This window comes from Lolium perenne, chromosome 7, assembly GCF_019359855.2.
Source record: "Lolium perenne isolate Kyuss_39 chromosome 7, Kyuss_2.0, whole genome shotgun sequence".
Taxonomy (NCBI): domain Eukaryota; kingdom Viridiplantae; phylum Streptophyta; class Magnoliopsida; order Poales; family Poaceae; genus Lolium; species Lolium perenne.
Genome location: NC_067250.2, coordinates 147,230,675 through 147,302,763, shown reverse-complemented (window position 1 = coordinate 147,302,763; position 72,089 = coordinate 147,230,675). Strand labels below are relative to the sequence as shown.

The following is a 72,089-nucleotide window of genomic DNA, read 5'->3' as shown; positions in this document are numbered from 1 at the left end:
GTTTGCATAATTGGTCTCTCTAAGGTCTAGATAATTTCTAGTATTGAGTTTGAACAACAAGGAAGACGGTGTAGAGTCTTATAATGTTTACAATATGTCTTTTATGTGAGTTTTGCTGCACCGGTTCATCCTTGTGTTTGTTTCAAATAACCTTGCTAGCCTAAGCCTTGTATCGAGAGGGAATACTTCTCATGCATCCAAAATCCTTGAGCCAACCACTATGCCATTTGTGTCCACCATACCTACCTACTACATGGTATTTCTCCGCCATTCCAAAGTAAATTGCTTGAGTGCTACCTTTAAATTTCTATCTTTCACCTTTGCAATATATAGCTCATGGGACAAATAGCCTAAAAACTATTGTGGTATTGAATATGTACTTATGCACTTTATCTCTTATTAAGTTGCTTGTTGTGCGATAACCATGTTCTTGGGGACGCCATCAACTACTCTTTGTTGAATATCATGTGAGTTGCTATGCATGTCCGTCTTGTCTGAAGTAAGGAAGATTTACCGCTAGAATGGTTAGAGCATGCATAATGTTAGAGAAGAACATTGGGCCGCCAACTAAAGCCATGATCCATGGTGGAAGTTTCAGTTTTGGACAAATATCCTCAATCTCATATGAGAAAATTAATAATTGTTGAATGCTTATGCATAAAAGAGGAGTCCATTATCTGTTGTCTATGTTGTCCCGGTATGGATGTCTAAGTTGAGAATAATCAATAGCGAGAAATCCAATGCGAGCTTTCTCCTTAGACCTTTGTACATGCGGCATAGAGGTACCCCTTTGTGACACTTGGTTAAAACATATGCATTGCGATGATAATCCAGGTAATCCGAGCTAATTAGGACAAGGTGCGGGCACTATTAGTATACTATGCATGAGGCTTGCAACTTGTAGGATATAATTTACATAACACATATGCTTTATTACTACCGTTGACAAAATTGTTTCTTGTTTTCAAAATCAAAGCTCTAGCACAAATATAGCAATCGATGTTTCCCTCTGTGAAGGGCCTTTCTTTTACTTTTATTGTTGAGTCAGTTCAGCTATCTCTCTCCACCTCAAGAAGCAAACACTTGTGTGAACTGTGCATTGATTCCTACATACTTGCATATTGCACTTGTTATATTACTTTACATTGACAATATCCATGAGATATACATGTTACAAGTTGAAAGCAACCGCTGAAACTTAATCTTCCTTTGTGTTGCTTCAATACCTTTACTTTCAATTATTGCTTTATGAGTTAACTCTTATGCAAGACTTATTGATGCTTGTCTTGAAGTACTATTCATGAAAAGATTCATTTGTTTACTCATGTCATTTACATTGTTTGGATCGCTGCATTCATTACATATGCTTACAATAGTATGATCAAGGTTATGATGACATGTCACTCCAGAAATTATCTTTGTTATCGTTTACCTGCTCGGGACGAGCAGAAACTAAGCTTGGGGATGCTGATACGTCTCCGACGTATCGATAATTTCTTATGTTCCATGCCACATTATTGATGATATCTACATGTTTTATGCATACTTTATGTCATATTTATGCATTTTCCGGCACTAACCTATTAACGAGATGCCGAAGAGCCAGTTGTTGTTTTCTGCTGTTTTTGGTTTCAGAAATCCTAGTAAGAAAATATTCTCGGAATTGGACGAAATCAACGCCCAGGGGCCTATTTTCACACGAAGCTTCCAGAAGACCGAAGGGAAGACGAAGTGGGGCCACGGGGCGCCGCCACACTAGGGCGGCGCGGCCCAAGGGGGGCCCACGCGGCCCTAGCGTGTGGGGCCCCCGTGTGGCCCCCTGACCTGCCCTTCCGCCTACATATAGTCTTCGTCGCGAAACCCCCAGTACCGAGAGCCACGATACGGAAAACCTTCCAGAGACGCCGCCGCCGCCAATCCCATCTCGGGGGATTCAGGAGATCGCCTCCGGCACCCTGCCGGAGAGGGGAATCATCTCCCGGAGGACTCTTCACCGCCATGGTCACCTCCGGAGTGATGAGTGAGTAGTTCACCCCTGGACTATGGGTCCATAGCAGTAGCTAGATGGTTGTCTTCTCCTTATGTGCTTCATTGTCGGGTCTTGTGAGCTGCCTAACATGATCAAGATCATCTATCTGTAATGCTATATGTTGTGTTTGTTGGGATCCGATGGATAGAGAATACTATGTTATGTTGATTATCAATCTATTACCTATGTGTTGTTTATGATCTTGCATGCTCTCCGTTATTAGTAGAGGCTCTGGCCAAGTTTTTTACTCTTAACTCCAAGAGGGAGTATTTATGCTCGATAGTGGGTTCATGCCTCCATTAAATCTGGGACAGTGACAGAAAGTTCTAAGGTTGTGGATGTGTTGTTGTCACTAGGGATAAAACATCGATGCTATGTCCGAGGATGTAGTTGTTGATTACATTACGCACCATACTTAATGCAATTGTCTGTTGTTTGCAACTTAATACTGGAAGGGGTTCGGATGATAACCTGAAGGTGGACTTTTTAGGCATAGATGCATGCTGGATAGCGGTCTATGTACTTTGTCGTAATGCCCAATTAAATCTCACTATACTCATCATATCATGTATGTGCATTGTCATGCCCTCTCTATTTGTCAATTGCCCAACTGTAATTTGTTCACCCAACATGCTATTTATCTTATGGGAGAGACACCTCTAGTGAACTGTGGACCCCGGTCCATTCTTTAACACGAATACAATCTACTGCAATACTTGTTCTACTGTTCTCTGCAAACAATCATCATCCACACTATACATCTAATCCTTTGTTACAGCAAGCCGGTGAGATTGACAACCTCACTGTTTCGTTGGGGCAAAGTACTTTGGTTGTGTTGTGCAGGTTCCACGTTGGCGCCGGAATCCCTGGTGTTGCGCCGCGCTACATCTCGCCGCCATCAACCTTCAACGTGCTTCTTGGCTCCTACTGGTTCGATAAACCTTGGTTTCTTACTGAGGGAAAACTTGCTGCTGTACGCATCACACCTTCCTCTTGGGGTTCCCAACGGACGCGTGCTGTATGCGTATCAGGATGGTTTGGCCGCTAGTTGCATTGGAAGTGATAGCATGAGAAGGAACAAGTACAATTCTCTTTGGAATCAAGCCGAAGGATTCATGAGGCTACCGGATGAAGATCATGAAGTCATGTATGGAAGACTTCTCACCGTTGCCGATGCTTTCCGGAATGTGGGTGCCACCCACATCAACGACTCTTGGATAAAAGATAAGTACATCGATTACATGATGCCGTTTGAACCCAATGATGTCAAGACTCTTGTTGGGAGATGAATGCTTTTCCTCTCTCACCTCTCAACAAGCGGTGCACGAGATGCAAGCTCTCAAGGTGCTCGAGCAAAACTCTCATGATTCTCGCAATCGTGCCATTGGAATGTCAAGAGGGAACAATCTTGCCCTGATGGTCAATTCTGTAGAAGAAGTGAACCCTCAAGAACCATATAGGGCATCTTGGAGTATGTCCTATCCGGAAGACTTGGAACTCCACTACAATGATCACATGGCATTCCATGCAAAATCCTTATGGGTTGACCCGTCCAAGGCCAAGGAAGACAACATCAAGAGAAACAACTCAAGTGGATTCACAAGCTTGGGTCCAAGAACAAGATCTTGCTACAATTGTGGTGACAAGCGCCATTTCATCGCTCAATGCCCCTATGAGCATAGGGAAACAAATGGTGGAAGGCTCATTCCCAAGGACAAGAGCAAAGAATCAAAGGGCAAAGATTCAAAGGCCCCCAACAAGAAATTCTATAACAAGAGTAAGAAGGGCAAGAGGCCCTCAAGGATTGTGCTAGTGACTAAAGAAGAATATTCTTCCGATGAAGTTGAAAGTTCTAGTGATGATGAAGAAGAAGAAAGCTCAAAGGAAGTGGCCACCATTGTCACTACCAACATTCCCTCTTCATCTCTCTTTGAATCCCCCAATGAGAATCCTCATATCAAGAATGCACATTGCTTCATGACAAGGTCCACCTTGGACAAGTTCGCCTAAATTTTACTATGTTTGTTTGAATTTGATTGCCAAGTTCATAGTTTTGCCTCGATACCCCCTTCTTCCTCCACGCACCACCAACAGACCGCCGAAAGCTCTGTCACCTCCACACTCCCCTTTTGAAAGAACATTTCATGATCTCTGAGGTTTTGTGTGTTTGTTAACAACACTGGTGACAATTTAACTATGTGTTAAGTGGATTACAGATAGAGAAAAGATATCACAGGTAAATCTCGACCCACTCAAAAAGGAAGAAAAGAAGAAGAAGCTGGTGGCTGTCCCTGGCCGGCACTACCGGTGACACAGGGTCGGCACTGCCGATGTGTGCACCCCGACACTGCCGGTGGTTTCCGGCCGGCACTGCCGGTGGTTGCACCTCGGCACTACCGGCGATTCTGGCCTGGCACTGCCGGCCTGCCTGTCGACCATCAGATTCAGAAAGTTGGCCGGCACTGTCGGCGTCTCAAGGCCGGCACTACCGGCGATTCTCCTCCAACGGGCAGAATGTTGGTGGGGTATAAATACCCCCCCTTCTCCTACCTTGGAAAGGTGCTCAAACCCTAAGAACTTCATCCACCATTGCCGAGCCACCAAGAACACCAAAATAGCCGGATCTCCTCCCTCAACCACCCAAATCCCTTGTGCTTTGGAGAATCGAAGGAGAAGACCCCGATCTACATCCTCACCGAAGCGTTTTTCATTTCCCCCTCATATGCTTGAGGGCCCCCTTGCTAGTGTTCCTCTTTGGATCCCTAGTTGATTGTTGTTGATGTATTGTTGTTGATTGTTGTGTTGTTACAGATTTGGGAGCCTCCAATTTGGTTGTGGATGTGTGCCCCAAGAACCTTGTAAAGGCCCAGTTTCCGCCTCGAGGAAATCCCTTTGTGGAAGTGGGCTAGGCCTTCGTGGCGTTGCTCACAAGAGATCTGAGTGAAGCCTTTGTGGCTGTTGGTTTGGCTTTCGTATCAACCACAGTCCTCCAAACGTAGACGTACCTTCTTGCAAAGGAAGGGAACTACGGGAATCATCTCCGTGTCTCTGCGTGCTCCACTCTCGGTTACCTCTATCCTATTCTATCTCTTATATATTGCGTAGCTATATCTTGCTTAGTTGTTAACCTTGTCATATAGGTAAATTCACTTAGTTGCATATCTAGAGAATTTACCTTTGTGTCAAGCCTAAATTGAAAAAGAACTAAAAATTGGTTAGCACCTATTCACTCCCCCCTCCCCCCGTCTAGGTGCGGCATACGATCCTTTCACCTTTCCGACGCGCGAAGATGGCCGAACGCTACCCCGACAGCGGTGCGGCGGCAAACGGGTTTGGCCGCCATTCCCTCCACAACTAGGATGCGCGCCTCCTCTACGAGGCCAACTATCCGGAGCCCCCCGATTTCCGCGGGCCGCCGTCCTGGCGGCTTAGCGTCAGCGGCGTCTACATCCCTCTGCCACTGGTGGGGACCGCCGCGCTCGACGAAGAGATCTAGGTCACCCTCGTCGTGATGTCAGACGAGGAGCGGGCCCTGTTGGAGCGCTTCCCCGAGAACCACACCGCCTTGGACGCATACTTCCACGAGGGCTATGAGCGGGAGCTGGCGTCCTACGAGGGCCCTCCACCGCTGCCGGCGAGGAACAACTCGAACGGCAGGCATCGCTGGTGGAGCGCCCCACGCCGCACCCTTGCTGCCGTCCTCGGCCACATCTAGGCGGGGAACTCCCCGTCCTGCAGATGCCCCAAAGGACTCCGATGTTGTTCTCCTGGCGTCGCAGGAACTCATGGATGCCACGGTGGATGGCATCTACGTCGTCATCCTCGGGGTCGGCATAGCGCTCCTTAGGCTCTGCGCCGCTAGCCACACCGACGACCCAACTCCGCGCTGTCAAGCCGGAGCACGTCTCGTCGCTACGCAACCAAGGCCGCGGCGGCGGGATAGTCATCCGCGAGAGGCAGGTACTATCGGCTCCGCGCGGTCATGACCACTTGGTCTGCGTCAAGTGCGAGCCGGAAGAAGTAGGCCACGCCGACGAGAGCCTATGGAAGCCGAAGAAGGAGTCCGCACTGGTGACCTCCCTCCTACGCCGAGGATGACGCAATCCTCGAGGCAGTGATGGCGCATTCGCTGAAAGATGTCGTCCCCGTCGACCTCCAGATGCCGATGGACGCGGCACTCGCCTGGTCCAAGGCGGGGTGGGAGAGGGAAGAGGCGGAGCGCCAGCAGCGGCTGCATGAGGAGGCCGAGGGAGGTACATCGCCTACTCCTCTACGCGTCCGGGCCCCAGGCCAGAGCAGCGGCCGCCAGCCACAGGCATCACCGCCGAAGGACGACGATAATTTCGACGACAGCGGCGACTACACGACGTTCTACCGTTATTTTGGCATGTAGAACACCGTTTTATTAGTTTTTTATGTACTGTATGTACGCTGATTTCGCATATATGTGCGAATTTGGCGAAAATTGACGAACTAGCCTATATTATGAATCCCTGTAAGTTTCACCAAAATTTTACTATGTTTGTTTGATTTGCCAAGCCGAAAGCTTCATCCATCTAGCCCTAACTAGCGCTGGATTTCGGCTTGGGAGCACCATCGAGTGGAGATGCTCTTAGCCTACTTGGCATTCAGCCGCACTAGTATAATTCAGATTTTGTTGCTATTTTTGTTGCTCTTCATCATTATAGGCACTAACCAGTTTGCATCTATCTTAACTTGCTGGCAACTAAAAACTATTTGTCCATCTAGTTAGTCAGATTGAAAAATGTGCACTGACATTTCATAAAAATTAACATCCCGATTGTCAGCAACAGAAGCATCTCATGTTAGCCAGGGAGCATATGCGAGTCCTACACAGGAATGCGCTGAACTTGGACAACCTTGCTCGAGCGGGAAAAGGAAGAAATCTCCGAGGGTGGTGAAGGGCAGAAGAGCTGCGCACAGACCTACGCCTTTAGGTAGCCGACCAGTAACCCGCCAAGACGGGCTCTTGGGAAGGTATCCCAATAAGATGCTTTTTTCAGAAATATTTGAGGGTTCGTTAGGCGGGGGTAGGTGGGATTCTTATCGGGCTTAGATCATCTCCAGCGGCGCGACATATTTTAATGTCCGCGAGCGTCCTTTTGCGTCGCGCTGCGGACGCAAAAATGATCGTTTTTGTCCGCGCGTCCGTTTGCGTCTGGGGTCTGCTCCAGCGGGGCGACCCATTTTTTTTCCTTTTTTCCTCTTCTCCATTTAAACATAGTTTCAAATATAACATTTTGAAACATGATTTTACACAAACTAACACATAGTTTGGAACTTGGTTTACACAAACTAACACATAGTTTGAACCATGGTCGACACAAATATATATATTTTTTAAAGAAGCCAGTTGTGTTGATTTCCGTATGTTCGCTGCCAAGAAAGAAAATTCAAGGGCACCCAATCACCCAAACTGGAAAATCCAGCGGGAGGAGATGGTGCCCTTGTTGGTTTTACCGATGAGGCTAACATCCAGAAACCTCGACTACTGGCTTCGTCTGGCCTGTAGCCAGATTCGCTGCAAAGAAAGAACATTCAATGTTCTAACTATCGGTGTCGGAGCCGGAGTTGTCGGTGTGGTAGTGCATGCGGCAGGCTGTGTCGTCGAACACCTTGACGATCATCTCGCTGTCCCCCTCGTAGAGGAAGGTGAGCTGGCAGCCGGGCTCGAGGTCGAGGTCACGGGCGAACTTGTCCCACCCCGTGTGCAGGTACATCTTGCCCTACCCGTCGAACGGGACCTCCACGGTCCAGCGGCAGAAGTTGCAGCTGGCCTCCCGTAGCTGCAAGTGCGCCGGCTCGACGCCGTCGACGAACTCGGCGAACTTGTCCGGTAGCCGCTTGATGGCGAGTGGGTCGTCGTCGATGCGGAGGAGGAACTCGAAGCAGCGCTCCTCCTGCGAGGACGAGGAGGGCGCATGCGAAGGCGAGCGTGGGGCTGTAGCTGCTCCACCACGGCGGCCCCTGTGGCACCCCGGACCAACTGTCCGAAATACCCGTTATGCATTCACTCATGATCCCATGATCAGTGTAACATGAGCACATAACCGAACTGATAAACAGAGTTACAACATCCATTACATAGTACCGAAATAATAAATAGTCTTACAAACGGTCTCATGACCAAGTCTTACACAAATGGCCACATCGGGCTGAAATCAAACATCCAAAAGCAGCGGATACAATCAACTTCGTCGGGCCCAAGTCATGCCTTAAACCCTACAGGCAGCTGACCGGGAAACGTCCTAAGTCGCATAGTCGTCCTGATAACCTCCATCATCTTCGAAATCCTCCTCATAGTCTGGCCAAGTAAATAGCCAGGGACAAAGCCGTGAGTACATTTTGAATTGTACTCGCAAACCATTTACAAAGTAACATATTTAAAGGGAACAAGGTACCGAGGATTAAACTAGGAGATCAAGAGGGAATATCTACTTTCATTTAAGAATATGTCATGTAGGAGAGAAGAAGTGTTTTGGTGGAGTTAGCATCTCAACTTCATGGGCGAAGGAGACACTCAAAGATTCATCTAAGACATCCCTACAAGAATTAATTTAAGAAGACTCTTCACGACATAAACACCTAGGAAGGGTAGACCCAGATTTTATTTCCTTTCCGACCATCTCATTATGGCCACCACTATTTTTCCAGTACTCCAAGTACCAACAGAAACATTTCCTTTCTTTGCAAAGCATTTCTAAAACAAAACTCAACACAGCTAAGCAACGGCCATCCCAACTGTCCATGACCGCGGACGCGGCTATTCAAATAGATTTGACTCTGCAGAGTTTGCACACTTTCCCCACAAGATCCGATAAATCCGCCGGGATCATCCCCGGTCCATCATACGAAAGTATGTGGGTCTCGGATAATCGGTCGAAACTTTTCGCTTAATCAAATTAGCAAGAGGTCCTACCCTATGGAGTATGTACCTCCCCGGCACCGTGGCAGCGCACCTCCATTTGAGCGTGGCTCCACCGCCAAGCCAGGAGACCCATAGTGTCTTCCGGACGGGTCAGCCCCGAAGGCCTCCCGTTATACTATTGTCCCAACCTTGACAACCCGGACTCGGGGGTAACCGTACCCTTGTATAGTTATGCGGTGCCTCAAGCTAAAGTGAACAAACGTCAAGTTAAGCCCCGTGCCCATGTTGGAGTAATGTGGTTGCGCGGGTTGGTTGTTCCGGGCGAATACATAGAACCATGTGTTGTTTTTCCCAAAACCAAGTTACCAAACTAACCTCTCCTTCAAAACCTCAATATTGTTTTCTTTAAACCTTTTCTCAAAGTTACACATGGGCAAGATCTCATCTTCCCAAGGTTTTTAAGAAAAACTTTTACAACAAGGTAAGACCTTGAGGGTTTTCCCAACCTAAAGTTTATGTGTGAACTAAGACGTACAATAGCATCAAGGTTGCCATCATACCATGAAGGGTGTAAACGACATCCATACTCACATTGAGCATGAATGGAGATAATCAAAAAGTGGAGCAATAATCATGATGTTAACCCAAAGTTTTTACTAGAATTAGGAGGTGTCAAATGCGTGAGATTTAATCCACATACTTAGAGTAAGTACGCGAATCTACCAAGAGGGAATAATTACATAATTGGCGGCAAGTATGTCCAAGAAGAGAATTATCCAACCGAACAACGCAAAGGATCAAGATGGGGAAGAATAAAAAGATCTCAACCAAGAACATAGATAATCAAGGAGTCAAAGTAAATGGCTTGCCTTGGCCGGCTAGTCCCTGGTCTTCTTCAACACCTTCTCCAAAATCCTCTCCTTCGGCTTCTCCCACGTTCGTATCTAGCGTCGCGAAAATAGAAGAGCAACATACAATCAACAATTAACTCAAAAAAAAACAAGTTTTTAAAAGAATATGGTAAAGCATGCAGGGGTGTATGTTGTATCAAAGTAAAAACATGCATTGGCCAAATTTATAAGAAAAGGGTTGGGGTGGGAAATTAAATAATAACAAGTTTTTAAAGAACAACATTTCATGTGACACACTAACTTTACAAACGGGCCAGAATTGTTTTCTACAGGGACCCATAGTATTTTTCTGAGATGGACAACATTAAAATAAGATCATCACAATTGGAATCAGTCAAAAATATTAATTCTACGATTTTAGGATTTTTGTGGAGTATGTAGAATACATAGAGCAAGTTTAATACATTAAAATTCGTATAAAAATCCTAAAAATATGGGGTCAGTGGCATGTGAAATATCTTGAAATTATCTTTCTAACGTCACTGGTTTCATTTGATTTCGAGTTGTAGAACTCTGGTTATAAGCAATTTAGTTCACTGGTTTTTAGATACAAAAACTGAAAAATTTAAACAGATTTTCAAACGAAAAACTGGGCGGGAAGGAGTTGGGCCGAGTTTGTGAAGGAAACGGGCCGTGCGGTGGGCCGGCCCAGGGGAGTGTCCACGCGGGCAGAGAGAAAAAAGAAAAAATAAAAAATAAAAGAAAAGGGGGAGGCCCGCAGTGGGCCAGGCCTGCATGGGCAGCATGGCCACGCTGGCCTGCAAGGCCCATGCGGCCCTAGGATGTCGATCCGATGGCCAGAGGCCATCGTCGTCCTCACGTCGCCAGCAGGGACGCGGGCGGCGGCGAAACGCCCAGGCGGAGGCCGGGAACTTACCGGCGAGGGGCGGAGTTCGTCGGCGGGGGCTTGGGCGGTCTCTGGCGTGGCAGAACTTGGCTGGAACGAGCTCGGCGGCGCTTCTCTCCTCCTCCCTGGCTCCTTCCGGCGTTGGCGCTCCCGCGGTGCTTCACGGGAAGAGCTTCGCGACGGCGTTCCTCGGCAGGGCTGGGGAGGAAAAATGGAGCAGGGTGACGGTGCTTGGTCGACCAGGGGCGGGTGAAAGGAATAGAGGGAGAGAGGGGCGTCGACGGCGGTGGTTCGGCGACCTTGGCGTGATCGGGCAGGGCTCCGCCGGGGGAGGGGGCAGCAGCCCAGAGCAGCGCCCCGGGCGCTCTCTGGAGCGTATGGGGAGGTGGGGAAGAAGTGGGGCGGTGTGAGGGTGGAGGAGGGGTGCGGTGCCCCTTTATATAGGCGGGGCAGGGCAACGGGCGGGAGGCGGACGGTGGCGTCGGCCAATCCAGCGTGGGGGACAGCAGCAGCGAGCGGGAGGGAGTCGAGGGGGCGCGCGGGGCCTCGAGGAGTTAGGGAGGTATACGAGGCGTCTGGCGCGTTTCCGAGGCGAGAGCGGGCGTCGAGGCGTCGCCGCTCGCCTGGTGACTGCACGCGCGTGCGCGGGAGGATGTCCAGGGCGTGCACGTCCGTGGCCAGGATTCTGGTGGGCTTTGTGGCTGGCCTTGGGCCGAGTTGGAGGGGAAAGGGGAGTCCAGGGAGGGTCCAAGGTGTGGGGTGCGGGCCAGGTTGTTGGCAAAGAAAAGGGGTGGGGTGAAGGCATCATGGCCCGGCCAAAACAAGAGAGAAAGGGGGAGTGGGGTAGGAAGAGGGGGTAGTGTCCCCTTAGGGTTTGCAAAAAGAGAGAGAAGAAAGGGGTACAAAAATGGAGGGGTCATGGCCACGGCCATATGAGAGAAATGTGCAAAGAAAAGAGAGGGGGAAGTGTTCCCCCTTCCTAGGGTTTTCTCCAAAAGAGAGAAAGAGTGGGTGTCATGGTGAGTGGAGAGAGGGGAGATGTCATGCTAATGCATGTGCACACATGCACCCAAATTTTTGATGAAGAGGGAAATTTGTTCTTAAAGAGAGAAGTTGGGTGTGGGGTGTTTCACAATTGGTGTCAAGAAGAGTTTTTCCCCTTTTTAATTTTTGGTACACAAACTTGTTACTAGGGGTTTTAGTGTGAGAAGTTGTTTATTCACACTTACTACCAACAATCTAAACAAAACTACAAGCTATGCACACTAGGTAGCAAGATATATAAAAGTTTTTGTTGGCCCAAAATTTTAAAACTAGAAAATATGCAGGGTTTGAAAAGCGGGTTGTGACAGACCTTCCCCCCTTAAAAGAATCTCATCCCGAGATTCCGGATCTAAGAGCTGAAGAGATAAGGGAACTCGCTCCGAAGATAATCCTCTCGTTCCCAGGTGGCTTCCTCCTCAGAATGATTACTCCACTAGACCTTGAAAAACTTGATCTTTCTTCTGCGAGTGACTCTTACGGCCTCTTCCAGGATTCGAAGTGGTTTCTCGCGGTAGGTTAAATCCTGGTTTAGGTTGATAGAGCGGTGGTCGATGTTCTTGAACACTTCGGGCTTATCAGGCACTTGGAGGCATTTCCGGAGTTGGGAGACATGGAAGACATCATGAAACTCTGACAGTTCTGCGGGTAGCTCCAATTGATATGAGACTTCTCCGCGGCGACCAAGGACCTTGAAAGGACCAATGTACCTTGGTGCCAACTTGCCCTTGACATGGAAACGTTGCATTCCTTTGAGAGGGGTGACACGGAGGTACGCAAAGTCTCCGCTGTTGAATGTCACATCACGGCGTTTGGGGTCGGCGTAGCTCTTCTGGCGAGATTGAGCAGCCTTCAAGCGATCTCGGATAAGTTGAACTTGTTCTTCTGCTTCACGAAGTATATCAGGTCCGAACACTTGACTTTCTCCAGTCTCGGACCAATTGAGAGGGGTGCGACACTTGCGCCCATAGAGTGCTTCAAAAGGCGCCATTTGGAGGCTGGCTTGATAGCTATTGTTGTAAGAGAACTCGGCGAAAGGCAGACAATTCTCCCATTTGGTTCCGTAAGCTAGAACACAGGCGCGGAGCATATCCTCCAAAATCTGATTCACCCGCTCCGTCTGTCCACCTGTCTGCGGATGATAAGCAGTACTAAAGGAGAGCTTGGTTCCCAGAGCTTCATGTAGCTTTTTCCAGAATCGAGAAGTGAATTGGGGTCCTCGGTCAGAAACAATGTTCTTGGGTACACCATGCAGACTAACAATCCGTGATACGTAGAGGTCGGCTAGCTCTCGGCCATTGTACGTGGTCTTGACCGGAATAAAGTGGGCGACCTTGGTAAGGCGATCCACAATTACCCATATGGAATCGTGTCCGCGGCTTGACCGTGGGAGTCCAGTGATAAAATCCATTCCCACTTCGTCCCATTTCCATACGGGAACTTGCAGAGGTTGGAGTAATCCAGCTGGGCGTTGATGTTCGGCTTTAACTCGTTGACAAACGTCACATCTTGCAATGAAGAAGGCAATGTCACGTTTCATTCCGTGCCACCAGAAAGTCTCCTTGAGATCCTGGTACATCTTTGATCCTCCAGGGTGAATGGAGTAAGGAGTATTATGAGCTTCCTCCATAATCAGGTTCTTCAGTTCAGGGATAGTTGGTACACAAAGACGTCCATTGTACCACAAGATTCCTTCTCCGTCCACGGAAAATCCAGCTACTTCCTCTTTGTCCATACGGCGTTTGATACCTTCAATACTCTCATGATCTTTCTGAGCTTCCTTGATTTGATCCCGGAGAGTCGGTTTAACTTCCAAAGTGGCTAGAAAACCATGGCTAACGAGTTCCAGGCCGAACTCTTCAAACTCTTGGTATAGCATCGGTTGTTCCACTTTGAGACGGGCATTCAGCGAGCATGGTTCTCGACTAAGGGCGTCGGCGACTACATTCGCCTTTCCAGGGTGATAGTGAATACTCAGATCATAGTCCTTTATCAGCTCTATCCACCTTCTTTGTCGCATATTCAGCTCCCTCTGAGTGAATATATACTTGAGGCTCTTGTGGTCGGTGTAAATGTCACACTGATTCCCGATGAGATAATGTCGCCAAGTCTTGAGTGCATGAACTACGGCAGCTAATTCCAGGTCATGGGTTGGGTAGTTCATTTCATGTGGCCGCAGCTGTCGAGAGAGGTAGGCGATAACCTTCCCTTCTTGCATCAGAACACTTCCAAGTCCGAGCTTGGAAGCGTCGCAATAGATTACAAAGTCCTTGGTGACATCCGGCATGGTGAGGATGGGGGCGGACACAAGACGCTTCTTGAGTTCTTGAAAACTGGCTTCACATTGTTCTGTCCATTCAAATTTCTTACCCTTCTTGAGCAACATGGTCATGGGCTTGGCGATACTGGAGAACCCTTCTACAAACTTACGGTAGTAGCCTGCCAATCCGAGGAAGGACCTCACCTCGGTTGGGTTAGTTGGCGGCTTCCGATCCATGATAGACTTGATGAGAGAGGGGTCGACGGAAACTCCTCCAGCGGACAGAACATGGCCAAGAAATCCAACTTCCTTGAGCCAAAACTGACATTTGCTAAATTTAGCATAGAGTTGGTGCTTTCTCAAGGTTCCCAAAACGAGTCGTAGGTGCTCCTCATGTTCTTCTTCACTCTTCGAGTAGACTAAGATGTCATCGATAAATACTACGACGAACTTGTCGAGGTAATCCATGAAGACCTTGTTCATGAGATTCATGAAGTAGGCGGGAGCATTGGTTAAGCCAAAAGACATTACGGTGTACTCAAACAATCCGTAACGGGTGGTGAAAGCTGTTTTGGGGATATCCGACTCGCGTACTTTGAGCTGATGGTAACCAGTACGGAGGTCGATTTTGGAGAAAACTCGGGCTCCATTCATTTGATCAAATAGATCTTCGATCTTGGGAAGGGGATACTTGTTCTTGATGGTTACATCATTGAGCTTTCGGTAATCCACGCACAGGCGGATGGTACCGTCTCGCTTGTCCACAAATATCACGGGAGATCCCCATGGTGAGGCACTAGGTCGGATTAGACCTTTGCTCAGCATATCATCCAATTGTTTCTTGAGTTCTATCAGCTCTTGGGGGTTCATGCGATAAGGCCTCTGTGCTATGGGTGCTGTTCCAGGGATAAGTTCAATGATGAACTCGATATCCCTATCAGGGGGCATACCGGGCAACTCTTCTGGGAAAACATCTGGATACTCACAAACGATTGGGACAAGATCGATGGGGGTTCCAGCGACACTTTGCTTACAGAAGGCTTTAGATGAAGGCATAGTGGCGGTGTATTTTATTTGGATTCCTTCGCTATTGGTTAAGGTGATAGACTTATGGGCACAGTCAATGTGGCCTTGGTATTTAGTCATCCAATCCATTCCCAGAATTACTTCCAATCCTTGGGCTCCTAGGACGATGAGGTCGGCTTGGAAGGGAACACCTAGGATTTCTACCGGAACTTGTTTACAAGATAAGCGAGTTTTAGCGGTGGATCCTGGTATTTGAACTAACATGAGTCTATCCATTAGGGTGGGTGTCATATTGCTTTTCTTGACAAAGGTTTCGGTAACAAAGGAATGAGATGCACCGGAATCAAAAAGAACTTTGGCGGGGGTGGAGTGGACTAGGAACGTACCCAGCACAATGTCAGGAGATTCTTCAGCTTCTTCGGCATTGGCATGATTCAGGTGTCCTCTAACAGTATTAGCCTGCTTCTTAGGTGGGGGCTTCCTTCCGGTTGCAGCACGAGCTTGGCCTTGATTGGGTCTTGGCGCATTGGGGCGTTGAGCCGGGTTCATCTTAGAGGGGCACTCACGAGAGAAATGTCCAGGCTGTCCACAAGCGAAACACCCTTCTCCTTGAGGGCGAGCATTCGGGTTGTTGCGGGGGTTGTTGTTGAAGTTTCCTCCTCCAGTACGAGGCTGCACATTCTGGCGGTTGGTGTTGTTGTTGGAGGGACGATAAGCAGGGGCTGGCGCTCGCTGAGGCTGGGGCGCCGGCCTTGGTGGAGGCTGGCCGCGGAACCTAGCATTGCTGGGTCCACTCTGCTGTTGCTGCTGCATCTTGCGCTTGCGGGTTTCATAGGCTGCCTTGCGCTTGGACTCTACCATGATGGCGGCATCCACCAGAGTTTCCAGATCAGGGTAAGGAACGGCCACGAGAATACTCTGAATCTCTTCATGAAGACCATTAAGGAAGCGGTCCCTCTTCTTCTCATCGGTATCAGTGTCCTGAGGTGCATATCTAGCCAAGGTGTTGAACTTGTCCAGGTAATCAATCACACTACCATTGTTCTGCTTAAGTTGAAGAACTCATCTCTCTTGATCTTGATTAATCCAGAAGGGATGTGGGCTTTGCGGAACTTAGTGGTAAATTCCTCCCAAGTGATCACATGGTCAGCAGCTTGCATTGCCTTGATATTCTCCCACCAAGCTCTTGCGGGTCCGGCGAGAAAGCGAGTTGCAAGGACCACCTTCTCATTCTCGCCTACGGCCGCGACTTCCAGATTGTTCTCGATTGTACGGAGCCAATCGTCCGCATCAAGAGGGGCGGTGCACTTGGTGAATACCGGTGGATTAGTATTCTGGAAGTCCCTAAGCTTGGATCTTGGGCCGTCTTCACCATCTCCTCCATTGTTGTTGTTTCCTGCGGCAAGCTGCGCAATGTTCTGCAGAGCCGCAATGTTTGCTTGGCTTTCAGCGCGGGCGGCTTGACGGTCTTCCATAAGGATGCGAAGGATTTGAGCCATATTGGGTTCAGGTGGAGGTGGTGGAGGGTCGTTCTGGTGCGCGCCTCGGCGAGTGTCAACCATCTGATAAGATGAAGACATAAGACAAAAGGGAACCACTTTGATAGGCGAGTTCCTACTAAGGGGAAGGGGTGTCATGATGCATAAAGACTTGGTGAAAAACAAACTTGAAAGATAAAGAAAGCATGAAAACCAAAAGCAACCAACATCATAACATAAATATCACCAAAAGCTCAAAGTTCACCACATCAAGGTCACCATAGGACCAACATCGTTCTACGCGATTACATCAGGGACATCATAACATAACATAGCTAGCGATAGTGCGGTGCTCAAACTAGTCGTCGTCAAGGATGATGGTGTCATCCTTGGTCGGCGGCTCCTCAAACGGCAGCTCCTCGGGGTCTTCCTCCTCAGATGACTCGCGAGGGGTAGGGGGTGCTGGCTCTTCGGGCTCATCATTGATGAAATCCATATCATCCTCATCTTCCTCTTCGGATGGGTTGTTCCAATCATATCCTTCCTCATCCATGTAATCATCATCATCACTAAGGAGGGCAGCGTTCTCCTTGCGGAGATCCTCGCCATCATCCTCCAGCTCCTCTATCTTGGTCTCGGCCTCGCGGAGCGCCGTCTTAAGGTGAGTCACCTTCACCTTAAGCATGTACTTGGCCTCTCTTGCCCGGAGCTTGAGCTTCCGCTGGCGGCGAGCCCTCCGCTTCATCTCCTCAAGGTCTTTCTTGACCTCGCCCAACTCATTCATCAGCATCTCTTTCTCCATCCTGCAGATGTCGAGGCTGTTCTGAGTCTTGCCGAGGAGGAACTCCATCTGGCCAGCGTGACGACCGAGGGGGCAAACATAAGGCACAATGGTGGGAAGGCCCTCCTCGTCACGCCGCCCAAAGTGAGCGTAAGGGAGATACTTCTCCACGAGCTCCGCGCGGTGGTGGAACGCGAGGCGAGCAAGGGCTGCCTGGAGCGCGCGAACCAAACCATCCTCCCAAGTGCGCTCGAACAGCTGGATCTCGAACTCCGGGAGCTGCTTGACATGGGAGCCCCGGATGGTGCAGACGATCATCCAGGACAAGTCCTCGTTCTCGATATCGTTATCTGTCCGCCCTTCACCTCGGGGCGGAGGCGACCGACGGTGTTACAAACGTCGATCAGGGCGGTCTCGAAGAGGAACAAAGGCTGCGACTCTCCCACCTGACGGCTCCGAGTGTACATAACTTCCTCCATCTACACAAAATTTTAGGGTTAATACAAGTAGTAATATGACAAGTGTGCAAAATTTTAAGGTACATAATATAAAACAGTTTAAGATTAATGCAAGTAGTTTATATCTAAGGAGAAAAATTTAGGGGAGAGACTAGGCATTCTTTCAGCTTAGAGTCATCTCGTTTTTGATATTGAAAAAATAGTTTTATTCTAGCCTTAACGTCCATGCTAACTAAGGCTTTCCCTAGAGTCAGGATGGCTCTGATACCAGCTCTGTGGCACCCCGGACCAACTGTCCGAAATACCCGTTATGCATTCACTCATGATCCCATGATCAGTGTAACATGAGCACATAACCGAACTGATAAACAGAGTTACAACATCCATTACATAGTACCGAAATAATAAATAGTCTTACAAACGGTCTCATGACCAAGTCTTACACAAATGGCCACATCGGGCTGAAATCAAACATCCAAAAGCAGCGGATACAATCAACTTCGTCGGGCCCAAGTCATGCCTTAAACCCTACAGGCAGCTGACCGGGAAACGTCCTAAGTCGCATAGTCGTCCTGATAACCTCCATCATCTTCGAAATCCTCCTCATAGTCTGGCCAAGTAAATAGCCAGGGACAAAGCCGTGAGTACATTTTGAATTGTACTCGCAAACCATTTACAAAGTAACATATTTAAAGGGAACAAGGTACCGAGGATTAAACTAGGAGATCAAGAGGGAATATCTACTTTCATTTAAGAATATGTCATGTAGGAGAGAAGAAGTGTTTTGGTGGAGTTAGCATCTCAACTTCATGGGCGAAGGAGACACTCAAAGATTCATCTAAGACATCCCTACAAGAATTAATTTAAGAAGACTCTTCACGACATAAACACCTAGGAAGGGTAGACCCAGATTTTATTTCCTTTCCGACCATCTCATTATGGCCACCACTATTTTTCCAGTACTCCAAGTACCAACAGAAAAATTTCCTTTCTTTGCAAAGCATTTCTAAAACAAAACTCAACACAGCTAAGCAACGGCCATCTCAACTGTCCATGACCGCGGACGCGGCTATTCGAATAGATTTGACTCTGCAGAGTTTGCACACTTTCCCCACAAGATCCGATAAATCCGCCGGGATCATCCCCGGTCCATCATACGAAAGTATGTGGGTCTCGGATAATCGGTCGAAACTTTTCGCTTAATCAAATTAGCAAGAGGTCCTACCCTATGGAGTATGTACCTCCCCGGCACCGTGGCAGCACACCTCCATTTGAGCGTGGCTCCACCGCCAAGCCAGGAGACCCATAGTGTCTTCCAGACGGGTCAGCCCCGAAGGCCTCCCGTTATACTATTGTCCCAACCTTGACAACCCGGACTCGGGGGTAACCGTACCCTTGTATAGTTATGCGGTGCCTCAAGCTAAAGTGAACAAACGTCAAGTTAAGCCCCGTGCCCATGTTGGAGTAATGTGGTTGCGCGGGTTGGTTGTTCCGGGCGAATACATAGAACCATGTGTTGTTTTTCCCAAAACCAAGTTACCAAACTAACCTCTCCTTCAAAACCTCAATATTGTTTTCTTTAAACCTTTTCTCAAAGTTACACATGGGCAAGATCTCATCTTCCCAAGGTTTTTAAGAAAAACTTTTACAACAAGGTAAGACCTTGAGGGTTTTCCCAACCTAAAGTTTATGTGTGAACTAAGACGTACAATAGCATCAAGGTTGCCATCATACCATGAAGGGTGTAAACGACATCCATACTCACATTGAGCATGAATGGAGATAATCAAAAAGTGGAGCAATAATCATGATGTTAACCCAAAGTTTTTACTAGAATTAGGAGGTGTCAAATGCGTGAGATTTAATCCACATACTTAGAGTAAGTACGCGAATCTACCAAGAGGGAATAATTACATACTTGGCGGCAAGTATGTCCAAGAAGAGAATTATCCAACCAAAAAACGCAAAGGATCAAGATGGGGAAGAATAAAAAGATCTCAACCAAGAACATAGATAATCAAGGAGTCAAAGTAAATGGCTTGCCTTGGCCGGCTAGTCCCTGGTCTTCTTCAACACCTTCTCCAAAATCCTCTCCTTCGGCTTCTCCCACGTTCGTATCTAGCGTCGCGAAAATAGAAGAGCAACATACAATCAACAATTAACTCAAAAAAAAACAAGTTTTTAAAAGAATATGGTAAAGCATGCAGGGGTGTATGTTGTATCAAAGTAAAAACATGCATTGGCCAAATTTATAAGAAAAGGGTTGGGGTGGGAAATTAAATAATAACAAGTTTTTAAAGAACAACATTTCATGTGACACACTAACTTTACAAATGGGCCAGAATTGTTTTCTACAGGGACCCATAGTATTTTTCTGAGATGGACAACATTAAAATAAGATCATCACAATTGGAATCAGTCAAAAATATTAATTCTACGATTTTAGGATTTTTGTGGAGTATGTAGAATACATAGAGCAAGTTTAATACATTAAAATTCGTATAAAAATCCTAAAAATATGGGGTCAGTGGCATGTGAAAGATCTTGAAATTATCTTTCTAACGTCACTGGTTTCATTTGATTTCGAGTTGTAGAACTCTGGTTATAAGCAATTTAGTTCACTGGTTTTTAGATACAAAAACTGAAAAATTTAAACAGATTTTCAAACGAAAAACTGGGCGGGAAGGAGTTGGGCCGAGTTTGTGAAGGAAACGGGCCGTGCGGTGGGTGATGACCCACAAGTATAGGGGATCGCAACAGTCTTCGAGGGAAGTAAAACCCAATTTATTGATTCGACACAAGGGGAGACAAAGAACACTTGGAAGCCTTAACAGCGGAGTTGTCAATTCAGCCGCACTGAAACAGACTTGCTCGCAAGAGTTTATCAGTAGTAACAGTTTTATAGCAGTAGCAGTAGTGAAATAACAGTAGCAGAGTAACAGAGACAGCAGTAGTGATTTTAGTAAACAGCAGGATTAAAATACTGTAGGCACGGGCACGGATGATGGGCGTTGCATGGATGAGAGAAACTCATGTAACAATCATAGCAGGGCATTTGCAGATAATAATAAAATGGTGTCCAAGTACAAAGCAATCAATAGGCATGTGTTCCATATATAGTCGTGCGTGCTCGCAATGAGAAACTTGCACAACATCTTTTGTCCTACCAGCCGGTGGCAGCCGGGCCTCAAGGGAAACTACTGGATATTAAGGTACTCCTTTTAATAGAGTACCGGAGCAAAGCATTAACACTCCGTGAACACATGTGATCCTCACATCGCTACCATTCCCTCCGGTTGTCCCGATTTCTGTCACTTCGGGGCCATCGGTTCCGGACAGCGACATGTGTATACAACTTATAGATAAGACCATAAACAATGATTATCTTCATGAAACAATAACATGTTCAGATCTGAGATCATGGCACTCGGGCCCTAGTGACAAGCATTAAGCATAACAAGTTGCAACAATATCATCAAAGTACCAATTACGGACACTAGGCACTATGCCCTAACAATCTTATGCTATTACATGACCAATCTCATCCAATCCCTACCATCCCCTTCGGCCTACAGCGGGGGAATTACTCACACATGGATGGGGGAAACATGGCTGGTTGATGTAGAGGCGTTGGCGGTGATGGCGGCGATGATCTCCTCCAATTCCCCGTCCCGGCGGAGTGCCAGAACGGAGACTTCTGGCTCCCGCGACGGAGTTTCGCGATGTGGCGGCGTTCTGGAGGGTTTCTGGCGACTTCGACTTCTCTCCGTGCATTTTTAGGTCGAGGCCGATAAGTAGTCCGAAGGAGGGCGTCGGAGGCCAGCCGAGGGGGCCACACCACAGGGCCGCGCGGGCCCCCCCTGGGCCGCGCCGCCCTATGGTGTGGGGCCCTCGGGCCTCCACCTCAATTGTCCTTCTGGCTCCGTTAGTTTCCTGGGAAAATAGGGCCTTCTGCATAAATTCCGAGGATTTTCCCGAAAGTTGGATTTCTGCACAAAAACGAGACACCAGAGCAGTTCTGCTGAAAACAGCGTTAGTCCGTGTTAGTTGTATCCAAAATACACAAATTAGAGGCAAAACAATAGCAAAAGTGTTCAGGAAAGTAGATACGTTTTGGACGTATCAACTCCCCCCAAGCTTAGCTTATTGCTTGTCCTCAAGCAATTCAGTTAACAACTGAGCGATAAAAGAACTTTCATGAACACATTTGCTCATATGATGTATATATTCTCATGCTATGGCTAATACTTAAGCAGTTCATAATGAGATACATGCAAATAAGATCATCTAACAGCTATGTCAATCATGGAGAGGTACCAACAATTAATAATAAGCATCATGAATCATGTATATAAGCAGGATTGCAATGTTCATAAGAGAGTATGATAAAGTGGTATCTCGCTTGCCTGTATTTGATTGGCAAAACATAAATGCCCGGGCACCTCTGGAGTTCATAGAAAGACTAGAAGTAGTGATTGTCAAAAGATAAATGCATCAAAGTTATACCACAATCAATCATATTTTGAGACAAGCTTATTGTACTAAGAATGACAGTTGTGCTCTCAAGATAGTGCTCAAAGAAATAATGGAGACACAACATAAAAGTAAAAGATTGACCCTTCGCAGAGGGAAGCAGGGATTAACATGCGCTAGAGCTTTTTATTTTTATAAAGACAGGAGTAAAATTATTTTGAGAGGTGTTTGTTGTTGTCAACGAATGGTAATGGGTACACTAACTACCTCGCCAACCGGACTTTCAAGAGCGGCTCCCATGAATTATTGCATATTTATTTGGCACTCCTTCCAACCTTTCTTACACAAACCATGGCTAACCGAATCCTCGGGTGCCTGCCAACAATCTCATACCATGAAGGAGTGCCTTTTCATTTTATTTTTATTATGATGATGACACTCCCCCCAACCTTTGCTTACACAAGCCATGGCTAACCGAATCCTTCGGGTGCCGTCCAACAATCACAAACCATGGAGGAGTGTCTATTTAAGTTAATTAATTCGGGACTGGGAATCCCATTGCCAGCTCTTTTTACAAAATTATTGGATAAGCGGATGTGCCACTAGTCCATATGAGAGTCCGTCAAAAGTAAATGACAAGGTTGAAAGCTAAACACCACATACTTCCTCATGAGCTATGAAACATAAACACAAATTGAGAAGCATTTTGAAGGTTTTAAAGGTAGCGCATGAGAATTTACTTGGAATGGTTTGAAATGCCATGCATAGGTATTTATGGTGGACACTTTGGAATAACTTGGTTTTCATGTGTTTGGAAGCACGAGCAGCGTTCCTGCTCAGTACAAGTGAAGGCTAGCAATAGACTAGGGAGCGACAAATCAAGAGAGCAGTAACTGTCATAATCATGCTTGCGGCAAAATATATTAACGGAGGCATAAAAGTGATACAAGAACTCTAAAGCAATATAAATCATCGAGGCTTAATTGACTTTTTGTTCAGTCATATGCATGCGTGAGCATGTGCCAAGTCGATATAAATGAATTATTCAGAGGAGGATACCACAATGCCATACTTACTTATGAATAAAACAATGCAAGCAAACATCCATGACATGCTACTCATATTAATAGATTGGAGCTAAACATGAGAGATCATAAACTACTAGACTTTCTCAAATAACATATACCTCACATGAACCAACTAAGCATGCTCACATGGATGAGTATATGTATAAAAATGAAAACAAATAGAGTTCATACCAGCCTCTCACCACAATCAGATTGTCGTAGATCGTCATTATTGCCTTTTCACTTGTGCAGCTTGGATAATATGAAATGAAAACCACGCTCCAGCCACCGAAGACCATTGAACTCATAAAGAACTTTACAAACCAAAGAAGAACAGCAAATATTTTTGGTGTTTTCGAATTAGAAACAAGAACAAAAAGAAACAAACAAACAAAGTAAAATCTTTTTGGGTTTTCTTATAGCAAACTAGCAATAGCAAATAAAGCGAAACAAATGCAAGAAACCAAAGCAAACAAATGGTGAAGAGAAACAACAGAAATATTTTTGGTCTTTTTGTGTTTTGGGAAGGAAACAAAGCAAGAACAAGAAATAGCAAATTAAAAGAAACACAGAAAAGCGAGATGGCAGAAATCTGCCAAAACCTGACAGCAGTACAGAAATCGATTTTTACAAAAATCTTACGTTGCTCAGATCGAAAAGTGTTCAACTAATGAAAGTTAGATAACAACCTGGGGAACCTGCACAAAAATTGGCAGCTCAAAATGATGCTCTGGCTATTTTTGAGAATTTTTACGGTAACGTTCCAGAATCTGTTTTCAGGCAGCACTTCCCCAAATATTATCTTCTTCTCATTAGAAAACCACTCAAACGAACAAAACAAGTATGTGCAAGTATCCAGCAACCATAATATGCAAAGAATGAGTGATGCCGGTATACCTCCCCCCAAGCTTAGGCTTTTGGCCTAAGTGGAGTTCAATCCCATCGATCCCATGAGGTAGTGTCTCCGTAATATGACGAAGATGGGTCGTATTCCGGGTATGTGCTAGAAGAAGCACCCGGATATGTGACGGTGTGGTCGTAGGAGGCCCCGGCGTCCTCGGAGTCATGTTGCTGGTGGAAGTCTTTTATCTTCAAATGCTCATCCACTTCCTCCTTAGTGCACGACCATGATTGCCTGTCAATACTTAACAAACCTAGTTGGGGAAGAGGAATTTCTTTCTCATCCCCGTCAGAAAACAACATTCTATACACCATATTATCTAAAGTAGAGTCAGTGGTAACAAAATGATGACTCTTCATAGCAACAATATCAAGTTTCCTAGGGGCCAATGGCACATCATTAGGATCAATAGGAAGATTAAGATATGTTAAAACACGCAGTGCGATAGTTCCTCCAAAAATAGGCCCCCTGGTAGTCAGGCGGCGAGCAATAAGAGCACCAAGGTGATAAGATGTCTGACCAGTAAGTGCAATATTCAAGAAAGCAAGATGGTAACTAGAAATGTTGCTAGTGTTCTCCCTACCAAGAATGCTAGTAGCAATGTAGTATGCAAAATACTTAATGGCGGGGAGTTGAATGTTCCTTATCTTGCCCCGCTGAATGGTGCGACAATCATCATCGGTGATCCCTCGGTAGAGATCCAACAAGTCCCGGGGGTTGTCATCAATCCTACTTGCTGTACCTACAGGGGCAATATCCAAGGCACGACAAAAATCCTTCAATAGCATAGTAACAGGATTACCATAGATCCTGAATGCAACCGTTGGCTCATATTGTTTGTTGTTGAACTGGAAACTCTCGACGAATATTTTGGTGAGCAAGTAGTATTGCTCCCTTTCATCTCCCATATAGGTGGTTAACCCCGCCCTGTTGACAAGGGTTAAGAAATCCTCCAATATCCCTGCATTCCTTAGAAAATCATAGCATGGAAAAGTAGAAGCATTAGGAGGCCCGTTGTCCTCTTCGGGCGCGAAGCTAGGCGCGATGATGTCTTCATTGTATGATCGCCTAATCCGGGTGGCGGCCCTAGAAGGCCTCCCGGTGCTGGTTGTCCCTTTCTTGAACAACTCTCCAAAGCTGAACTTCTTCATAGCTTCTCTGAAATTTTCAACAAATGATATAAAAATTTGATTTGGTGACATATAATTGAGGGAAACTACCATAGGAACTTGCTAGAGTACTAATCATGCATCAAAACTAGTTTCTACCACTTAGAACAAGCATGCAAGCTCACTAAACATGTTACCTACAGCAGCAAAATATTCAAGATATACTCAACCAAACGAAATTCTACTTGGATGGGTGGAGGAGTCACATACCGAAGAGCAAATGTGCCAAATTTCAGACAGAAATCTGGGCTGAGCAAAGAGATCGAGAAATCTGGAGCTCTGGAGCAAAAACGTGAGTGAGAGGAACTTGGTACGAATTTTTTCGGGAGAGAGAAGGTGCTGGGAGAAAGAGATGACAAAGTGGGGCAAAGGGGGGCCCACACCACATGGTGGCGCGGCCACCTCCTTGGCCGCGCCGGCCTGTGGTTTGGCGCCCTCTGGTGCCCCACAGGTCATCCTCTGGTGCTCCCAGGTGCCTCGTCGAAAAATAGGACCAACGGTATAATTTTTGTGAATTTTTGAAAACTTTGAAAAATGCACATTTCTGGGTATTTAGTTTATTATTACTGGCCAGGAAAAATTTCGAAATCTTCAAATAACTAAAGAACTTTGCAAATTAAAAGTGCTACAACAACTAGAGCAAGTGGAGGAAGAAAAATATGTTGTTTACCTCCTCTATGCATATAAAAAGTATCCGTTAACAAGGTTGATCAAGTCTTGTCACCAAATAACTTTTTCATAGCATAAGAAGAAATAAACCTCAAATCAATCATGTTACCTTGAATTGTATTGATATGGATCCAATCACGAGAGTTTGATATTCTTCCTTAGGCTCATATATAGGACAATCAATAGTTCCCACTTTGATAGTTCTCACATTAGAAATAGTATTAACTCCACACGCTTTCTCAATCCTCTTGGGAAAATAAACGGTATGCTCCCTATCATCAACATTGAAAGTAACCTTTCCTTTGTTGCAATCAATAACAGCCCCTGCGGTGTTAAGAAAAGGTCTCTCAAGAATAATAGACATATTATCATCTTCAGGCATTTCCAACACAACAAAATCAGTTAATATCAAGCAGTTAGTAGTAACTTGAACAGGAACATTCTCACATATACCAACAGGAATAGCAGTAGATTTATCGGCCATTTGCAAAGATATATCAGTAGGTATCAACTTATCTAAGTAAAGTCTCTTATAAAGAGAAAAAGGCATAACACTAACTCCGGCTCCCAAGTCACATAGAGCAGTTTTAACATAATTATTCTTAATAGAACAAGGAATAGTAGGTATACCTGGGTCGCCCAACTTCTTTGGAATTTTGCCATTGAAAGAGTAATTAGCAAGCATAGTGGAAATTTCCTCATTGGGGATTTTCCTTTTGTTAGTAACAATATCTTTCATATACTTTGAATAAGGAGGCAATTTAATAGCATCGATCAAAGGGATTTGCAAGAATAAAGGTTTCATCCAATCGCAAAATTTATTATAGTGTTCTTCTTCCTTTGATTTTAGTTTCTTAGCAGGAAAAGGCATTTGCTTTTGCACCCAAGGTTCTCTTTCATTACCATGTTTCTCAGCAATAAAATCTTCTTTAGTGTACTTTTTATTTTTAGCATGCTTTTCAGGTCCTTCTTCAACCTCTTCTTTATCAGGAGTATCATTCTTATCATTATCATGTTCATTATCATGTTCATTACCACTTTCAGTTTCAGCATCAGAAATAGAAATACTATTAGGATCATTAACAGGTTCAGAGGATTCTACGACATTTTTATGTTTCTTCTTCTTTTTCTTCCTAGAATGAGCACTAGGTTCAATGCGTTGAGAATCTTGTTCAATTCTTTTGGGATGCCCTTCAGGATATAGAGGATCCTGGGTAGAGACACCACCTCTAGTTGTTACTTCATAAGCATGTTTCTCTTTAGAATTATTCCCTAACAAGTCATTTTGCACTTTAGTGAGTTGATCAATTTGAGTTTGAATCATATGAAAATGTTTAACAAGCATCTTAACATCATTGGAGGTTCTCTCCACAATATCATGCAATTCACTAATAGCTCGAGAATTTTCCATTAAATGATCCTCTACTCTCATATTAAAATTTTCTTGCTTAACAATATAATTATCAAACTCATCTAAGCATTGTGCAGGAGGTTTCGAATACGGAATATCTTCCCTAGTAAAGCGTTGAAGGGAGTTTACCTCAATCATGGATGAAGGGGGAATTATCTCACATATATCTTCTATAGGAGGTAGATTCTTCACATCTTCAGATTTAATACCTTTCTCCTTGAGAGACTTCTTGGCTTCCCTCATATCTTCATCATTCAATTTAATTAAACCCCTCTTCTTCAATATTGGAGTTGGAGTTGGTTCAGGCGTAGTCCAATCATCATGATTCCGGCTTATTTTAGCCAATAATTCTTCAGCGATAAATTGCAGGAGTTCTTTTCTGAAAACACAACCAGCACAACTATCCAAGTATGCCCTAGACTCAATGGTTAGTCCACTATAAAATATATCAAGTAAATCATGCTTTTCCAGATCATGCTCAGGTCGAGCTCTAATAAGAGAGCAAAATCTCGCCCAAGCCTCAGGCAATTTCTCTTCATCTCCCTGGTCAAAATTATAAATTCTCTGCAAGGCAATATGTTGAGCACTAGCAGGAAAGTATTTGCGGAAGAAAACATCAAGCAATTCTTTCGGACTTTTAATAGAATTTGGTGGCAAATTATTATACCAAGTTTTAGCGTCATCCTTTAATGAGAATGGAAAGATTTTAGCAACAAAGTAAGTACGCATCTTGACATCATCAGAAAACAAGCTACTTAGAGTAGATAGCTCAGTCATGTGTTCAACAGCACTTTCTTTTTCAGTACCACAAAAGGGTGTTTTCTCAACAATAGCTATATGAGATAGATCAAGAGAAAAATCATAATCTTTATCCCTAATGTTTATAGGAGATGTGGCAAACTTAGGATCAGGAGACAGTTTATATCTAACAGCATGTTCTGCAAGCAACTTTTTAATTTTTCTTGCATCAGTAGTAGCATTGCATTTTTCAATAAAATCATCATTAAGCTCCACATAATCTTCCTCAGGATCATCACTAAAATAATCAAGTTCAGGTGAACTAACAGGTGTAGTAGCATTAGGAGTTTCAGTATTTTCAATTTGTCTAGACCTAGCAATTGTAGCATCTAGAAAGGATCCCAATGAACCACTATCATCAAGCAAAGCAGAAACATTATCAATATTATGAGAGTGTTCAGATTCAGCAGATGTACCCGCATGCGAAGCATGTGGCGGTGAAACAAGTTTATCAATCACAGATGGTGAATCAAGAGCAGCAGAGGTATTCAGAATTGTACCTTTTCTTGTAGTGGATGGTAATATGGCGATCTTAGTATCGCGAGGTTTACCCATGATGGAGAATTTGCAGCGAACAATATTAATCCAAGTGAACTTCCAAATAAAGCTATGCTCCCCGGCAACGGCGCCAGAAAATAGTCTTGATGACCCACAAGTATAGGGGATCGCAACAGTCTTCGAGGGAAGTAAAACCCAATTTATTGATTCGACACAAGGGGAGACAAAGAACACTTGGAAGCCTTAACAGCGGAGTTGTCAATTCAGCTGCACCTGGAAACAGACTTGCTCGCAAGAGTTTATCGAGTAATGCGAGTTTTATAGCGATAGCAGTAGTGAAATAACAGCAGAGTAACAGAGACAGCAGTAGTGATTTTAGTAAACAGCAGGATTAAAATACTGTAGGCACGGGGACGGATGATGGGCGTTGCATGGATGAGAGAAACTCATGTAACAATCATAGCAGGGCATTTGCAGATAATAATAAAACGGTGTCCAAGTACAAAGCAATCAATAGGCATGTGTTCCATATATAGTCGTGCGTGCTCGCAATGAGAAACTTGCACAACATCTTTTGTCCTACCAGCCGGTGGCAGCCGGGCCTCAAGGGAAACTACTGGATATTAAGGTACTCCTTTTAATAGAGTACCGGAGCAAAGCATTAACACTCCGTGAACACATGTGATCCTCACATCGCTACCATTCCCTCCGGTTGTCCCGATTTCTGTCACTTCGGGGCCATCGGTTCCGGACAGCAACATGTGTATACAACTTATAGATAAGACCATAAACAATGATTATCTTCATGAAACAATAACATGTTCAGATCTGAGATCATGGCACTCGGGCCCTAGTGACAAGCATTAAGCATAACAAGTTGCAACAATATCATCAAAGTACCAATTACGGACACTAGGCACTATGCCCTAACAATCTTATGCTATTACATGACCAATCTCATCCAATCCCTACCATCCCCTTCGGCCTACAGCGGGGGAATTACTCACACATGGATGGGGGAAACATGGCTGGTTGATGTAGAGGCGTTGGCGGTGATGGCGGCGATGATCTCCTCAATTCCCCGTCCGGCGGAGTGCCGAACGGAGACTTCGTGCTCCCGCGACTGAGTTTCGCGATGTGGCGGCGTTCTGGAGGTTTTCTGGCAACTTCGACTTCTCTCCGTGCTTTTTGAGGTCGAGGCCGATAAGTAGTCCGAAGGAGGGCGTCGGAGGCCAGCCGAGGGGCCACACCACAGGCCGCGCGGGCCCCCCCTGGGCCGCGCCGCCCTATGGTGTGGGGCCCTCGGGCCTCCACCTCAATTGTCCTTCTGGCTCCGTTAGTTTCCTGGGAAAATAGGGCCTTCTGCATAAATTCCGAGGATTTTCCCGAAAGTTGGATTTCTGCACAAAAACGAGACACCAGAGCAGTTCTGCTGAAAACAGCGTTAGTCCGTGTTAGTTGTATCCAAAATACACAAATTAGAGGCAAAACAATAGCAAAAGTGTTCAGGAAAGTAGATACGTTTTGGACGTATCAGTGGGCCGGCCCAGGGGAGTGTCCACGCGGGCAGAGAGAAAAAAGAAAAAAGAAAAAATAAAAGAAAAGGGGGAGGCCCGCAGTGGGCCAGGCCTGCATGGCCCATGCGGCCCTAGGATGTCGATCCGATGGCCAGAGGCCATCGTCGTCCTCACGTCGCCAGCAGGGACGCGGGCGGCGGCGAAACGCCCAGGCAGAGGCCGGGAACTTACCGGCGAGGGGCGGAGTTCATCGGCGGGGGCTTGGGCGGTCGCTAGCGTGGCAGAACTTGGCTGGAACGAGCTCGGCGGCGCTTCTCTCCTCCTCCCTGGCTCCTTCCGGCGTTGGCGCTCCCGCGGTGCTTCACGGGAAGAGCTTCGCGACGGCGTTCCTCGGCAGGGCTGGGGAGGAAAAATGGAGCAGGGTGAGGGTGCTTGGTCGACCAGGGGCGGGTGAAAGGAATAGAGGGAGAGAGGGGCGTCGACGGCGGTGGTTCGGCGACCTTGGCGTGATCGGGCAGGGCTCCGCCGGAGGAGGGGGCAGCAGCCCAGAGCAGCGCCCCGGGTGCTCTCTGGAGCGTATGGGGAGGTGGGGAAGAAGTGGGGCGGTGTGAGGGTGGAGGAGGGGTGCGGTGCCCCTTTATATAGGCGGGGCAGGGCAACGGGCGGGAGGCGGACGGTGGCGTCGGCCAATCCAGCGTGGGGGACAGCGGCAGCGAGCGGGAGGGAGTCGAGGGGGCACGCGGGGCCTCGAGGAGTCAGGGAGGTATACGAGGCGTCTGGCGCGTTTCCGAGGCGAGAGCGGGCGTCGAGGCGTCGCCGCTCGCCTGGTGACTGCGCGCGCGTGCGCGGGAGGATGTCCAGGGCGTGCACGTCCGTGGCCAGGATTCTGGTGGGCTTTGTGGCTGGCCTTGGGCCGAGTTGGAGGGGAAAGGGGAGTCCAGGGAGGGTCCAAGGTGTGGGGTGCGGGCCAGGTTGTTGGCAAAGAAAAGGGGTGGGGTGAAGGCATCATGGCCCGGCCAAAACAAGAGAGAAAGGGGGAGTGGGGTAGGAAGAGGGGGTAGTGTCCCCTTAGGGTTTGCAAAAAGAGAGAGAAGAAAGGGGTACAAAAATGGAGGGGTCATGGCCACGGCCATATGAGAGAAATGTGCAAAGAAAAGAGAGGGGGAAGTGTTCCCCCTTCCTAGGGTTTTCTCCAAAAGAGAGAAAGAGTGGGTGTCATGGTGAGTGGAGAGAGGGGAGATGTCATGCTAATGCATGTGCACACATGCACCCAAATTTTTGATGAAGAGGGAAATTTGTTCTTAAAGAGAGAAGTTGTTTATTCACACTTACTACCAACAATCTAAACAAAACTACAAGCTATGCACACTAGGTAGCAAGATATATAAAAGTTTTTGTTGGCCCAAAATTTTAAAACTAGAAAATATGCAGGGTTTGAAAAGTGGGTTGTGACAGCCCCTGCCCCAGCCACGGGGGCGCCCAGGGCCTCGACCGCCTATGGACTTCCTCGCGGGCTTGGCTTCGTCGCAGGAACACCTAGGCGACGCTACGGTCGAGCTTTGTAGTGGCTAGGGTTTCTTTGGAGGAGTGGATGATGAAGAAGAACGCGCGCCCCCTTTATATAGGCCGGCGGCATGCGGTGGCCGCGGGACGTGTGGCGTCGCCATTAACGTGGTTGGCGGAGGTGGGCGGCCGCTCGGCAGCCGAGGCATCGTCGCCATTAACGTGGCGCAGAGTGCCGAAGCGACACAGCTTTGCAGTCGCTGGCGCGTTTGAGAAGATGAATCGACGCAGGGTCGCTGCCAGGCGGGCCCACCAAAACGTCCGCCAAACGCGAGCGGACGTTTCCGGACGTCCGCAGAGACGCATCCGGCCAGGTTTGCGTCTCCGCGGACTGCCCGGTCACTTTGCGTTGCCCCGCTGGAACAGGCCCCAGACGCATTTCCGATCACGGCGGACAAAACCGGTCGCTCAGCGACCATCGCGCCGCTGGAGATGCCCTTAGGGACAGCATGTTTGATCGAGGTGGGCGCAATGGACAATGGCCAATTTTTCTTAGCGCAATGATGCTTCACCGCTCCTCCAATCGCACTATGTATGTGTTGGGTATTTATGGACACGCGGGCCATTTGTGTTCTTGCAAGTTTCTTGAGGAGCTTACTTTGAAGATTTCGCTTTGCAATCGGCCCCTCCTCATGGGTGGAGATTTCAACCTTATCCGTCCAGCTGAGGATAAAAACAACGACAACCTAAACTGGTCGCTGATGGATTTGTTCGATGACAATAAGGTTGCATGGGCGCTCAGGGAAATCCCTCGCACCGGGGAGAGGTTTTCGTGGACTAACCGCTAGCTTAATCCGATTCGTTCGGCGCTTGACAGAGTGTTTCTCTCTCCTTTGTTTGAAGCACTACTCCCGCTCTGCTCTTTGGCGGCCGAAACTAGCCTAGGCTCTGACCATACTCCCTTAGTGTTTTATACGGGGAAGGGTTTCCCGATAAGTAACAATATATTCTTCTTCGAAACAAGTTGGTTTGAACGGGAGGATTTACTTCCCTTGGTTGTTGCAACTTGGGATAGGTTGCTGACCAATGTTGGAGGTAGAGATATCATGGATTGGTGGAATTTCATGAGTGCGGGTCTTAGACAACATCTTAGAGGGTGGAGTCAAAACTTAGGGTGTGAATCTAGAGCTACGAAGGTTGAAATTTTCCTTCAAATTGCATAGCTTGACGTCCAGGCTGAATCTTCATGCCTTGATGAGGAAGCCTAGGCAGTCAGATATCACTTGGAAGACCAGCTCCTTCACTTATATTGTGTCGAGGAGGAATACTAACGCCAGTGGGGTAGGGTCAAGTGGGCACTCCAGGGGGCGCCAACAATGCCTACTTCCATGTAGTGGCTAATGGTAGAAGGTGCAAATGTAACATTTGGTCCCTAACCACAGATGTGGGTATCATTTTGGAGCCCACACTTATCCAAGAACACATTTACGCATTCTACCGCGAACTTCTCAGCGCCTCAACGCCACGGGGATGTGGGCTGGTACCAAACACTTGGGGTGTGTCGCGTCTCGTGTCTATGGAGGAGAACTATCAGCTTTATTTAACTTTCATAGAGGCTGAGCTGGAAGCCATTGTTAAGGATATGAAACCGGACACTGCTCCTGGCCCATATGGTTTTCCGCTACTTTTTTTCAAGCGGTTCTGGCTGCACGTGAAGTTTGGAATCCTGTATATTCTCAATTAATTTTTATTGGGGCGCATTAACATTGTCAGACGTAACTTTGGGAAGATTACACAATTCAGACCCATTTCCTTGATTAATGTAATTTTCAACATTATCTCCAAGGCCTACATAACGAGACTGTATCCAACTGCTAACAGAATCATTAGTCCCAGTCAGACTGCTTTTATCAAGAGCGGTAATATCTTAGATGGACCATTGGCTCTGTTGAAGCATAGTCATGGGAGCCAAGAGTTGAACAAACCAGAATCGCCCACAAGCTAAACTGTAAACTGGGGGCCTTCCTTTTTACATACCTGGGTCTACCTATCTTGGACAAAAAGTTAACATTGGATCAATGGCGCTCTTTATGAAACTTGCCGGCAAGATTGAACCCTGGTTGGGTAGATTGTTGTTCTCGGGTGGACGACTAATTGTCTCCAACGTCTGTCTCAACAACCTTCCCATGTTTGCGATGGGGCTATTCCCCCTTCATGGCGGGGTTCATGCTAGATTTGACACGCACATGTCCAAGTTTTATTGGGAAGGCTCGAGACTGTAGCGTAAATACCATCTTGTTAAATGGCCAATGATCTGTAGACCCAAGGCCTCGGGAGGGCTAGGTCTCTTGAACACAAAGAAAATGGACGTGACGTTAATGCTTAAATGGGTATGGAGGTTGTACCAGGAGGAAAATACTATTTTGGCAAAGATTATTAGGGACAAGTACGATGAGGCCAGCGACTTGTTCCCGGGCTCGGGTCACGGGGGCTCGCAACTCTGGAAATCCTTAAACAAGTTAAAACCATACTTCCAGGTAGGTGCGAAGTTTGCAGTGGAGAATGGAGTCTGTACCATATTTTGGCTTGACTGATGGCGGGGGATGCACCTCTCAAAGATACTTTCCCCTTGCTCTTTGCTATTTGCGACAACCTGACGATCTCGATGGCTCAGGCCAGTCCCAGTAGCGGCATGGGTATTCGTTTCCGCCGGTCCCTAGACCACGAGGGTTTATTCCAGTGGCGTGCAATTTCGGCACTAGTAGAGAATTATACTTTTCTGAGGGGAGGGATAAGGTCAGCTCGCATCTTGAGCCTTCGGGACCGTACTGGATAAGATCCATGTACAACAAGTTATCCCAGGGGAGGACGGTGGCCTATTTTAAAGATGTTTGGGAAGCTAAGGTTCCCTTGAAGATGAAAATTTTCTCTTGGCAACTTGCCCTGGACAAGCTCCCTTCCCGTCTTCAGATTGCCGCGCGTAACGGTACAACGAGTTGTACTTGTGCTCTTTGTGGAGCACCCGAAAATGCAGGACATACCTTCTTCGCCTGTTCTTGAGCCAAGTTTGCTTGGAGCGTTCTGTGCCGGCTGCTAGGGTGTAGCTAGTGCCCGGCGAACTTTGCGCAGTTTCATGCTATAGTCGCTAGTTTCTCTGGGTACCCGCGCATAATGTTGTGAGCTTTGCTTCTTGCACAATCCTGGGCATTGTGCCATATTCACAAGTAACTTGCCATTGAAAAGAAAATCATTAATCATCCAGCTGAGGTAATTTATAAAACTACGATGTTCTTGCAGCAGGCTCAACGTAAAGGAAAGGGAGGGGCTAAGATGGATGGTACAAGAGCTACGGGAGTTGTACATGTCCATGTGTCCAAGAAGTTGAAGCCCGGATCCGGGATGTGAGGTTGCTTCTCGGACTAGGAAGATGGCGTGCCCGAGAATCTCATGTTGACACATGATGATTAGGTGTTAGATATCTTTGATTTTTTCGATAAGGGGCGCTTTATTGCTTAAAATGGTTTTAAGCATTACACCCAGCCTCGGCATAACTAGGATGCACACAGCCGTTTAGTAGTCCAGTATCAAACAAAAGGAACGATGTAAAAAGCTAACTACTATAAAGCTCCATTGGCTTCAATCCTCCGACTATGCAGCCACCCATGTTGGGAAATAAACTCCTTGGCCGTGTTCTCCAACCATGTAGACACCTCCATAAAGAGGTCTCGATCTTCCAAACGCTGAAGTGGCGACCATGAACGGAGCAAAGTTGTGCACCTGTAAATAACCTGCATGATAGAGGAATTTTTGTCATTAAAAACCTTGTCATTTCTACATAGTCAAAGTGACCATGCTACCGCAATCGCTCCCACTCTGATAATAGTTTTGTACCTAGGATCAACCCTATATAGCCAATTGAGATAGATGTTAGCAATGCTACGAGGTGGATGTAAGGTAGACCCTATCTGAATGATTGACCATATAGATCTAGCAACCCGACAACTAAAGAAAAAGTGTTTTATTGTCTCATCTTCGTGAAAAAACACACATTTCGTACAACCATGCCAGTTACGTTTTACAAGGTTATCTTTAGTAAGAATCACACTTCGACAAAGATACCATGCAAAGACCTTTGTTTTAAGAGGTATCTTCATCTTCTAGATGGATTTATTATTTAAAACCAGTTGTGTTGGGATGCACAGAGCTTTGTACATGGAGCAAACCGAGAATACACCATTCTTGGTTCGACTCCAACGGAATTCATCTGTCCCCTGAACCAAGTGAATTGGATCCAACCGTCGAAGCAAATCGTTCCAAGCTACTAGCCGGGGACCAATGAGATCGCGTCTGAATGTCATAGAGGGAGGGGAAGATTCCAACACCTTCTGCAAGGTATCCCCTTTATAACGAACAATACTGTACAAAGTTGGATACTGTTCGCGAAGAGTGGTTGCTCCTAACCACTCATTCTCCCAGAACCGTATCTCCACCCCATTCTTAATGAAGAAAGAACCAAAAGGGAAAAGATATTTTTTTGTTGCCATGACGCCATCCCAAAAATGCGAATCACCTGGTTTCCAAAGAACCCGAGAGATCGCCTTTGAGCCAATATACTTTTTCCGCAGCAGTTGTTGCCACACACCATCCTCCGTTAACAACCTGGCCAGCCATTTACTAAGCAAGACCCTGACACCAGGTCCACCTTGATCTTTTGGAAGGCATACAACACTCCATTTAGTTAACCGGTACTTTTTCTTCTCACTATCCCCTTGCTAAAAGAATCTTGATCGGAAATAGTCCAAGTATGTAAGACTCCTTTCGGTAACTGGAAGGAAGAAATCATATACAGTACCATATTTGTAAGTACTTAGTTTACGAGAACTAATATTCCACCTAGGAACAACAATTTTCCTTTCCAACTAGTAAGACGTTATTGAAGTATTTCTTCAATAATTTTCCATTCACCCAGCGTAAGCCTCCGATAGTGAATCAGAATGCCCAGATAGCTGATTGTAAAACAACCAATCCCACAGCCGAATAATTCAGCATATAGGTTGGCATCATCTTTGGCGTCACCAAAACAAAACAATTCACTCTTATGGAAATTAATCTTTAGACCTGACAACAACTTGAATGCTGAAATAATTAATTTCAGATTGAATGCCTTTTCCAAGTCATGATCCATAAATAGAATTGTATCATCGGCATACTGAAGGATGGATAAGCCCCCATCAACCAAATGGGAGACCACTCCTTCAATTTGGCCATCGATCTTAGCGCGCTCTATTATAATTGCAAGCATATCCGCCACAATATTGAATAACATTGGAGATAGGGGATCACCTTGCCTCAACCCTTTTCTGGTCTGGAAATATTTGCTAGTGTCATAAATGACTTTAATTGCAACACTTTCACCAAAAACAAAGTTATTTATAATAGCGCCAATCCTCAGAAAAACCTTTCATCCTGAGCGTTTGTTGAAGAAAAGACCGTTTGAATTTATCATAGGCTTTTTCAAAGTCCATTTTGAGTATTACCCCATTCAACTTTTTGCGATGCATCTCATGGATTGTTTCATGCAAGGTCACCATCCCATCTAGGATGTGTCTGCCTTGCATAAAAGCAGTCTGAGAAGGGCGCACCACTTGATCTGCCACTAAATTAAGTCGAATAGTAGCAACTTTTGTGAATATTTTAAAACAAACGTTTAGTAGGCATATTGGTCTGTATTGCTGAATCCATTCCGCATTAATAACTTTCGGTAAAAGAATGATTTCACCGAAATTAATATGGAACAGATCCAGATGCCCCTCGTGGAGTTTAGCAAACAGATCCAATAAGTCAGCCTTGACAATATCGTTTGGTAAAATTCAGCCGGAAAACCATCCGGTCTTGGCTCCTTATTATGCTCCATCTAAAAAACTGCTTTTCTTTTTTCCTCCTCGGAATACAGGGAGGTTAGAACAGTGTTTTCTTGTGGAGACACTTGGGGGATATCATCAATCCTAGATTCATTCATGGATATATCCGATTCCTCCGGAGCGCCAAAAAGACCTTTATAATATGATGTAATATAGGACTTTAGCTACTCTTGACCTTCGATCAGACGCTCGTCCTGATTAAGAGAGTGAATGAGTTTATTTCTATGTCGACCATTGACGACACTATGAAAGTACCTCGTATTCGAATCTCCCTCTAGCAGAAACTGGGGCTTAGACCTCTGGTACCATTTGATTTCCTCCTCACGAAGTAAACTGGCTAACTTAGCATTATATTGACCTTTAAGATCATTTTCCTGCTTAGTCAACGGTCGTACCTCAGCGAGTGCCTCTAAGTCATCAATATTTGATGATAGGTTGAGTTTCTCTTGTTTGAGATGGCCTGCCATTTGCCTAGCCCACCCTCCAAGGTATCTACGCATCGAGCGTAGCTTGTTATTCCACCTTTGGATTGGGGTGTTCCAAGCAACCGGCTTGTCCCAAATAAATTTAACCATGTCTGAGAACCCATCCCGATTAAGCCATCCAAGTTTAAATTTGAATGGACGTCTCCGTTGCGGCAATGGTGTCCCAGTAGATAATAAAATTGGAGCATGATCCGACAAAGCTTCAATCCGAGGGAGGACCCGTACTGAGACTAAGAGGAATTTCAATTCTTAATCTGAGTCCATCAATACTCGATCCAGTTTCTCGTATGTAGGCTCTGGAAGACTGTTTTCGCAAGTGAACTGTCTCCCACCCATTGATACCTCTCTCAAATCTAGACTATCAATAACAGTGTTGAATAAGAAAGGCCAATGAGTATCAAATCTGCCCCTACTTTTCTCGTGGGGTATCTTAGCAAGTTAAAATCCCCGCCTATAATAATAGGGTGTGGATTGTCCTTTGCTAAATTAACCAATTCCCGAAGTAAAGCAGGCTTATCAACATCCTGGGCAGCCCCATAGACAGAAACCAAACTCCAAATGAAATTATCAGATTTATTCTGGATGTGAAGTTTAATATGAAAGTCACCTCCGGAATTATCCAAAATTTTCATGGTCGCAGTTCGTATCCCGACTAATAAACCACCAGAACGCCCCCGAGGCGGACGGGAAACCCAAGCAAAGTCTTCCCCGCCTGAAAGGCGATTTAGAAAACTTGTTGAGAATTCCGCTTGCCAGTCTCAGAGATAGCAACAAAATCTAAACCATGTTCCCGAATGCTCTCAGCGATGTGTAAGTGTTTAGCCAAGTTCTTGAGACCTCTGCCATTCTTAAACATGCAATTCATTTGGAAAGAATTGGAGATTTAGTCCCATTTGCCTTTTTATTAGGCCAATCTTACGTTTAATAGAGGAGAGTATGGATTTACGTTCAGCCGATTGTAATTCAATACATGAGCCCAACCCGTCATCATCCAGACCCACCTCCGATACCTCTCCTACTAGATGTGTGAGTAGCTGGTCGTCTGAAACCCCGTACACTTCCTCCTCCTCATCATCGGATAAAGAGGTATCCGACTTACTCGAAACCGTAGGAGTGAATTTTAATCTATCAAACTCCATACGTCTAAGAGCATTAGCCAAAACTGAAATAGAAGTAATGGAATTTCCCAACGAAAGACCCACATTATGGAGCTTAGAGGCCATGCGTGGTGTTGGGAAAGTTAAAAAAGACTTAGAACTGTTAACGGTACCTGAGAAGTCGAGGTTGCTCTCCGCCTTACGACGCATGGCCTTTGCCATGGAGTCCTCATCCGTTGAAGCGGCTCCATCGACGCCCACCCCATGACACGCACTACGCCGCGGAGTCGCGACAGACGCAGCCAACGGGGGATGCATCATCGCCGCAGCCCTCGGAGAAGTCGGTGCCGCGGAAGATCCTACACTGGGAGGCTGGGCCGGTGGCAGCCCCTGAGCTCCCGAGGCGGTGCAGGAAGCCCGGGCACCCCACCAACAGCGGATGTCGGAGGGCAGTAGGCCAGCTTCCCAGCCGCACCCAGCGACGTTGGCTGCCTCCATGTCCCCAGGGGCCGCAAGAGGGGGTGATGGTGAAGTAGACCCCCCTCCGCAACCAACGCCACTGACGCTTCGAGTCCCCATGCCGACCCGGCCAACGGTAGGAGCTGACCTGGCCGCAAGGCCACGGTTGCCTCCTCGTCGTCAGCCGGTGGCACAGACGCCGACCGCGGGGACATAGGTGAAGTAGAGTCCCCACGACCGACCAAAGAGGCATCAAGCGACACCTCATCCACCTCCTGGCGCGACGTGGGTGAAGGCACACGAGGGGGTAAGGGCGATGAAGACCCCCCTCGCTCCACGCCAAGCCCCAACGTAGGACCCATCTCCACCTCAGCCGCATGAGCCGCGGCAGCCGCAGCCTGCCTAGCTGCAGCAGGCGTGCTGCGACCAAGAGTGCACACCCTCCCTCTAGCCGGTGTGTCCGAGTGAGCATGCTCCAAAGCAGGACCAGGAGCCTGTTGCCGGGCTGCCCCGGACTGTCAAATGTTGGCTTTAGATGTGCTTTTGTTAATTTCCATTTTGTTTGTTTGTTTGGTGAAGCTATATGCGGCAGCATGTAAACTTGTTGAACCTCATGCTTTATTAATTTAAAGTCAGGCTTTATGCCTTTTATGAAAAAAAATGGGTTTGACATGTAACTGGCATCAGTTTTGTACAGAAAAACCATGTATATGGGACGTACATTTGTATTTCACGATGGTGTTTCTGACACCCAACCTCTGGTGGTTCCTGTTAGATGTTGTTGTCCTAGTAGGCTAGTACATGGTTATATCATTTCCTTTCAGGGCGGCGTATTTGCAGAGTTCATAGACATATTGCAAAAGATAAACGAGATTCGTCCATAATAACTGCGCCACATGCTGAAAGGGAGCTCGGTTTCAAAAGCCTGCGCGGAAAAATGATCAGGCAATGCCTGTACAGTTTCCGCGTTGTACAAGGTTCGTCTACACAGGTTACACGTCAAAGGCGACAGATAGCAAACGCAGCGAAGATGACAGCGTGCGAACAAACTGACGAGGAATATATGTTTTTGATAATACTTGAAACAACAAAGTATCTCCTTAGCAATATCAACAACTCGCCCCGTCTTACAAATAATCTTATTCAGCAAATCGTACACGCGCTCTGATATTTAACTTTGACGAATGAAAACTTGTGCCGGATCTGCCCCCGTCAGCACTTTTGGATGCTGCAAAGTATTTTATTCCATTTGTTTCAAAATAAGTATCACCGTTTTTTCTAGATACAGAAATATCTACACATTAAAATGCGTCGAGATACATTTGTATCTAGGCAAATTTGCGACGCTTATTTTGGAACGGAGGTAGTACTAGAATTTTTCCTGTGCAAAATATGAACCAGCGACATGGAGCATGATGGCATTGGAACAATCCACATGACAGGTTGAACTATCAACAATGCTTACTGAAATGCCAAATAACCAGAAGTCAACATTGCCTGACACATTTAAGTTCACCACAATATCATAAAAGATTGGAAAAATTGAACATAGATTTGAATATTCCATAGCTGGATCAATGCAATACTGTTTTAGTTCATTGCACCACTTAGAAAGAGTTCTACATATCTTAAAGCACAGAATTGCATTGATTAATTAACAAGTAAACATAGCATGAATCTCAATCCATTTCTCGCTGATTTGCAGCCTCTCTAGCCTTTGCTTTACGCTCTCCAGGACAACTGTCTTGAGGCACAATATTTTGACAGATAACACAACATTCCACTGCAGATATAATAGCCAAATATCAGTAAAGATAACTATCCAAGGCTGAATGATGACACATTATCGACATTACTGATGACGCAGGTAAGAATACTCTCCTTATACCTTGAGATACATCAGCGCGGACGCACCACAGATTTCCGCAACCATTTGGCTACGTGCAGAGGAAGTTTTGGCTGTCCAGGAATCCTTCGTAGTTTGTACTTGAAGACCATTGAACCTGGTACACCATCTTGCCAGAAACCAACCACATGGTAGAGCCCATCATAGATGAATTTTGGGATTTCTTTGCCTATTGAATGGCTGCCTTCTCCCTTATTTGGAGTTTTGAAGCCATGAGTTACTCGGACAGGTATCCCTCTTTCGATGCAATTTTTCAAGGCAAGGTTCCCACGTTCAAGCTTTTGATCCCCATCCTGATCGGTACCACCAGCATTTCCTCCAGAGCCGATGTATATCAATTCACCTGACCTAGAATATTCGTCAAGATAACCTCCTGAAGCAACTATGCTTACTGCAATAGGCTCACCGTCAGTGTCCTTAGTGGTGTCAATGCCTGCCCTGAAGGGGTTGTGAAGACCAACAATGGCCAACTCTACTCTGAAAAGAAATTCATCGCCCACTTCAACTCCATCAACTTCGCCCACAATTGACCCATATTTGATGTAATCTGGTAATTTCTTGATGACATGGTCAGCTGCAAGGTCAACTCTTGGAAGCTTGATCGAACCCTGCTTCACAGCTTGAGCAAGGAACCTGCATAAAAACTGAAACCTCTTGCACATCGACCTGACTCTGCGACGAGGACCAGCACTCTGTCCTCCTCCATGTGGCCCTTGGCGCCATACAGAACGAACACGTGAGGGAGCACTCAGGCATAGCTCAAGATTTCCTCCATGAACAGCAACTGCATTTAAAACATCATCATCTTCCAAGTAGACGGCTGTTTTACCCCTCAGTTTCTCCTTGCTAACAAACACAGGTTCAAATTTACGCTTCTCCTTGCTAGCCAGTGAAGATGCAGAGGCAAGATTAATGGAAACAGGCTTACTTTGAGTTGCCTTGAACTTCTTCATGGTATTAGCACTTGTAGAGGTAAAGGGTCTATCCAGAGTTACCAACTGTGACATATGATTCGGTATAACAGGTGGCTGGACTGTTTTTCCAACTGTAAATTTTATCTTCTTTCTCATGATGCCACCACCTGTAGAGTCACACGGAACAACATGAACAGAAAATTGAGACTGCTGCAAGGTATGGCCTGATTTTGTAGCAATCTCACTGTTATCCGGCTCTTGAGCATACACCTTGGCAGCAATCTCATCCTCCGATTCCCAGTCTTCCACTGGTCCAACAAACGTATCCTTGTTTGTACCTTTCACAATGTCCATGGCAGCAGCAATGTCGCTTTCCTCCGATTCCTGAACCACTACTACTACTCCATGCCAAGCTTGATTGTTCATAGACTCCACTGTGTCCATGGTGGCAGCAATCACACCTTGTTTAAGTTCCTGGACTTGTACTGCTCCATCCAAAGTATCGACGTTCATTGCTTCCACTATGTCCAAGGGGGAAGCAATTTCACCCTCCTCCAATTCCTGGCCGTCTACTGATCCACACAAAGCATCCTTGTTCGTTGCGACAACAATGTCCATCCTCTCCATTTCGTGTCCCTCTACTGGTACATCCAAATCTTCCTTGGCCATAACTCCCACAATGTCCATGATGTGGCCCTCCTCCGATTTGTGTCCGTCTATCAGTCCATCCAAGACATTCTTGTTCATATCTTCCACATTGTCCATCGTGGCAGCGATCTCACCCTCCTCAAGTTCCTGGCGCTCTATTAAAGCATCATTCTTGATCATACCTTGCACGATTTCCATTGTGTCAGCGATCTCGCCCTCTTCCAATTCCTGAGCTTGTACTGCTAGAGTTTCCATGTGCTTGTTATCACTCCGAGCTCCAGAGAACCATCCTGCCCCATTGATTTCCAAGAAACCTGCACTCCCAACTGAATCGTGTGATGCTTTCCCCACCATGGCATTGGGACCATCAGGAGGATACAAGTCCTTGGCTAAAGCACCGCCCTTTGCAGCCACCACCTTGTCCAGCACAGCCGGCAGCAAGACTCCCTCCTCGCGACCAAAACCACCATGAGAAGGCGAAGCTCCGACGCGCAAGACCTCCTCGCCGCCGCTGCGCACGACCGGAGCAGCCGTCTCCCTCCCGGAGAAGGGCAGGAGTCGTCGGGTAGGGGACACGGCCCTCCGCTTGGGCGGCGGAGGTGCGGCAGGCGCAAATCCCCTCCTCCACCCAAACCCACCACCTCCGCCGCCGCCGCCGCTTCGCCTGGCCTCAGGCGCCACCACGCCCGCAAATGGGCCGGAGAACGGGTCCGCACCGTCCCCGACCAAATCACCACCCGCATTGCCTCCCGCCGCCGCCGCCTCATCGCGCTCCGTTCCATCGAAGCCAAACCCGCGGCAAGCACGGGACACGCCGCTCCCCCCATCCGGTCGACGGCCGTACGCAGCGAAAGCATGAGGAGGATGCCAAGCGCGCGTGCGCGCGGCGGAGCAGGCACAGCTGTGTTGCCAGCCGCCCTTTGAGCACGAAGACCGCACGCCGCCGTCGTGCTTCATCCTCCAGGGGCCCTCTTCAGTCGGCCGGCAGCGGCGGCAAGGGCGACGTGGGAGTGGGGGAGTGGGGGAGGCAGGGCGGTTGGGGTTTTTGCCGACGGGGCGGCGCAGTCTTGGCAGAGAATGTACTCTTCCTCTTCCTCCAATAATGCTGGCTACAGGGTTTTTTCCTGAGAGTACTTTTTTTTTTCTTTTACTTTGAGATGACTCTGACTTCAGGTCGCAACTAGTATTCACTGTTGGATCAAATGCCAGTACATATACATAGTGCAATATGCATGGAATCTCCCGTACACTAGGAATATACAGTAAAAGGGTCTATACATTTGTAGAGCATCTCTAGTGGAACGTGTAAATTTGGACGTGTATATCTCCATATACACATCCATATACACGTTGCTAAATTTTACACCTCTCAGTTTTTCAGTGGAATGTGTATCAGGACGTGTAAATCAGGACGTGTATATTCCAACGGCTATATTTTCAAACGGCTATCCAATTGGACTTTCAGGTTGTGTTTGTGAGTTGATGGTCTTGCTTCATGCTGAGTTGATGGTCTTGCTTCATGCTGAGTTGATGGGGTTGCTTGCTCTCCAATTGGACTTTCAGGTTGTGTTTGTGAGTAACCAAAACCAATTGTGTCCAAGAAACTTTGGTCACCATCCATCTGCAAACAATGAACACACATGCAATCTCTATATATCAGACCACAACACCTCCCTAATTCTGTAGCAATTTCTACATACAAAAACACTCTATACTAGCAATTTCTAGTTTTCTACATACATCAAACACACAGGCAATCTCTATACTACCAATTTCTACACAGCAAACACACAGGCAATCGTACACAGCAAACTTCCTTTCCCGGCCGCCCTGCACGCCGCCCGGCCACGCCGCCCGCACGAGCCCGCATGACCCTCCTCCCCAGCCGCCACACGCCGCCCGGCACGCCGCCCGCCTCGAGCCCCTCCTCCCCGAGCCGCCGCGCCATCTCCCTCCTCCCCTATCCCCGCGCCATCTCCTCTCTGTCTCCGCACCAGCCGCCGCCCCCATCGCCCTCCTCCATCGCGCCCCGGAAGCCGCCCTCCGAGCCGCCGCCGCACAGCCCCGCGGCCGGAGCTCACCCAACCTCCCCAGGCCGGCGGCCGCAGCCCATCTCTACCCGCCCTTCCCTCTCCATGGCTAGCGCCGCCGCCGCCAGATCTGGCGAGCGGTGCGGCGGCCGCCCGACGACCGGCGCCTCTTCTCTACATGTGGGAATGGAAAATAGGAGGGTGGGAGTGAGCTTACCGGAGGGGATTCGCCGCCGGCGAGCTTGGGGCGCCTTCTTCCGCTCGGCTCCGGACGGGGGCGGGAGAGAGCAGCCTCTGTTTCTTCGTCTCCACGAGCGTGGCTCGGTCGTGTTTATTCCCACGACGCGTAGCCTCGTGGATGGACGTGGATAATTTGCACGCCCCTATACACGTTCCGCTGGAGACCTTTTTTCCCCTCCATCGTGTATATTTGACATACACGTCCGTTTAGAGGAGCCACTAGGGATGCTCTAACACCCTCTCAAACTCATGGTGGATCAACAACACTGAGTTTGGAGAGAAAGAACACATGATCTGCTCTAGTCTGGGCCTTCGTGAAGAAGTCATCAAGCTGTAGCTCGGAAGGCACATAATGAAGAGCGATAATCCGATCATGCACATCCTTACGCACATAGAAGGCATCAACACCAATGTGTTTGGTGAGCTCGTGCTTCACCAAATCACGCGCAATGCTGATGGCATCAGTACTATCCGATAAGAGAAGAGTCGGGGCGTCAGCAGAAACACCAAAGTCCGCAAGTAACCAGCGTAAACAAGTCACCTCAGCCGTCAATAGAGTCATCGCTCGCAACTCAGCCTCGACACTCGAACGAGAGACTGCAACCCGCTTCTTGGTCTTCCAAGCAACGAGAGAGCCACCAAAAAAACACAGTAGGCAGAAAGAGACTTACGATCATCTGGATCGCTAGCCCAGGTAGCATCTGAGTAGGTCTGAAGCTGTAAGGAGCTGGAGCTAGGAAAGAAGAGACGACGGGAGATAGTGGCACGAAGATACCGTAGGACACGAAGGAGATGACTATAGTGGACACTAGTGGGAGCAGACATGAACTGACTCCGAATGTGGACCGGGTAGGAGATGTCAGGACGAGTGACAGCAAGATAGATAAGGCTCCCAACTAGGTGACGGTAGTGAGTCGGGTCCGGGAGAGGATCACCATCAGTGCACGGAGGCAGACATTGAGCTCCATAGGAGTCTCGGCAGTGCGCTCATCACCAAGAGCGGCACGAGTGAGAAGGTCATGAATATATTTCTCCTGGGAGATATAGTCAGGGTCATCACCTGTGATGATCATGTCATCGACATAAGGAAGAAGGAGAGTCCGACCACGAGAAGATGTGTGAACAAAGAGGGCAGGGTCATGTGCGCTAGGGACAAAGCCAGCAGAGGTCAGCACAGAGGCGAACCACTGAAACCAGGTGCGAGGGGCTTGCTTAAGGCCATAGAGAGAGCGCCGGAGACGCCAACCATGCCATCGGGAATAGAGTAGCCAGGAGGTGGATGCATGTATACCTCCTCACTTAACTCATCGTTAAGAAAAGCATTCTGGACATCAAGCTGAGAGATAGACCAGTGACGAACAGAAGCAACGGCAAGAAGAGTACGAACAGTGGTCATGTGAGCCACTGGAGCAAAGGTCTCGTCATAGTCATGGCCATGCTCCTGCTGAAAGCCGCGAGCGACAAGACGAGCCTTGTAGCGCTCAAGAGAACTATCAGAGCGAGTCTTGATCTTGTAGACCCACTTGCAGGTGATGGGACGAACAGAGGAAGGAGGAGTTACAACATCCCAGGTGCCAGTACGCTCCATAGCAGCAATCTCATCAGCCATCGTTAGCTGCCATTCGGGATGAGCAAGAGCATCCCGATAAGAGGTCGGCTCAAGGGCAGTGGAGAGACCATAGTGAGTGGGAGAATAGCGATCGGGAGGAGGACGAGGACGAGCACGAAGATGGTGAGTCGGCTCAGATGGAGAGGGCATCACACCAGAGGTGGAGGGTGTGTCAGGAGAAGCATCATCATCCTCACAGGGACGACGAGAGTAGTGAAAAGGGTAGGGAGGGGCCACCGTGGGCGAGGAAGGTGGCATGGGAGAGGAAGGTGTGGAGAGTGGAGAAGGTGGTGAGGGAGGAGAGGGGGTCTGGTGGGCGAAAGAGGAGATGGTGGTGAGAGACTTGGTGGAGCAGGGATACGAGGCACAGGAGGAGGTGAGTCAGGGAACATGAGAAAAGAGATATCATCCACCGAGAAGGAAGAGGAGGAGGGACACGGGTAGAAGGGACGAGACTCATCAAAAGTGACATCCCGAGATATGCGCATCCGACGACCAATAGGATCCCAACACTTATATCCCTTGTGCTCAGGGTTGTGGCCAAGGAAGACACACTCAACAGATTGAGCGGTCAGCTTGGTGCGTTCGCGTGGGCAAGAAGAACATAGCAAATGCAACCAAAAAGACGAAGGGTCGAGTAATCAGGAGTGTGACCAGTAAGACGCTCAAGAGGAATGCCACCTTGCAAGGCTGTGGAGGGCTGAAGGTTAATGAGATAGGTGGAAATAGACACAGCCTCAGCCCAGAAGTGAGGAGGAAGAGAGACAGCGATCATCATCGCACGAGCCGTCTCAAGTAGATGGCGATGCTTGCACTCAGCCACGCCATTTTGGGCATGGGCGCCAGGGCAGGAGAACTGGACAAGAGTACCCTGATCAGCAAGAAAACCGCGCAACAGCTGGGAGATATACTCACCAGCCGAAACAGCCCGAAAGACACGTATAGGCGTGGAAAACTGAGTATAGACCATGGCAGCAAAACGCGTATAGATCGAGAGAACCTCGCTGCGAGAAGTCATAAAATATATCCAAGTGTGGCGAGAGAAGTCATCGATAAAAATAACATAGTAGCGGTGGCCCCCCTTGAAAGCCAAGGGAGCCGGACCCCATACATTAGAATGGACCAAATCAAACGGACGCTGAGATACAGACTCACTAGTAGGATAAGGTAACTGATTCTAACAACCCTGAAGCGAGACATCTTCTGAGACAGGCCCCAGAAGACCTCGACGAAGTAAAGACGACAAGCGAGAACCACAAAGATGACCAAGACGATGATGCCACTGCTGAAAGAAGGCAGTAGAGCACACGTGGTGATATTGGTGAAGTGGTAGAAGAAGGAACATGAAGCCATTCAAGCTCCCAAAGTCCCTGGGAGTCACGGCACTGAGGGCCAGCTCCAACAAGTGCCCGAGTGTGAGTGTCCTGAACAGAACAAGAATCAACATCAAGAATGACCCGGCAACCAGAATCAGTGAGTTGAGCAACGAAAAACAAGTTCATGGTAAGACGGGGAACATGAGAAACGTCAGGGACGGAAAAGGAGGGAGTAGAAAGAGTGACACGACTAGCAACAGGAAGAGAAGTACCATCAGCAGTAAGAACACGAAGAGGAAGAGGAAGAGTTCGAAGAGAAGAAAGAGAGGAAGAATCAGGAGACATGTGAAAAGAAGCTCCAAAATCCAGAACCCACGAAGATGTACCTGACTGTGTAGAGGAAACAACAGCAAAGGCAGCAGTACCCGTCGAAGCAGAGCCGGGGGAGGCGAGGAGACGTTGAAGTCTCGCTATATCCTGCTCAGTGAAGCCGGTGGTGACAGGCGCTGAAGGTGGAGCACGAGGAGGCACACCCCGCTGCTTCTGATAGCAGTCGGACTGAAGGTGACCAGGCCTCCAACAGTGAGTGCAAAATAGAGGAGGACAAGGACGACCCCCACCGCGAGAAGGGCGGGCTCCTCCAGAAGCAGCAGGCGTTGGTGTGGGTAAAAGCGACGGTGCAGGAGCAGTGGGAACTCAAGCAGCAAGAACAGAAGGTGTCCCAAGCAGTCCAGCACCACGAAGACGAGTCTCCTCAGCACGAAGCTCAGTCAACACCTCTGAGATAGGAACACGGCCTCGAGCAAACAACTGAGCACGAAGAGGCTCAAACTATGGATGAAGACTAGACATGAACTCATGAATCCTCTGAAAGTCCATATCTGAACGTACTGTCCGGCAACACTGGCAAGTACCACAGACAGCACTGCGAAGGGAGTCAAGCTGGCACCAGATCACGACACTCTGGGTGTAGAACTCATCAACGGTAGGGTCACCCTGCTGAAGATCATGCTCCTGACGCAACACAGACAAGTACAGAGAATCCCCAAAAGGCTAGTAGCGCTGACGAAGGTGAGACCACATCTCAGCGATAGTAGCGAGGCCCATAAACTCAGAAGCAAACTGTGGCTGAACACTCTGCGAAAGAACGGCAGCAGCTCTAGCATCCTCATCACACCACTGAGTAAAAATAGCCAAACTATCACGGTAGGAGCGAAGAGCCTCTGAATAGGCAAGGACCTGCTCCTCATATGCCTCATCAGCAGCAGTCTCGGCAGACTTAGCTGCATCCCGATCAGCCTGAGTAGCATCCGCAGCAAGGGCCTGTGGCACAGACGGCTGAGTAGGAGGTACAGGAGCAGTAGGGTGTGGCGGACAAGAGACCTCACCGGTAAGAACACCCCACAGTCGAAGACCATGCATGTAAATGCGCATAAAGGCGGCAAACTCTCCATAGATGGTACCATCAAAGTTCACGGGGCAGCGAGGGATACTGACATAGCCTAATAGGGAGGAGGCCATTTTTGTGTAAACCTCAGATCTGGATCTGGCCCGAGCCAGATTTTCGTGGGGGCTCACGAGTAGCTCTCCCGTGGCCAGAAAATGGCCGGCCGAAGGCCACTAGCGCCTGGACGTGTCGGGGCTGGCCAGGGGGCGGCCGGAGCGGCCGGGAGCCGGCCGGTAGCCGGCCAGAGCAGGGCGCGGCCGGGTCGGCCCGGGGCAGGTCGGCTGGCAGTCGGCCGGAGCAAGACGCGACCGGGGCGGCCCGAGGCAGGTCGCCGCCAGGGCAAGCCGACAGATGGCTGCACGGCGCGGGGCAGGTCACGGTCGGAGCGGCCGACAGCCGACCGGTGGAGGGCGGCGCTGGAGGAGTCCGGCTAGTAGCAGAGGGATTGGAGATGGCCAGATCTTGGCCGGCTTGAGGTGGCAGGAGATAAAAACAACTAGAAGAACTCGATCCTGACACGAACGGGAGAGGAGGAAGAAGGTGGAGCAGCAGCAGCCGGAAAGATCATCGGCGGTGGTACAGATCAAGCACGGAGTTGCAGCGTGCAAAGAGCTAAACCAAGAGCTCTGATACCATGTTGTGAATGAGCAACTAGTCTTCACTGTTGGGCCAAAGACCAGTACATGTACATGATGCAATATACATGGAACCCCTCATACACTAAAAATATACAGTAAAAGGGTCTATACATCACTAACATCGCAGACTTGACTACTGACTTGGGCTGCGTCATGTCGCCTTCTCGATTGCGTCGTGTATTCAGATTTTCAACTGAAAACACCTCTCTTTGAATTTCAGATGGGGAGGCAGAGGCACTACTAGCTGCGACACAGCGTCAGTCATTCGGTGTGAAATCAATTTGGTCAATTTTTGTAATATCCAACCGAATGTCATTTTTGATACCCGAGATCCCGTGGAGCTCGTTTTAAAAAACTTTGACAAATAAAAATTTAAAGTTTTTATTTTTAGAAAAAAATACCACAATGTAGTCAACGATTTATTCTACCAACTGTAAACTTTCAATACGAAATACTTATATTATATCCTCGGCAAAAATGACAAAACTTGGAGAATTACTAAACATGATTTTTTTAAAACTTTGACATCAAGTTCAACATCCATTTTCCACCTGTCATAAAGTAGAATGCTAGCAAAACTTGCATAGTCCCTCCTTTCCTAGATATATGCCATATAGTTTTTTGTATGAAAATTAAAGAATGCATATTTAGAAAAAGTTACACCATGTTTGGCTAGGTTTAACCCTAGCCAATTGACATGATCTAATAGAGGACTTTTCATAAGATAAGGAAAACCTAATAAAATACCCCAAAATATTGTTCATACAAGCGGGGCAACGCAATACACCTTATATTCTTAATTTTTTTCTCAAAAGTATATATGCCTTTTATATAGGAACGGAGGGACTAATAGCCTAGGCTAAGCTATTTTTTTCCATAATATCTGTTTTTTCTTTACAAAATGGTAAATGTCGATCGTGGGACCTAGTATCATAAAACACTGCATGCTATTTGCTCCCATTCTGTGTCCACAGAGAGCATTGACTCTAGAGTACATATGCTATTTTTATAATACCTTCGTCCCATTAAAATGTCTTAATTTTGTCAAAATTTTGGCGTATCTAGACATTGTCTAGTATGTAGATACATTTAAATTTTAACAAAATTAAAACACTTTTGGTGGAACGGAGGGAGTATAAAATTTGGCTCTAGGGCAGTGGTGAAGCTAATGAATTACCTTACACCATTGCGTTCAGTTCATTGTCAACGGTATAGTCTTTCACTAATAAGCAATGAAAGCAGTTCGATGAGAGAAGGACTTATAACTCCATTGGGTTCATTTGACCCCCAATAGTTATAATGCAGCTCCGCCTATAGGCTGCATATGCTCCTTCTAGATAAATTTGTCTAAACGTATTTTGAAATTAATTGAAAAAACTGCATGGACATCTTCACAACCTATATGCGTACCTGTTTCATAAAAAAAAACAGATTTTTGGTGTGGCCTGTGTAAGAAATATAATATTGGTGGCAAATTATGGGTTTTGATTTTTATAAAAAATACCATAATATAACTAATGATTTATTCTACCAACTGTAAATTTTTAATACGAAATACTTATGTTATATCCTTGGCCAAAATGACAAAACTTGGAAAATTAACCAACTATACTTCTTTTTTGGAACTTTGAAATCAAGTTCAACATCCATTTTCCACATGTCATAAAGTAGAATGCTAGCAAAACTTGCATAATAGCCTAGGCTAAGCTATTTTTTTTCCATAATATCTGTTTTTTTTTTTACAAATGACAAAGGTCGGTCCTGGGACCAGTATCATAAAACACCGCATGCTATTCTCTTCCGTTCTGTGTCCCCAGAGAGCACTGACTCTAGGGTACATATGCTCCTTTTATATAAAATTTTGCTCTAGGGCAGTGCTGAAGCTAGTGAAGAATTACACCATTGCGTCCAATTCATTGCCTACGGTATTATAATTATAACCTATATCAATTCTACAGGGGTTTGCTGAAACATGGTGCGTTTGGATACTGTTGATGAGAGTCTTTTGTCCAATTATAGATCAACACATAGACTTTTTCTACTGTAGATCGGAGCGTTTGCACTGTAGATTTGTTTTCCGTTTCCTTTTTCTTTAACCATTTATTGTGTGTTACCGGCTAACTTCCGGTTGCTTCCTTTGATCGCTTCCGGTTGTTTTCGATCGTTACTCAGAGTTGCCTGGATGAGGATCCGGTTCTCCGGTTACTGCATGTGGTGCCGCGTAAATACGTGTCAGCCTACCGTATTTTCGACCGGTCAAAGCGGTGCCGCTTTCCGGGCGGTCAAGGTGGTGCGCCATCCAATAAACAATTCGGGCTCTCTTTCTCATTCCTCCCAGTACCGAATCTTCATGGTTGCCGATTGCTCTTCCTCGCCAATGCCCATTGCCTAGGTCCTGGATGCCACTGCCCACCACACCCTTCATGGCCGCGACGGATTCGTCAGAGCGGTACAGGTGGCCGTGCCGTGGTTTTCTGGCTGCAGCTGCACACAGCCTTACCGGCTGGTCCGCCGTGTGGCTGCGCGACGGCCGACAACACCGCCGCCTGCTCCTTATCTGGAAGCATGCCCTCAGCTGAAGCTGCTCTGCTATCACGGGATAAGGTTGATCCCGTCGGCAACCCTGATAGCGGGGACCGTGGCGGCGGTCTCTAGCCGAAGGCTGCAGCGGGAGGGTGACAGTATTACGACCGAAAATCCTTCTTCTGCATCAAAAAGTCCCCATCGATGGCTCACCAGCATGGCCCTTCCTTCTCTCTCCCCAATCCCCATCGATAGCTCCACCTGTGTCGCCCTCCCTCGTGCCGATCTATGGCACCGGCCTACTCCTGGACGGCCGACCGCCGCCTGCTCCGACCTCTTCCCCACCCAGGCTCTCCCTAACGCGACCTTAGCCTGCCTGCTGTGTTGGCAGGCCAGGGGGCAAGTAAGAGCGCCGCGGTGACGGTGTGGGGAAGAGCGGCGGGATGCCTGAGTTCCTCTTCGCAGTTGCCAAACCTGCACCGTGTATTATTGATTTTGTTTGATATATCAGTGCTGTCTAATTTTGCTTTGTTCACACCTTCGTTTTTCCTCATTTTATGGTTGATCTCTCAGTCCCAGTGAATATCTGTGTTGTTATGCAAATATTCTCTCGATTTCTTTCATTGGAAATAAGGGATTCCCTAAATAATATAGATTTTTAACGGCCGCTTCATTCTTGAACTGCAGGCTGCGGTGGTTAAGGAGCTTGATGTCGGCTCTGATCCTACTTCGCATGAGAGATAGCTGTTGCCGGTGCAGGTCGGGATAGAAGAGAAGGCCCGGTTCAGGTACACATAGGGTTCTCCATTCACGACTTGCATCGTTCCAAAGACGTGGTTAATTTAATGCTCTCCTTTTGTTTGTTGATCTCCAATTCTGGATTCAGATTAGCACTCCACCTGCTTCTGGGAGTTGGGATGCTGAACATGGAAGACCAACAGGGAAGGCAGTACAGTGCAGCCGTGGCCATGTACCTCTCTTGGCAATATTCTAGATAAGTTTCTTTTTGTTCAGGTGCTTTTGATTAATTTGCACTATGGGTAGGTATCTATTCTTACATGTCAAATCAACGCTCATGTCCATTCTTTTCCTTCCTGCATTTTTTTGTGTGATTTACTAACTGTCAATCAGTTTTGGCTCTAATGCTCACTCACTTCATCTATTTGTGATTTTCCTCATGTTTTATTTCTCCACTCTCATGTGAATCAGTTGGAGCTTGAGTTCGAGTCTTCTTTGTACATGTATTACCACCAGAATAATGAACCAATAATTTGTTCTTCTAATTGCTCTATATATAGAGCCACTTTTGAGAATGCGATCTGGTCTTCCTTAGGCCTCTGTAATCTCACGCACGGCCCTGTTAGGACATCACCACAGGTCCACGGCCAGTGATTTGATAATACCTCTAAAGAATATGATCCTTATATAATTATGCCATTGTCAATCAGATTTTATGTGCAAATTAATATGCACTGGAATAATCAATCAGGAAAGACTCAGTTACTACTGGTGGTCTTTATCTCATATATGTATTTTCTTGCTGTGTGCTTAGTAAAACTATTGTTATTTCAGTTATTGTTGCTGCTGATATAATGTCATACCAAATGCAGGTTTGCAATGAAAAGATGATGAACTTGAATGTCTTAGAGAGATGAACTATAAAAAGGAAGACGGAAAAACAAATGGGAAGTATTAAACAAAAACAGATGGAGACTTACAATTAGTTTGATAATTAAGCACTCAAGATCTTTGTCATCATCTTCAGGTTTGTTGTCTAATACACTATGTCTATGCTTATATATACAGATGCACTGATCCTTTTGACAAAAAACATTGAAAACTGACGTATTGTTCATTCTTTACCATGATCTGAAGCTTGATAATATTCTTGATGGGATTAATTTCAAGTCTTTGACCCCAAGTATTATTTAAGAGTTCCATATATTAGAAGGCATTTTAGCTCTTCATTTATATTTTTTGGGCGGCATAGTTGGTGGTTGCAAACTTGCAATATGCACAGATGGTGTGGGGAACTCTTATAGTTCAGTGTAAGATAAATGGGTAAACTGAGTGTTGCGTTGTCTGCCAGAGGGTTGACGGTTGCAACTGCAACTGTTGGTACCACGTATTACCATCTCGACACAACTTGGAAATTATCTGATCTTAGTAGCCATGTGTAGTAATACTTACATCTTTTCCCAGACAGAGGAATGCATACATTTGAATACACGGATATATTATCAATTTAGCATCAGTTGTTAGCCTCACAGACTCACCTATAGTACTCAATATTGCCAAACTAATTAAAATGCTGCCAAAGTTTGAATTATTAGGTACAAGACTTAGGGAATATGAAAGTATGAATGTCATGAACAAATCTATTTTAGCCCATCTTCTGAATTGTTTTGCTGCACTCATGGGTCTTGCCGTTAACTTCTGAACTGTTTTGCTGCACTCATGGGTTTGGCCGTTTCTTACACTTCTCTGGCCGTGCATTGCAGCATTAGATAGGGTCGTAGAGAGTCCAGCTTAATATCTTTTCAACTTGGTTGAGGTGGCAACCATAGGCGATACTGGCTACCATGCCTGGTGGAAACAACAATTGCTCAAATGCTCCTTCCTGGCTGTACAACATCCTCACTGATGCTGTGACTTCTGCATAGGAAGAGTATTTCTGTTACAGTAAAGTTCACATATTCAATAAATGATCCAGTAGTAGATCCTGATCTTACAATTTTTCTTGAGTAACTAGGTTGTGACACTTCAATTAACATCCCGTGCTACAGGATTTACGTGCTGTATTGGAAGGTGTGATTCTTTTGAACTAATTGCTATTTTGGTTCATATTGTACATGTCAGCTACATAAATAGGCCATGTATACATATGGGAATAGCTGATATTCTTATTTTATTTAATGCAAAAAAATCAATATGAAGCTCACAGCTATTGTGGCTAATCCTTGGCACAAAAAATGAGCTGTTACCTTAGGTTTTGAAATGGCCATTCCATCAACCTTCCTGTATCAGAAAATAAACCATTTACATTCCTAGATCAGTTTCGATAATTGCTTCTGTAAACTAATAATTAACAGGTGAAAATTCCATTGCATCACTCTGTTTGCCTTTGCAATACATGAGCATACAGAACATGGGATATATGTTTGGTATAGAATGGTGATGCATGCATATCTTCTGGTCTAAGTTTTCTTCTAGTGCGCCACAACCATTTTAGGAATGTTGACGTGAATATGTAATAGTGCGCTGTTAGTATTTTTGATATCAGTTTTGTGAAGTCTGAACAATTGTGCAACTATTTAGTTTACCATTTTGCAGTAAAGTTACAGAAATATCAGGGATAAAAGAAGAGGAAACCTGCTAGCATAATGCATGTGTCCAGGACTCCAGGTTAACCTGCTTTAGCATCTGTTTGTAGTTTGTGTGACAGGAAACAATTGTGGAAATTGATCTTCATTACTATGTTGCTTGCATTGCATTTAAGATTTAAGATTTTCTAATTTCATTGGGACAAGAATACAAGATGATGGATTGTGTTGAAGATGCATGAAAACACAAAAATTCAGACAGGCAAATAATTTGACAAATTTTCTTACTTTGTATCAGGCTGGTCAAGTACCCACGGAGATCAGTCCGCGCAAAGAATTAAGAGTAACTAGAACAAGTGCCCTACATCCTCGAAGAAAATATCAGCCTCGACGCACCAAGGACCAAACAAGAAGAGGAATCGAGGAGGTGCACTTCAGGCATGCCACCGACGAGTCGATCATATCAGTCCGCGATGCCGCCTGGGCTAACTACATGCCCAACGATGCCTTCGTGCCAGCTTCCGTTGTGCCTTCATCAAATAAAGGGACGCCCGCATTGATCCTCCACTCCAACGAAGGCAAACAAATCATGATCCTTGACTCTTCCCAAGGGGATGATGACCACGAGCATTGATATCTCAAGTGCCAAAAAGCACCGAAAGATGGTTATCTTAGTATCATATTTATTTTCTTCTTTGAGCCTTCATCATCACATGTATGTCATGTTTTGGATTTAGTAAATCTGGAATTTTGTATGCTTTATCTATGTCTTGCAACCTGGTGAACTTGATAGGATTTGAAAATATATTTGTATTGTAAACTAGCTCTTTCTCTCATGTTATGGAAGAACTTATCAAGTGATGCTATTTGCCAACTCTGTTTACATAATGATTTCTATACTTGCCAGCGCAAACCTTATGCCCCTTTTAGACATCCTACGGGCGCGGCGTGTCGCCGCGCTACAACTTCCTAGTACTCTTTCACTAATAACCAATCAAAGCAGTTCGATAAGAGAAGGATTTATAATTGCACCGTGTTCATTTGACCTAAATAGTTATAATGCAGCTCCGCCACTGCTAAGGGTGAATACGCTCCTTTTAGATAAATTTTTCTAAACGTATTTTGGATTTAATTGAAAAGAACTGCGTGGACATCTTCACACAACCTATGTGTGCACCAAGTTGTTTCCTGAAAAAAAAGATAGACTCTTTGTGTGGCCTATGTAAGCACTACAATATTGGTGCTAAAATATGGGTTTGCACGAGACAAATTTTGTCTCTTTACATAGAGCACGAAAAATATCGTTTTTTCACAAAACATTGTGTGGGCACATAGTAAAAAAAATTAAATTATTTTTCAATTTTAGTAACTGCTTGCAAACTGACTCTAATAAAATTACCAATTTGTGACCCAAATGTAAAAAACTAAGTCTGTGTCGCTTGGAGCCGTGGCTGACTCCGTTCGAGGGAAGTTCCCTTGAGTTCGGCCGATTTAATGTTTTGAACAAGCGTTAGAGCGCTCTCTCTCTCTCCTCCTCCTCCTCCTCCTTTTAATACCTTTTGTATCACATAATAGATGGTCTAGGTCAAGATAGGAAAGAAGATAGTCCTATGGCAAAGATCAGTCGCATCAGGGGTAATTGTTACGCGGACCTTCCATTTTCAGAAGAATTCTAAAAACTTGGAGGGCTAACTGCTTTGAGGTGCATGTTATAGCGAATGTTGGAAAAATAAAATGTTGCCATGATATCCCCTGTTATGGAGCGACTAGGTCCCACTTGTCAGCACTCAACGTTATGTGCCCAACCGTCTCCGTTAAGCGTTTTCCTTACGTGACAACATGTCAAGTCCACCTAATGTCAGTATGGCCGAGATCCCCCTTCGTTGTTCGTCCAAACCCTAGACCCCTAGTCCTGCAACCAATTCCGGTAGAAGAGCATGGATAGAAAGTTGAATGGCAAAGCGTACCCACCCTCGTCGACGTGAGGAGCAACACAGAAGGAATAGGCATGAGCGGGAGGCAAAAGAGCAGCCATAGTGTAATATACCATAACATATGGCAAACGAGGGGTAGATTTAGAAATGGGTTGTGCATTTCATCGCAAAACAAGGGAAATTTTCGCGCTTAGTTGCATAAAACCTAAGAGTGATCGAGGTTTCTCTCTCGTTGCTATTAGGGTTAGAGTAATGAGAGTGCTATAAACTTCGACATGACCTCTTTTGAAAGTTAGGGTTTTGGAGGAGAATTTGAATTGGCATTTCAAATTTGAATTTCAAACATAGAATTATATAAGTAATCAATATATAAATGAATTATAATTCATAATTCAAAACCATACAACACTTACACAAAATAGTTCATAAATGGATTACAAATAATAAAAAGAAGCTCTTAAGGAAAACCTTGAGCTTTATTGATCATATCAACACATATACATGGTCTTTACAATATTCTTTTATATACAAGAATTGGCAATATAATAAAAGACGTAAAAGAAAATTACAATTTTATCTATAACTAAAATCCTAAACTACAAGTATTGGATCTTCTTGTCCTTGGAACATTTGAAGTCTTGAACCTGCATATATCAAAGAAACAAACCAGAATTGGATAAAACAAGTGGCAATGCTAGTAGTCAGTTTCCAAATCAAAGTCAAAGTAAGATAAACATCAACCAGACCATGGTGGAGCCAATGATGGGCTCAAATTTCAACCCAAGCACACACACAGCTCACAAGGATCTCTACATGCTCAACAACCCAAACATGTCGGGGCACGGCAAGCTAGCAACCGAGTAATTAATCTTGTGCTCTCTCGTCACTCTTTTCCAAGAAAAATATGTACTGTACTACCTACTTCTCCATGTGTCTTGCATTGATAATTGATAATAAGAAAACAAAAATGAAAATGAGACATCTAAATAAAACCTGTTGGAGCCCTCAAAGACTATCAGCCCCTTTCCAAGTATTTGGATTTTTACATAAATTTTTTTGGGTAATTTTTACATAATTTGTTTTTTTTGATAGAAAACCGTGAGCTTTATTGATCAAATAATCATAATTTCATTACAAATATCCTCACGGATACACTCCGGAGGAGAACCACGTCGCACGGTATCTACTGAAAATCCACACCTTCTAGCTAAATTGTGTGCAACAACATTGACCACATGGTAAACATGTTTGAAAGAACAAAAAACGAAGGATCTTGCCAGACGCTTTACATCCTCAATCATCGGTCCACAGGAAGATAGATCCATCATCTCAGCATTGACGCGGTTGATCACCGACTGTCAATCTGAAGCAAAAATGACCTTGGAGTAACCTTCATTGCGTGCAAAGGCAACAGCACGCCACAACGCCAAAGATTATGCCAGTTCCGCAATGATCACCTCGTCTTGGCACTCACCACAAGCAGCAAGAAAGGTCCCATGCTGATCAGGAGCAACAACACCAACACCCATCTGTCTCGTGGTAGCAAAAATAGTTGCATCCACATTAACAAGCACCATACCTGCAGGCGGCGGAACCCACTTTGGTGTTGTTGAAGAAGGTTAACGCCCTATAGCAGTCGTTGGCTTGTATAGGTGAATACATATCATATCAATGAATGCCTTGATCTTAGCAGCAATAGACTTAGGATGCATCATACCTTCACCCTCACGACACTTATTTCTAGCATACCAAATGTGCTAGAGAGACAGAATCAGAGTTGTAGTTTCTAGGTCGGAGCAGCGCTCAAAAAAATCAAGAGCCCAAACTCTAGGAGAAATGAAAGCCTGCCTGTTAAGATGGATATTGAAATCAGACTTCACTTCTCGCCACACCTTGTTGACATAGGGGCCGAACAGCAAAGCATGCTCTATTGTCTCGTGTTTGTTGCAGTATATACATGTCGAGGAAACAGGGATGTGTCGCTTCTGGAGTTGATGACCGCAGGGGAGGCAGTCATGAGCAAACCTCCAGAGTGTGATCTTCATCTTTCCCGACGCCTTGCTCGCCCATAACTTCTTCCAAATCCTGGTGTTATCAGACACAACTGAAGATGAACCCTGCCCATGCTTGATGCGTTCAGTAGCCACCCGCTCTGATCTAGCTAGGTGATATGTTGAACGCACCGAGTAGCTTCCAAACCGAGTCCAGGGCCAAGAGGCGAAATCCTCGCCATCGTGACGACTGATTGGTACCTGCAGAATCTTGGCTACAACATCAGCATCAAAGATGGTTCGGATGAGTTGTGAATCCCATGTGTATGTTCCATCCATCATCAACATATCTACTGTCTGATCGGGCATCAGAGGAATCCAGGGGCGTAGGGTACAAGGAGGCACCTCCGGTATCCACTTGCCAGTGAGAATTTTGGTTTTCTTCCCGTCACCGATGCCCCAACGAACACCCTCCTTCAGTAGCTACATAACAAACTGGATGCTTCTCTAAGTATACGAAGAGGAGCGGGGCTTTGGAGGATCCCAGAAGTCACAAATAGGGAAATAAGGGCCTTTTAGCACCCTTGCACATAGAGACGTGTTAGAGATATGACCAAGAGACAATAATAAAAGTGTTTATTGTTATATCTTAGTGTTCATGATAATGTTTACATCCCATGATATAATTGTATTAATCGGAAAAATTAATACTTGTGTGTTTTGTAAACATTAAAGAGTCCCTAGTAAGCCTCTTGTTAAACTAGCTTGTTGATTAATAGATGATCATGGTTACCTGATCATGAACATTGAATGTTATTAATAACAAGATCATATCATTAGGTTAATGATGTGATGGACATACACCCATAGTAAGCGTAGCATATGATCAAGTCATTAAGTTCGTTGTGCTTCAAGCTTTAAAATACATAGTAACCTAATCCTTCGGCCATGAGATCATGTTAATCACCTACACCGGATGGATGCTTTGATGACACCAAACACTACTTCGTAAATGGGTTGTTATAAAGGTGAAATTAAGTGTTCGGAAAGTATAGGTTGAAGCATGTGGATCAATAGTGGGATTTGTCCATCCAAATGACAGATAGATATACTATGGGCCCTCTCGGTGGAATATCATCCAATTAGCTTGCAAGAATGTGACTCGCTCACAAGGGATGACATATCACGGTATGAGTAAAGAGTACTTATCGGTAAAGAGATTGAACTAGGTATAGAGATATCGACGATCAAACTTCGGATAAGTAAAATATCGTGCGACAAAGAGAATCAGTATCGTATGTAAATGGTTCTTTCGATCACGAAGTCATCGTTGAATATGTGGAAGCTATTATGGATCTCCAGGTCCCGCTATTAGTTATTGATCGGAGAAGAGTCTCGATCATGTCTGCATAGTTCACGAACCGTAGGGTGACACACTTAAGGTTAAATATCGTTTTAAGTAGATATGGAATATGGAATGGAGTTCAAATATTGTTCGGAGTCTCGAATGCGATCCAGGACACCACGAGCAGTTTTGGAATGGTCCGGAGAATAAGATTCATATATAGGAAGTCACATTCCAAGGTTGGGAGTGGTCCGGTGAATTTATGGAATAACCGACCCACCAAGTGGGAAGGTGGAGTCCATGGTGGACTCCACCATGGTGTAATATCCCAGGTTTAGAGGCTATAAAATAAGAGAACACCAAAGTGTGCATTGCATTCATGCATAGGAAATCTGGGGAATTTTAGCGCTTTCAAATAAAACCTGTCACAGTAACTAAAATTTCACTTGACTTGCTGGAATTGAAGTAGCTCATTAAGTCAAGCGCTATAAACTTCACTGTGATCTTTGCTAAAACCTTGTTTTGGGTAGAGATGATTATGATCTATGGATTAGATCAAATGTAATTAGATTTACAACAACACATTCTTTAAGAATCAAACCCTAACTTATTAACACTTAAAAGTTAGCAACTACCTTTGTGTGTAATTTAATTCACTTCTAAACTTACTACCAAATAAGGTAAACCACAGGGTCTAAAGTGCATAAAAGCCACATTCTTATTTAAATCATAACTTATTAAATATATGTAATATCATAAAACTAAATCCGTTTATATTACGAATTATAGTTCAAACTATTTGAATAAAACTAACTATGAGTATTTTGAAACTCATATGATCATGCCTTAGTGAAATCAAACACCAACTATCCAAAATTGAGGAATAACCCTCAGCCTTGACCTTTTGACCAATATTATAATATAAATCCAATCAAATATGATATAGTGACTCATCAAAAATAATAAAACCATCCACAAGATATTTAGTAACAAATGCCACTTGGCTATCTAAAAATAAATCATATGAGAGGATAATCTCTATGACACATAGGATGAAAATATCTACATGATTTGCATTCCAAGCTATGCCACCTCATACTCAAAGGATTGCTATGGATGAGGGCATGACAACCAAGCACCTTACTCATCAAACCAAAATAAGAGTCACCCACCTATGTGTCATGATGCTAGAGCTTGCCCAAGCCTATAAAAGGAGCCACACCTTTCATCCATTTGGTCATCTTGTACCATGCTACAAGGACACCAAAACCTTGAGACCTTCCATGTGAATTAGCTAGGTTCAATATGAAGAAGCTAGGAGGTGGAGGCATACCACAAGATGCAGGTTTATCAGATTTCCTGAAGAACAAGCTACAAAAGATACCCATGTAGAATTCCTAGGTAAGCCATATATTTAGAGGATCATATCATCATCTCTTGAGTAGGACCTTAGGATATTCCAAGACATTGATAAGTGACAGAAGTTATAATACTAATCATAGCCATGCCCATACAAGATTACTAGAGTAGTACTAATCCTAGTTGTTCAAGACAACATTTGATCTTGGAGGTGAGAACCTTATTCCAATAGCAATACCTTAGGAAACCAATTCCACAATCATCACAACTTAGTATTAATTATAAATCCTAAGAATCTAGGATGAGTGTGTTGAGATAAATAATAAATAAGTGATTAGTGATGAATAAGTGGATCATGCCTCATGCATGTGTAGGATAACGTTGCATAGAAAACAAAAAATTTCCTATCGCGAACACGCAATCCAAGCCAAGATGCAATCTAGAAGACGGTAGCAACGAGGGGGTATCGAGTCTCACCTTTGAAGAGATTCCAAAGCCTACAAGAGGAGGCTCTTGTTGCTGCGGTAGACGTTCACTTGCCGCTTGCAAAAGCGCGTAGAAGATCTTGATCACGATCGGTTCCGGCGCCACGAACGGGCAGCACCTCCGTACTCGGTCACACGTTCGGTTGTTGATGAAGACGACATCCACCTCCCCGTTCCAGCGGGCAGCGGAAGTAGTAGCTCCTCTTGAATCCGACAGCACGACGGCGTGGTGTCGATGGTGGTGGAGAAGTCCGGCAGAGCTTCGCTAAGCGTGCGGGAAGTGGAGGAGCGGGGCGGCTAGGGTTTGGGGAGAGGGGGGCGCCGGCCACTATGGGGTGCGGCCACCTTGGTGGTGTTTGAGGTGGCCGGCCCCCTCCCCCTTGGCCCTCATTATATAGGTGGAACCCCAAGAGTTGGTCTCCAAGTCTTCGAATAAGACCCGAACCAAAAACCTTCCATATGGAGGGGAAACCTAGCCAAGCTAGGACTCCCACTAGAGGTGGGAGTTCCACCTCCCATATGGGGGGGTGGCCGGCCCCCTAAGGGGGAGTCCACTTGGGACTCCTCCCCCACTAGGGTTGGCCGGCCATGGAGGTGGAGTCCCATGTGGACTCCACCTTCCTTGGTGGTTTCTTCCGGACTTTTCTAGAACCTTCTAGAACCTTCCATAGAACCTTCCGCGACATTTTAATTCACATAAAATGACATCCTATATATGAATCTTATTCTCCGGACCATTCCGGAACTCCTCGTGATGTCCGGGATCTCATCCGGGACTCCGAACAAATATTCGAACTCCATTCCATATTCAAGTTCTACCATTTCAACATCCAACTTTAAGTGTGTCACCCTACGGTTCGTGAACTATGCGGACATGGTTGAGTACTCACTCCGACCAATAACCAATAGTGGGATCTGGAGATCCATAATGGCTCCCACATATTCAACGATGACTTTAGTGATCGAATGAACCATTCACATACAATACCAATTCCCTTTGTCACACGATATTTTACTTGTCCGAGGTTTGATCTTCGGTATCACCCTATACCTTGTTCAACCTCGTCTCCTGACAAGTACTCTTTACTCGTACCGTGGTATGTGGTCTCTTATGAACTTATTCATATGCTTGCAAGACATTAGACGACATTCCGCCGAGAGGGCCCAGAGTATATCTATCCGTCATCGGGATGGACAAATCCCACTGTTGATCCATATGCCTCAACTCATACTTTCCGGATACTTAATCCCACCTTTATAACCACCCATTTACGCAGTGGCGTTTGATGTAATCAAAGTACCTTTCCGGTATAAGTGATTTACATGATCTCATGGTCATAAGGACTAGGTAACTATGTATCGAAAGCTTATAGCAAATAACTTAATGACGAGATCTTATGCTACGCTTAATTGGGTGTATCCATTACATCATTCATATAATGATATAACCTTGTTATTAATAACATCCAATGTTTATGATTATGAAACTAATCATCCATTAATCAACAAGCTAGTTTAAGAGGCATACTAGGGACTTCATTGTTGTCTACATATCACACATGTACTAATGTTTCGATTAATACAATTATAGCATGATATATAAACATTTATCATAAACATAAAGATATAAATAATAACCATTTTATTATTGCCTCTAGGGCATATCTCCTTCAGTCTCCCACTTGCACTAGAGTCAATAATCTAGATTACATTGTAATATACCTAACACCCATGGCATTCTGGTGTTGGTCATGCTTTGCCCTAGGGAGAGCTTTAGTCAACGGATCTGCTACATTCAGATCAGTGTGTACTTTGCAAATCTTTACTTCTCCATCTTCGATGTACTCGCGAATCGAGTGGTAACGCAGCTTGATATGCTTCAGCCTCTTGTGTGACCTTGGTTCTTGTGCATTGGCGATGGCACCCATGTTGTCACAATAGATGACTAGTGGGTCCAATGCACTAGGAACCACACCGAGATCTACAATGAACCTCTTCATCCATACCGCTTCTGATGAAGCCTCTGAAGCCGCTATGTACTCCGATTCTGTTGAGGATTTCGCCACCGTGCACTGCTTCGAGCTTGCCCACCATCGCAGCACCATTCAATATAAACACGTACCAGATTGTGACTTAGAGTCATCAGGATCAGTTGTTCCAACTTGCATCGGTGTAACTTGTTACAACGAGCTCTTGGTCACCTCCATAACAAAGAAACATATCCTTAGTTCTTTTCAAGTACTTCAGGATATTCTTGACCGCTGTCCAGTGTTCCATTCCTGGATCACTTTGATATCTGCTAGTCAAACTAACAGCATGTGCTATATCCGGTCTTGTACATAGCATGGCATACATGATAGAGCCTACTGTCGAGGCATAGGGGATCTGACTCATCCTTTCTCTTTCTTCTGCCGTAGCCGGACCTTGAGTCTTACTCAAGACCTTGCCTGATAACATAGGTAAAAACCCTTTCTTACTTTCGTCCATTCTAAACTTCTTTAGAATCTTGTCCAGGTATGTACTCTGTGATAGCCCTATTAGGCGTCTTGATCTATCTCTATAAATCTTGATGCCTAATATATACGATGCTTCACCAAGGTCTTTCATTGAAAAACTGTTATTCAAATAACCTTTTACACTGCTTAATAGTTCTATATCATTCCCAATCAATAATATGTCATCTACATATAATATCAGGAATGCTACAGAGCTCCCACTCACTTTCTTGTAAATACAGGCCTCTCCATGACACTGTATAAACCCGAAGTCTTTGATCACTTTATCAAAGCGTCGGTTCCAACTTCTCGATGCTTGCTTCAGTCCATAAATTGAACGCTGAAGTTTGCATACTTTGTCAGCATTTTTAGGATCGACAAAACCTTTGGGTTGTACCATATACAACTCTTCCTCAATGTCTCCATTAAGGAACGCCGTTTTGACATCCATCTGCCAAATCTCATAATCGAAAAATGCAGCTATTGCTAACAAAATCCTCACAGATTTTAGCTTCACTACAGGTGAGAAAGTCTCATCGTAGTCAACACCTTGAATTTGTCGGAAACCCTTTGCGACAAGTCGAGCTTTATAGACAGTAATATTACCATCAGCATCTGTTTTTCTCTTGAAGATCCATTTATTCTCGACAGCCTTTCGGCTATCAGGTAAGTCTACCAAAGTCCATACTTTGTTATCATACATGGATCCCATTTCGGATTTCATGGCTTCTTGCCATTTTTTGGAATCTGGGCTCATCATCGCTTCTTCATACGTCGCAGGGTCTTCATCATTGTTGTCCACAATCATGACATTTAGACAAGGATCATACCAATCAGGAGTGGCACGTTCCCTTGTCGATCTGCGAGGTTCAAAGAGCTATCTCGTTTGAAGTTTCATGATCATTATCATTAGCTTCCTCTGTTGTTGGTGTAGGCGGCATAGGAACATCTTCCGGTACTGCGCTACTCTGATCAACTAGTGAAGATTCATCAATCTCATCGAGTTCTACTTTTCTTCCAGTCACTTCTTTAGTGAGAAATTCTTTCTCAAGAAAGGTTCCGTTCTTAGCAACAAAGATTTTGCCTTCGGATCTGTGATAGAAAGTGTACCCTATAGTTTCCTTAGGGTATCCTATGAAGACGCATTTCTCCGATTTGGGTTCTAGCTTGTCCGGTTGTAACTTCTTTACATAGGCTTCGCAACCCCAAACTTTAAGGAACGACAGCTTAGGTTTCTTATTAAACCATAATTCATACGGTGTCGTTTCAACGGATTTTGATGGTGCTCTTTTTAAAGTGAATGCGGCTGTCTCTAATGCATAACTCCAAAATGATAACGGCAAATCAGTAAGAGACATCATAGAACGAACCATATCTAAGAGAGTTCGATTACGACGTTCGGACACACCGTTTCGTTGTGGTGTTCCCGGCGGTGTCAATTGTGAAAGTATTCCGCATTTCTTTAAATGCATGCCAAACTCATAACTCAGATATTCACCTCCGCGATCAGATCGTAGAAATTTAATCTTCTTGTTACGTTGATTTTCTACTTCACTTTGGAATTCCTTAAACTTCTCAAAAGTCTCGGATTTATGTTTCATGAAATAGATATACCCATATCTACTCAGATCATCTGTGAAGGTTAGAACATAACGATAACCACCGCGCGATGCTACACTCATTGGTCCGCACACATCGGTATGTATGATTTCCAATAAGTCAGTAGCTCGCTCCATAATACCAGAGAATGGAGTCTTAGTCATTTTTCCCATTAGACATGCTTCGCATCTATCAAGTGACTCAAAGTCAAGTGATTCAAGTAATCCATCGGTATGAAGTTTCTTCATGCGTTTCACTCCAATATGACCAAGACGACAGTGCCACATATAAGTAGAATTATCATTCAATTTAATTCGTTTAGCATCAATGTTATGTATATGTGTATCACTACTATCGAGATCTAACAGAAATAAACCATTCTTTTCAGGTGCTCGACCATAAAAGATATTATTCATAAAAATAGAACAACCATTATTCTCAGACTTGAATGAATAACCGTCTTGCATTAAACAAGATCCAGATATAATGTTCATGCTCAACGCGGGTAAAAAATAACAATTATTGAGGCTTAAAACTAATCCCGAAGGTAGATGTAGAGGAAGTGTGCCGACAGCGATCACATCGACTTTGGATCCATTTCCAACGCGCATGGTCACTTCATCTTTTAGTAGTCTTCGTTTATTCTTTAGTTCCTGTTTCGAATTACAAATATGAGCAACCGAACCAGTATCAAATACCCAGGTACTAGTACGAGAACCAGTAAGATAAACATCTATAACATGTATATCAGATATACCTTCTTTCTTCTTCTTGACAAGGCCGCTCTTCAGATCCGCCAAATACTTGGAGCAATTACGCTTCTGTCCCTTTTCCTTGCAAGAATAGCACTCAAGCATCAGGCTTAGGGCCAGTCTTAGGTTTCACAGGAGGCGTGGCAGCTTTCTTGCCACCCTTCTTGAATTTTCCCTTAGACTTGCCCTGTTTCTTGAAACTGGTGGTCTTGTTGACCATCAACACTTGGTACTCTTTCTTGATCTCAATCTCAGCAGCTTTAAGCATGGAGAAGAGTTCAGGTAACTCTTTGTTCATGTTCTGCATATTGTAGTTCATCACAAAGTTCTTGTAACTAGGTGGCAGTGATTGAAGGATACGATTAATCCCCAGTCTATTAGGAATAACTATTTCCAAGTCACTGAGTTTCTTCGCATGCCCGGTCATAACGAGCATGTGCTCACTAACGGAGCTACCTTCTTCCATCATGCAACTGAAGAAGTGTTTCGATGCTTCATAGCATTCCACGGCCGCATGAGTCTCAAATATAGTCTTCAACTCATTGATTAACTCATGTGGATCGTGGTGCTCAAAACGTTTTTGAAGATCGGCTTCCGTGACCGCATAAGATGGCACACTGAACTTGAGAGTACCGAGTTTTCCGAGTTGCGTAAACAGCTTTTACTTCATCGGTTTCAGTTTCTGCAGGAGGGTCACCTAGCGGTGCATCAAGCACATATTGCAGATTTCCGCCATTGAGGAAAATCCTCACATGACGGAACCAGTCGGTGAAGTTGCTATCGTTGCTCTTAAGCTTTTCTTTCTCTAGGAACTGGTTAAAATTGATTGAGGACGCCATATCTACAACATATTTGCAATAGTTTAGACTAATATTTATGACAAATTGAGTTCAAATTTTAATTCAATATAATTAAAAACTAGGTGAACTCCCACTCAAAACAATATCCCTCGCATTGTCTTAGTGATCACATGAACCAAATCCACCACACCAAAGTCCGATCATCACGAGACAAGGTGTGATTTCAATGGCGAACATTCAAAGTGTTCATCATATCAACCATATGATTCATGCTCTACCTTTCGGTATCTCGTGTTCCGAGACCATGTCTGTACATGCTAGGCTCGTCAAGGCCACCTTAGTATCCGCATGTGCAAAACTGTCTTGCACCCGTTGTATGCACTTGTTGATTCTATCACACCCGATCATCACGAGATGCTTCGAAACGACAAGTCTTGGCAACGGTGCTACTAAGGATGAACACTTTATTATCTTGAGATTTTAGTGAGAGGGATCATCTTATAATGCTACCGTCGCGATCTAAGCAAAATAAGATGCATAAAAGGATTAACATCACATGCAGTTCATATATGTGATATGATATGGCCCTTTTGTCTTTGCGCCTTTGATCTTCATCTCCAAAGCACGGACATGATCTCCATCATCAACGGGCATGATCTCCATCATTGTCGGCGAAGCACCAAGGTCAATGGCGCCGTCTTCATGATTGTCCTCCATGTAGCAACTATTACAACTACTTTGAAATACTACTCAACATGAAATTTAAAGACAACCATAAGGCTCTCGCCGTTGCCACAATACAATAATGATCATCTCATACATAGTCATCATCACATTATGGCCATATCACATCACCAAACCCTGCAAAAACAAGTTAGACGTTCTCTAATTTGGTTTGCATATTTTACGTGGTTTAGGGTTTTCGAGTAAGATCCAATCTACCTACGAACATGAACCACAACGGTGATACTAGTGTTGTCAATAGAAGAGTAAATTGAATCTTCACTATAGTAGGAGAGACAGACACCCGCAAAGCCACTTATGCAATACAAGTTGCATGTCGAGCGTGGAGCAAATCTCATGAACGCGGTCATGTAAAGTTAGCCCGAGCCGCTTCATCCCACTATGCCACAAAGATGCAAAGTACTCAACTAAAGATAACAAAAGCATCAACGCCCACAAACCATTGTGTTCTACTCGTGCAACCATCTATGCATAGACCTGGCTCTGATACCACTGTAGGATAACGTTGCATAGAAAACAAAAAATTTCCTATCGCGAACACGCAATCCAAGCCAAGATGCAATCTAGAAGACGGTAGCAACGAGGGGGTATCGAGTCTCACCCTTGAAGAGATTCCAAAGCCTACAAAAGGAGGCTCTTGTTGCTGCGGTAGACGTTCACTTGCCGCTTGCAAAAGTGCGTAGAAGATCTTGATCACGATCGGTTCCGGCGCCACGAACGGGCAGCACCTCCGTACTCGGTCACACGTTCGGTTGTTGATGAAGACGACGTCCACCTCCCCGTTCCAGCGGGCAGCGGAAGTAGTAGCTCCTCTTGAATCCGACAGCACGACGGCGTGGTGTCGGTGGTGGTGGAGAAGTCCGGCAGAGCTTCGCTAAGCGTGCGGGAAGTGGAGGAGCGGGGCGGCTAGGGTTTGGGGAGAGGGGGGCGCCGGCCACTATGGGGTGCGGCCACCTTGGTGGTGTTTGAGGTGGCCGGCCCCCTCCCCCTTGGCCCTCATTATATAGGTGGAACCCCAAGAGTTGGTCTCCAAGTCTTCGAATAAGACCCGAACCAAAAACCTTCCATATGGAGGGGAAACCTAGCCAAGCTAGGACTCCCACTAGAGGTGGGAGTTCCACCTCCCATATGGGGGGGTGGCCGGCCCCCTAAGGGGGAGTCCACTTGGGACTCCTCCCCCACTAGGGTTGGCCGGCCATGGAGGTGGAGTCCCATGTGGACTCCACCTTCCTTGGTGGTTTCTTCCGGACTTTCCTAGAACCTTCTAGAACCTTCCATAGAACCTTCCGCGACATTTTAATTCACATAAAATGACATCCTATATATGAATCTTATTCTCCGGACCATCGGAACTCCTCGTGATGTCCGGGATCTCATCCGGGACTCCGAACAAATATTCGAACTCCATTCCATATTCAAGTTCTACCATTTCAACATCCAACTTTAAGTGTGTCACCCTACGGTTCGTGAACTATGCGGACATGGTTGAGTACTCACTCCGACCAATAACCAATAGTGGGATCTGGAGATCCATAATGGCTCCCACATATTCAACGATGACTTTAGTGATCGAATGAACCATTCACATACAATACCAATTCCCTTTGTCACGCGATATTTTACTTGTCCGAGGTTTGATCTTCGGTATCACTCTATACCTTGTTCAACCTCGTCTCCTGACAAGTACTCTTTACTAAATACCGTGGTATGTGGTCTCTTATGAACTTATTCATATGCTTGCAAGACATTAGACGACATTCCACCGAGAGGGCCCAGAGTATATCTATCCGTCATCGGGATGGACAAATCCCACTGTTGATCCATATGCCTCAACTCATACTTTCCGGATACTTAATCCCACCTTTATAACCACCCATTTACGCAGTGGCGTTTGATGTAATCAAAGTACCTTTCCGGTATAAGTGATTTACATGATCTCATGGTCATAAGGACTAGGTAACTATGTATCGAAAGCTTATAGCAAATAACTTAATGACGAGATCTTATGCTACGCTTAATTGGGTGTATCCATTACATCATTCATATAATGATATAACCTTGTTATTAATAACATCCAATGTTTATGATTATGAAACTAATCATCCATTAATCAACAAGCTAGTTTAAGAGGCATACTAGGGACTTCATTGTTGTCTACATATCACACATGTACTAATGTTTCGGTTAATACAATTATAGCATGATATATAAACATTTATCATAAACATAAAGATATAAATAATAACCATTTTATTATTGCCTCTAGGGCATATCTCCTTCAGCATGATCATACCTTATGAAAT

The 72,089-nt window shown here is 45.6% G+C and overlaps 1 protein-coding gene and 1 long non-coding RNA gene across 4 annotated transcripts; one reads left to right on the top strand and one right to left on the bottom strand.

Moving 5' to 3' along the window:
- Positions 1-41,221: 41,221 nt before the first annotated feature.
- On the bottom strand, positions 41,222-44,240 carry LOC127300836 (uncharacterized). The gene is made up of 2 exons (XM_051331034.2): positions 41,577-44,240; positions 41,222-41,471 (listed from the first exon to the last, which is right to left on the bottom strand). Exon 1 carries the CDS (start codon positions 44,111-44,113, stop codon positions 41,588-41,590), a length of 2,526 nt encoding a protein of 841 aa, XP_051186994.1. The 5' UTR covers positions 44,114-44,240; the 3' UTR covers positions 41,222-41,471; positions 41,577-41,587.
- An 8,823-nt stretch (positions 44,241-53,063) lies between these two features.
- LOC127300837 (uncharacterized) lies at positions 53,064-57,141 on the top strand. 3 transcript variants are annotated; one of them, XR_007851590.2, is made up of 4 exons: positions 53,064-53,747; positions 53,851-53,929; positions 54,570-54,724; positions 56,581-57,141. It is a non-coding gene; the product is annotated as an uncharacterized lncRNA (long non-coding RNA). The 3 variants fall into 3 exon arrangements; XR_011749398.1 differs by adding an exon at positions 55,461-55,767 and having other exon boundaries at positions 53,851-54,724; XR_007851589.2 differs by having other exon boundaries at positions 53,851-54,724.
- Positions 57,142-72,089: the final 14,948 nt, after the last annotated feature.

Coding starts and splice junctions, on each gene's coding strand:
- LOC127300836 (XM_051331034.2), bottom strand. CDS start 44,113: ATGAAGCACGACGGCGGCGTGCGGTCTTCGTGCTCAAAGGGCGGCTGG.